Here is a 72,089-nt window from a genome sequence, read left to right on the forward strand (position 1 = left end):
AATCGACCAAGGGACAAAATCTTGTAAATATTCCAGCCATTCACTTATCCAGCATAATTACCCTGCAAAGAGCAACATTTGGGCCTCAATTCACTAGCAGATAACTAACTGCATTATGCAATCAGTTGACACGCAGTTAGCAGAGTTTGCAACGTGCACGAGCTCATGGGGCCATCTCAGGCTTCCAGGAGTCCCCGGGGGCCAGGATGGACATGGCACAGAGGCACCCGCCCCAGGAAAGGTGCCTGGAGGAGGGCATTTGGAAAAGTGAAGGTGAGCTCCTAAAACTGGGGAATTCATCCCATCTGCCTTCACACGGGCCCAGTGACTTAGTCTGCTCAGGCTGCTATAACAAAACAGACAGGGTGATCTGACTCAGACATTCATTTCTCATCATTCTGGAAGCGGGGAAGTCCAAGATCAAGGTCGATTTGGTTCCTGCTGGGACTCTCTTCCTGTAGACAGCCACCTTCTCACCATAACGTTATATGGCAGGAGAGAGAGAGGGTTTGGTATCTCTTCCTCTTCTTATAAGGGTACCAGCCCTATGGAATTAAGGCACCACCCTTAGGACCTCATTTAGTCTTTATCACCTCCTCACAGACCCTGTGTCCAAATACAGTCACCCTGGGAGTTAGGGCTTCAACATATGAATTTGGTTGCAGGGGGTGAGGGGGTGGAGGGATACACAAACATTTAGTCTGTAACACCCAGGGTCAACATTTCTCCCCTAGGCTATTACAACAGCCTCTTACCTGGCCTCCCTGCCTCCATCCTCTACCCAGCAGCCAGTGAGATCTTCCTAAAATCCAAATTCAACCATGTCCCTTCTCTGATTCAGTGTCACCCTATCACCTTCAGGGGATACTCCCCCATGGCACAGAAGGTTTTCATGATCTACAATCCCCACACATCCGACCAGCCTCTGGTTTTGACACAGCTGAGTAACCACCCACCCACTCACTCACCTCTCTGCATGCACACACACGCACATAGGCACGCATACACAGGCACAATGCCATTTCCTCTGCTTGGGCTGCTTGTGTCTCCCTGTTTCTACTCTTCCATCTGTTGAATGAACAACTACTGATCCTTCAAGTCCAAGGTCAAGAATCGCTTCTTTCTAGAGGCTTCTCGTATCCCTCCCTCCACCTCCAGGCTGGATCCCAGCATCACACAGAAGCTGCTTCTTTACAAAGAAGATGACTCTGTGTTCCAAAGAGTAACCATTATTATTATTTTTAATTTTGCTAATCTAATGGGTAAGATATCAGGCATTGTTTTATTTTGCATGCTCTATCTTGTGAGGTCGGCCATTTTTCTACACGCTTGCCAATTGCATCCCATCCTGTTAGAATTATCTATTTAAATTGTTTACTACTAGAGTCTGCTAGTTTTCTTGTTAATTTTCAGGAGCTCATTACACAAACCAGGGACACAAAGATATTCGCTTCCACATTATTCATAATGGCCAAAATAAAGATGCTCAATGAGGGAGTCCTTTAAACACTGATAGTACAACATCTCAGTAGAATATTAGGCAGCCATCAAAAATAATAACAATACAAACTTTGTAACCTGGACAAATGTTCATTGTATGATGAGAGGCCAAGGGGGCAGCATACAAAATTGCTTTAATGTTCTGATTACAACATTGCAAAATGTATTAAGTGTTGGGTCCTAGAGCTAAAAGGTTGAGCAAGACAGCCCAGTGCACGAATACACAAACAGCCTGCTTTAATGAAGTGTGAGACTATTTCGGGACAGAGGAACATAGAAGGTACTGGAAGCTCAAAGTAGAGGCCTAAGGAAGGCTCCTTGAGGGCAGGGAGGAAGACTTCCTGTCTGAGTCCCAAAGGACTGAATTATCACTGATGTAGCCGGTGTCTGCCAGACTTGGAGCCCCAATCACTTGATGTCTGAGCATCACTAACCAGTCTTCCACTTGGGGGCTGAGTCTACTCCTTACAACCAATAAATGCAAAACTAAAGCAGCTTTATGCACATGCTCCCACATTCCTCCAGCAACCCTCCAAAGTGGACATTCTTATGGCTCGTTTTACAGCAGGGGGAAGTAAAGGTCGAAAGGAAGTAAAGGTTAGATCTCTTGGGTTGGGTCACAGCAGCTTCAAACCTACAACAGAAAAGCACCAGATCATGCACTCATCCTCCTGTGTGCACATTTCTCAAACCTCCTGCACAAGAACCCCTTGGAATGACTGTTAAAAATCAAGATTCCAGGACCCACCCCACAGGACTGAGTCAGAAGCTCTTGGGGTTTGGTCAGAGAATCTGGATTTTTTTAAACAGGCCTCCTAGATGACTTGGACATTGCAGTTTGGGAACCACTGAACGACATGCCACTGGCTGAGTTACTCTAAGAAATATCTGCACCTGCCTGGTTTGAAGGACTCCACTCCCCTGGCCTAACACTCCTCGTCTACGGTCATGATTGCTGGTGCTTTGCCTGCCGTTCAGGACAAGACGCACTCGAGGCATCTCTAAGAGCCAGCCCACGCCCTCAGCTCACTCCTCTCCCGGGAACGCTTTCCCCTCCAGTTCCTGTTGGGCTCATTGTTCTGTTTGGAGCTACTGTGCAAGCTGCTTTCTTTTCTCTTTTTTTTTTTTTTTTTTGACGCCAGCAGCAATTAGGCATCTTCTATACCAAATGAATTATGTCCGTCATCACTAAAAAAATCCACTTAGCCCTGTTAAGCCTGGCATGTTGATGGAGAAGCCCACATCTCACACCCACATCAGCAACAGAAGCTGAATGCTGGAAGGGGGCAGAGGAGGAGAGACTGACACCATCAGATGTCATTGGCTGGACCCAGGACTTGACCTCATCAGCCAAGATTGAGGAAACAACCCAGAGTCACGTAAACCCGGGTTCAAGTCCTATCTGCCCTCTGCAAGCCCTGTGACTTTGACCACCTCTTTCACCTCTATTGGTCTCAGTTTCCTCATCCACTCAATGGGCGTAATAACACTGCCTCGTAGGGCTGCTGTGAGGGTTATTCGACCTGAGGTACAGAGTGGAAAATGAGACACATACACTGCTTCTCAACATGCCAGTTAGATGCAAGGATGTGGATTTATTTCACACTCCAGAGTAGATTTTCTTTGTTCTTAGAGGAAGAGGGAAAGCTACAAAGAAGGTGAAAAGAAGAAAGAAGAGATATTTACAAATAATGTGCATTCTTTCCATGTGTATTAAAGGGTGGTCAAATACTAAGAGAAAGGCGATGACGACAGGAGAAGACAGGGCATTTCCCATTCACCTCCCATCTCACTCTGATCTAAGACTGACTTATTAATGGTGACCTTCAAGGTCATGTCCATCTGGCCCATTCCTCCCCCTCCAGTTCAGCCCCAGCCTCCTATCTAGTCTCCCAGTGAGGAATGGCCATGCTGTTCCCTCTGCCTGATGCTCTTCCCACAAAGGGCCACGTGCTCACTCCCCCCTCCCTCCAGGCTCTGCTCAAAGCCCACGTCATCAGCCCAGTCCTTCTAGACAAACTCTGCCCCCCCACAGTCTCCACCCCCGCCACACACACATGCACGGGTCACCGTCTGACGGGTCGCATCCTGACTCGTTTACTTGGTTCTATCAGCTTCTGTTCCTTAATCACCGGGACTTTGTTTATTCACACCCCCAGCAACGTGAATATGGCCTGAACACTCAACAAACACAGGATCAACACTGCTTAATTCATTCATCAATTACACTGGCTTTATCTCATTGAAGCCACACCTCCAGCCTGACAGGTGGGAGTCATTGTACCCATTTGGCAGATAACAAAAACAAGACTCAGCTGTCCAGGCCAGCGAGTGATGGTACAAGTGCTGGGAATTCAAAGCCAGGTTTGTCTGGATGCCAGGCGTAAACCTTGCCATTTCACCTGCTGGCCTTGAAGGGGAAGGAAGGAATAGTTGAGCCATGTCACTGAGGAGGGACGTACTGGACCAATCACAAAACCAAAGCACCCCCCGTGCAGCTTTATGAAAGGCCCATGCGACCTTTCAATCTGAATGTGAACCACAGAGAGGGAGCCTTTGGCTTCGTGCCTCTCTCGTTAAAGCAAGTGCTCCTTTCCCAGGGCTGCGGGGTGCAAGTGACCAGGACGCTGAATCTCCAGGATGAGCTGGGTGGTGCTGTTTGGGTACAACAGGGCCCAGAAGGACCCAGATAAGATGGAAACCTCACTGCTCCTACCGAGGGTCCGGGGGAGGGAGGGAGGGGAGAGCCAGCAGCCTTCGCTGAGTCTCCTGTGCCCAGGCTCATGCGAGCCCTTCCCTTCCGTGCCCGCACACCTCCAGGGGGCACCATCCACACAGACTAGGCTGTGAGAGGTGCCCCTTGTACTTACACAACATGGTAACCCTGGGCATCGTCCCATCTTAGAGCTATGAAGACAGAGGCTCGGAGACCGAACCTGCCTTCTCCAAGGTCCCCGGGTGATGAACCAGGATCCCAACCCAAGTGCTTCAGGTCCCAAAGTCCACACTTAGCCCACACGCCACTACCTCCTACACTCCCAGTTTCCTGCACATTATTCCATTTAGTCTTTGCCGTGATCCAGGAAGAGAGGTATTACCGATGATCTAACTCCTCCATCTGCCCAAATCAAAGGGCCGTGAAAGGGATAGCCTCCAATGTGACTTGCCATCTAATAAAACCCACAGTCTTTCCTTACAATCATAATAATCTGAAAGAACAGGGAAGGCCTTGAACACGGGACAAATCGGCAGCAGCCGATGAGACACACCAGGAAAGGAAAACAGGAGAAATACCTGGAGTCAGTGAAGGACCGCCCACCCCTCCTCCCTTGTCAGCCCGGCCTCGAGTGGTCAAAACCCCCGGAGTGTGGTTGGCTTGTCCCACGGCTGGTAAGTGGTAAAACCAGAATCAGAATCAGAAACCCAAACCTCACTGCCTATCAGTGTTGTTCCGTTTACGCTCACAGTGACCCAGATGCCAATTCTTACTATACTTTCCAGAAGTGGCCACAGTACATCTCAGAGCCTTGCCTCTCCCCCAACAAGAGCTGCTCTTGGTGGCCTTGGTGAGTGTCCAACAGCAGAGGACAGCCGACGTGGAGCTGCATGACTTCTGAAGCTCGGTCACAGATGGCAAAGCAGCTTCCTCTTGCCTCACAGGACACTCGCTCCTGAAACCCAGCCGCCATGCCATGCGGGAGCCCAAGGGCCACGGGAAGGCCACGTGTGGATGTCCTGACCCGCAGCGCCTCTGAGATCCCAGCCAATGGCCCACAGCACCCACCTGACACGTGCACGAGGCTGCGTTCAAACGTCTCCAGTCCAGCCAGCGTCTGACCACAACCCCCTGAGCGATGCTGAGCAAGGACCGCCCAGCTGAGCCCAGTCACCCCCTGAAGCAGGAGAGATAATAATAAGAAGTGAGTGTTGGTTTATCCCACCATGTGGGCTGGTCTGCTACACAGCCGCAGACAACCAGAACTTCACCTTATGAATGTGTAACGAGCTCAGAGTCATGAAGTGACATATCCAAAGGGGAAAGTTGAATCTCCATGCTGCACGTCTGACCCTCTGCTGCTTCCCGGGAGCAGCTGGAAGGAGGCAGAGGCCACTACTTCACACCTTCCTCATCCCATTGCCTGGGATCCTTTCAGCTTATTAAACCTCAAAGTCTTCTTTGACTCGGGGAAATAAAGGAGGGATGTTTGCTAGCATCATTTCTGCACAGTTAGATACATACAATGTAATCATGTTCTGTAATGACTACTCCTATAAAAATTGTATTCTTCACAAAGAACCTCTCTCCCCCAAATCCACCCAAACCGCAAGAACTATGAGAAGTACAGCCTCCAAGCTGATATTCAATCTGTCAGATTTGCAGTTCTTCATTATAAGCATAATCACGATAAATAAAAGATAAGGCTTAGTGTGGCAAAGTTCATTGTTGAAAGGGGCAAACTCTCCAGCCCTTCTGCCCGTGATAATTGCCGGACCATGTGGCTGAAGTGGGGGAAAATAAAACCTGGGGGAAGGAGGTGGTTAAATGCCCCCATCAGCAGGGGATGCCGGGAGTCAGAGCCCACCAGAGCTCATCAAAGCCGCTGCGACCGCCCAGGCTGAGGCTGAACGAGTTCCTTCCCACACACTTTCTGGTTTCTTCTCAAACTTCTCCAAGGCAACAGCTTTTCACTTCCTTTTAAGATTTCTTTTTGCTCAGAGAAAGAAAGAAGATGGCATAGACCGAGTTCTGACATGCCAGGTACTGCGCTGGCCATGCACGTGGTCTCTCCAAGCTATGTAACCACCCTGGGAGGTGGGTATTATTACCAGTGGCAGGAGCATGGGCTGCAGAATCGAGACAGAATCAGGTCCAGATCCCCTTTCTGACTCTCCGTAGTCGTGCAAACTCAATGCTCGATAAAGGATTGCTGGTTTGTTTTGTTCTGTTGTTTGTTTGTTTGTTTTTGGCCACACTGCACAGCATGCAGAACTTCCCTGACCAGGGATCGAACCCATGCCGCCTGCATGGCAAGCGCGGAGTCAACCACTGGACTGCCAGGGAAGTCCTAAAGGAGTGCTCATTGGATGAAAAAAATAAAAGGCCTGCCCTCGTTCTCTCCCCCATCCTCATCCCTCTCACCACCACACGTCGTCCCCATGTATAAATGCATGTAAAAAGTTTAATCCTGTTTACAGACTGAGTTGACAGTTCCCAAGGTGGAGCCAAGGCAGGTGGCTGCCTCTAAGCCATGGACCTTCACGCGCTACTGTCCATAAGCCTGATGCCTCAGTCTGTCTTCCCCAGACTGAGGGGACCTGCAAGAGAGGGTCTGACTCCCAGGCACAGGTCTCACCATCCCAACAGACTGTGGGACCCAGGACGTGGAGCAGGTGGGGGCGGTCTCATAGCAACATGAAGGCCCCTGGAAGAGCAGGGTGTGGTGAGGAATCATAGAAGATTCCAGCAGTAGCCAGAATGCTGTGCACTTCCTGTCGCCCCAGCCAGCTCTTGGAGAGAACCGGAGGGCCCGAGGGTCATAGCCCTGCTCTCACCAAGAGCACCTGATGTTTATGAGACAGGCTGCACACACTCAGGTGCCCATTCCCTTCTAATGACATTACTAATTCCTAAATACCAACAACACATCGTAACTCGTGCACTCCAGCTGCACCTTAACTCAAAGTTGCATCATAGTGCTTATAACTCAGGGCTCCCCAGCTCCAACTAATTTATAGGAGCATGGTTATTCCTAGGGGCCATTGGCTTAGAGGGCCTGAGCCCACCTTGAAGAAGATTTTATCCAGGACCCTTCTAATGCAAACACTACAAAGGGACTCGGTAAGTATCTGTTGAAAGAATGAATGAATTAGGCACTATCATATATTTTATATCATTTAATAAGAATGCTGCTTATTATCATCTCTGATCTTCAGTTTCCTAGACTATAAAATAAGGAGAATATTACCTACCTAACAGCATTACAAGATTAAGGGAGGTAATATATGTACAGGGTCTATGCATCTTCAACAATCAATACATGTTCAATTAAGTTCAGCAAATATTTAATCACCATCAAGATTGTTATTAGTGATCATTTATTTAGCATCTGCTAAATGTTGGAGGCTTTCTAGGCTTCCTAATCCTCATAATAATACTTCAAGGCAGATAGTAGGATTGCCTTTATTATGCAATATTTATGAGAGCTGAGGAAGTAAAAAGGTTAGTACAGAATAATAGAATAACTTCCACTCTGGGAGTATGGCAGACCAAGTCTTCCAAGGCACCCTCTCATGTCAAAAAAAAAAAGACTATCCTGATAAACATTCACTTTTGACATATTACTAGGTTGGCAAAGGCATGTGGAAGTTTCCAAATCCCCCACCCTATTCCTCCCCAAAATATGAGCTAGACCTGAATCTGGGACAAGCTAGCAGTGCACAGAAAGCAGGAGTTTGCTTGTCTTGAGGGTGAGTACCAATAAATACATTGCCATTGGGATCGTGACCCTACAGTCAAGAGCAAGGTGGAGGAGCTGAGCCTGGGAATCCTGCAGATCTGGGATGCTCAAAGGTGGTACATGTGTCTCCAGGTCTTTGGTGGTCCTGACTCACAGCAGAACCAGATAGAAATCTCTGGAAGAAAGCATCCCCAATTTAGGCTCACAAGTGTCCCAGGGATTAGGGCTAAGCAATGACCTCACAATGAAAGGTCACAGAAACAGAAGGAGGCAAGTATCCATGAGTGGCAGTGAGAACAAACTTTAAATGCCCAAAGATTGCAGACGTTGAATAGTCTGACACACAATATATATCAATGTCTGAAGTGCATCAAGAAAGAAAGGTTGGAATCACAAAGATGAACGATCAACAAAAGATTATCAGCAATGACCAAACAGGTTTGAAAAATAGTTGGAACTTCTAAAAATAAAAAATTTAATTAACTTTGACAATAACTCAATGAGTGGTGGATTATACACAGCTAAAAATAAAATTTGTGATCCCGAGAGTTTGATTGAATTACCAAAATAATGTACTAAGAAACAAGGAACTAGAAAATATAAAGGGAAATGTAAGAGTTATGAAGAATAGAATGAGAAGCTCTAACATAGACCTAATCAGAGTCCCAGAGGAGAGTGTAGAGATATTAGATGAGAGATTGTATTTGAAGAGATAATAGCTGAGAACTTTCTAGAACAAATGGGAGATGGAAATCCAAGATTCAGGAATCACAATATATTCCAAGTAAGATTAAATGTCTTAAATCCTCTCTGACATCCTATAGTGAATCTTTAAAATACCAAAAACAAAAATAATATTTTAAAAGCAACCACAAAAAGAAGAGATAATATTCAAAGGAATTACAGTAAGGCTGAGAACAAACTTTTCAACTCCAACAATGGCAGCCAGAAGTCATAGAATAGAGCCTTCCACACGTGGAGATGCATTTACTGCAGATCCAGATTTGTGTACTTCACAAGACTGTGTACCCAGAAACAGCAAACACGAAACAAAGTTATATTCAGATATACGCAGTTGGTGGTAAACCAGCAGACCTTCCCTAAGGAAGGAAAGAAAATGATCCAAAAAAGGACAGCATGAGATGCAAGAAGAAATAGTGAGCTAAGAAGCTGGTAAACATGTATGAAAACTAACAAAGCAATGTGTGTCTAAAATAATGATTGTCTTATTTATAAAGTTACAAAAAATAACAGAAGTAAGATATTAAACAACAGTAACATGTAAGTTGAGAGGGTGTTGACTTGATTCTGGGTATTCTAAGGTCCTTTTATTATCCAAAGGAGTTGAAGATATTAATTTAGTATGCTGTCAAGTTAAACACACATGGTAAAATATCCAGGACAATCAGAAAAACAATATGGAAAAAAAAAAGAATAAATTTCAAAACAATAGAGGGAGAGTAAAAATGAAATATGGAAAAAGAGCAAATGGATAATTTTTTTAAGACAATCAAAAAGCAAGAAAGAAGACAAGAGAATCATAGAAAAAGTGGAAAAAGGGAAATCACAAACTAAGACAACAGAAACAGTCAAAATCAATCAATAATATGAATAAACATAAGTGTGCTAAACTAACCAATTCAAGACAAGATTGCCCAAAAGACTTCAAAACACAGGAAACCCAGGTATTACCACCACCTAGTTTGAGAAGTAAACTATTATCAGCAAAATTGAATAATCTATGTACTCCTTTCTAATCTCAACTCCAACTCCCTCCTCCCAGAAGAAAAGAAAATGACTAACTCAATATCTATTATAACCATCCATTCCCATATATTTTACCGCAAATGTATGTATCACTACACACACACACACACACATTTTTTTTCTGCACATCACATTTTTACTCAATATCATGTTCACATGGTTTTCCATTTTGATAGATGTAATTTTAGTTCATTAATTTTTACTGCTGTATTATTTTTTGTAAGACTATGCCACAATTGATTTATCCACTCCCCTGTTGGTTGGCATCGCTATTATAAAAACTGTTTATTTTGCAAAAGTTTGTCTCTAAGGTAAATATTCTTAGGTATGGAATTTCTGGGTCATGGAATGCAAAAATCTTCAATTCCCCTAGATAGTGGCAAATTGAAAGTAGTTGTACAAGATTACCACATTTTTGGCAATGGCAGACTAGGTAATTAGGACCAAACTTCCCACTGCAAAACCTGGAAAATATAGATAAACTTTTAAATTAAAAATCAAATGCCTGAAGGCATTGAAGAGTTTTCAAGACAATGAAGAATTGTAACCAAGATCCAGGAGAAGAAGGAAACTCAAGGAGACAAGCTTAGCATTTGGACAGTTTTTCCCCTAATGGTGCTCACTGGTTCTGGAAGAGGAAGCTGAAAGGCTGAAATTTTGACAAATTCATAGAACTAGAGGGACAGAATTAAAGTTCAGAGACGATTAATAAGGGGGATTTATGAAACCACCAACACCAAGAGTGGTACCCATTTTTTCTATGATTCTTTTTTTTTTCTTTCTTACCTCCTGTGGAGGAATTGATTGTGTTTTGTTCTTTAACTGACTCTAAAAGGATATGCTCTAGGACTAAGGGCAAACCAGAAATACGCTGTCCTTCAAAGGGACTGAAGCCCAGGTTAAAACTTCTCCATCACTAATTAGATTAAGGAGATCTGGCACTGCTAGATCTCCTAGCTAGCCTGTGTCAGAATCAGATATTAAACCTAGTCCCCAGTTTATCTCTACAATGTTTCCAGTACTCAGTCAAAACCAGGAATATATGGAAACAAAATAATATGTCTGAAAACAAAGAGACACAACATAATATGGAAACTTCCCATAGGACCCCCAGATAATGGAGGTATCAGACCCAGACTTTAAAATCAACTAGCTTATTATGTTCAAGGAAATAAAAGAAAAATTGAGAATTACATCAGAGAACCAGAAACTATAACAATGAATCAAATATAAATTCTAGGACAGAAAAATAGAATAACAGAAATTAAAAATTCAATGGATAGGTTTAAAGCAAATAAGATACAGCTGATTAAATAGTTTGTAAACTGAAAGATACCTCAGAAGAAAATATCTAGAATGATGTGTGGAAAGACATGAGGATAGGGGAAAAGTATTAGAGGCATATGAGATACTGCAAAAAGGTCTAACATATATGTAATTGGAGTCCCAGAAGAACAGGACAAAGAGTGAGACAGAAACAATATCTAAAGAGATAAAGATATAAAAGTGATCAATTATATTTGAAAGATTCAAGAAGCAGTATGAACCGCCAAGCAAAATAAATACAAGGGGAATCCCACCAGGCACATTATACTAATGCTATTGAGAACCAAGGAGGAAATCTTAAAATCAGAGAGAGAAAGGGAAAAAAGAGGCATTACCTACAAAAGAACAAGAATAGCACTGACATCTGACTTCCCAACACAAGCAAGAACCAGAAGACAATAGAATGTTATCTACAAAGTACGGGAAATGAAATTCTCCAGCCTAGAATTCCGCAGCAAAAATATCCTTCAACAATATAGATGAAACAAAGACATTTTCAGATTGGGAGAAATATATATTTAGGCTGAGAAAATTCACACCAGCAGTCCCACACAAAAGGAAATGCTGAAAGGTATTCTTCAGAGAGAAGCTTGGAAATGTAGGAAGGAATAAAAAGATGACAGAAAGGCGAATGTGTAGATAAATGTAAAATGAATATCAACTGTATAAAAATAATAATAATGACTTGTGGGGTAGGGAATAGATAGATAAATACAATACATGAAAACTATAACATATAAGTAGGAGTAAATGAAGATGAAGCACTTTAAGACTCTTGCATTATCCAAGAAGCGGGGCAGGTACTGATTTATATTAGACTGTTAAAAAAATTTAAAGATGCTTGTTGTTTTGGGGTGGAGGGAGGGATAAATTGGGAGACTGAGATTGACATATACACACTACTATGTATAAAATAGATAACTAATAAGAACATACTGTATAGCACAGGGAACTCTACTCTGCATGACCCACATGGGAAGAGAACCTAAAAAAGAGTGGATATATGTATATGTATAACTAATTCACTTTGCTGTACAGCAGAAACTAACACAACATTGTGAATCAACTATACTCCAATAAAAATTAATTTTAAAAAAGAAAACAAAAGAAAATAATAAATATAAAAGCATTAACTAATGAAATATAAAATAAACATATAATAAAGATGATCAATAATCAAAAAAAAAAAAACAACAAAGATGCTTGTTGTGATATCTGTGCAGCAGTTCTCACAATGTGGTTCAGAGACCCCCTAGGAGTCCAGAGGGGACTGCAAGGTCAAAACTACTTTCATAGCAACGCTAAGGCATTATTCGATTCTTTCTATTCTGTTGACATCTGCATTGATAGTGCAAAATTACAGTGGCTAAAACTACAAATGCTGGTGCGTTAACATAAATCATGGCCATGGCAAGGAAACACACTCCTAGTCATTGCCATCTTCACTGCCATGCACCTGCAGGAGAAAAACAAAAGGAGCCCATTTCATTTGACTCTCCTTGATGGAACAGTGAAAAAAAAAAAAGTATTAATTTTTATTAAATCATGACCCTTGACTACACATTTTTAATACTCTAGGTGACAAAATGGGACATGGGCATAAAGCAGAGCTACTGCATCCTGAAACAAAAAGTTATGTCAAGGAAAAGCACTTGAGCAATTAAGTCACAAGGTGAACTAACCACTTTTTAATCCAACACCATTTTTACTGGAAAGAACAACGGTTAGACAAACTATGATTATTCCAACTTGGATACTGGGTCGGCATCCTCTCAAACAGAATTAACAAAGTTACTATCACTTTAAGGAAAACGGTTTACGTTATATGCCACCAATGATACAATTTGAGCTTTCAAAGAAAAATTAGAATTTTGCAAAATTTGATTTGGCCATCATGAGCTTAATGGCTCCCCAATACTTAAAGACTTTTCTGATAAGATCAATGATGATATAAACAAATGTAATTTTTTTGATCTTATATAATCAAATGTGTCAACATGTGGAAGACCTACACAACCCAATGAAGGAATATTTTCCAAATGACCAATGCATAGTGCTATGTTTGGAAATTATGTATAAGTGAAAGATCTATTCAAATTCCAAGAGAGACTAATGGATTTTAAATAAACAGAATATGAAAAGTTCATTGATATGGTTTCAGATTTCAAATTGTAAATAATATTTAAGAAACTTCCACTTATTAACTTTTGGTGTAGGATCAAAGAAGAATATCCACAATATTCTGAAAAAGCTATTAAAATACTCCTCTTTTTTAACCACGTAACTGAAAGAGGCTAGATTTTCTTTATGTATTTTACCCAAAGCAACATATCACAACAAATTGAATGCAGACGCAGGTATGAGGTTATAGCTATCTTCTATTAAGCTATACGTTAAAAAAAATACATGTCAAAATAGAAAACAATACCATCTCCTCAATTTTTTGTTTCAGAAAAGATACCTATTTTTCATAAAAGTAAGTTATTTCTAATAGCTAGTAATAATTATTATAACTTCTAATAAATATTTTTAATTTTTATTAATTTTAAATTATTATACAATAAAATATCAGTAGGTGTAACCCAGAGGCATAAAATCATTTTGGAGTTCTCCACAGTTTTTAAGAGTGTCAAGGAGTCCTGAGACAAAAGACTGAGGATCACTATTCTAGGGTAACTATTAAAAGAATAGCAAGAGAATGTATGAATACTATTAAGAGAAGTTGGGGGGAATAATAATAATAAAAGACTCAGTGAATCCAAAAGAAGGCAAGACAGTAGAAAAAAATGACATAGATCAGAAAATACCATATGATCCAAGAATTCCACTCCTGGGTACATATCCAGAAAAAATGAAAACACTAGTTTGAAAAGATATGTGCACCTCAATGTTCATAGCAGCACTATTTACAATAGCTAAGATATGGAAGCAACTCAAGTATTCATCAACAGATGAATGGATAAGGAAGATGTGATATGTTTATACATACAATGAAATATTAGTCAGCCATAAAAAAGAAGGAAATTCTACCATTGCAGCAGCATGGATGGACCTACAGGATATTATTCTCAGTGAAATAAGTCAGACAGAGAAAGACATCGCTTAAGTGTACGATATCATTTATATGTGGAATCTAAAAAATAAAACAAACAAACGTATATAGCAAAATAGAAACAAACTCACAGATATGGAAAACAAACTAGTGGTTATCAAGGGGAGAGGGAAAAGGGGAGGGGCAAGACAAGGGCATGAGCTTAAGAGGTACAAACTACTATGAATAAAATAGATAAGCAAAAAGGATATAGTATACAGCACAGGGAATTATAGCCATTATTTTGTAATAACTTTTAATGAAGCATAATCTGTAAAAATACTGAATCACTATGCTGTACGCCTGAAACTAATATAATATTATAAATAAACCATACTTCAATTTTTCTAAAAGACCCAAACAGTGTTTTGAGTTCATTGCAGCACTGTTACTGGAAACAACCTAATCACCCACAAGTAGGAAAACAGTTGAATAAACTATGGTACATCCACACAATGGAGTACTGAAACGAATGAGGAAAAGTCTCTACAAACTGATATGGTAGAATTTCTAGGACATATTGTTAAGTGAAAAAACAAAATATTATACAGTACCTTTAAAAAGACACCTTTTTATAGAAAGGAAGGAGAGATATGAAGATATACCCATGTTTGCTCATTCATTCGAAAAGAAACAGAGATGATAAGCCAGAGACTGTTGGGATTGATTAACCACAAGGAGGAGAAGAGAACAGGAGAAAATAATAGAAGAAATTGGCGGGGTGGAAATGTTACTACTCTGAGAATACTTTTTCACACAGTTTTGTCTTTTGGAACCACATAAATGTTTCATATGCTCCCAAGAAAAAAGAAAGAAAATGAATTAAAGTAACAAATATGGAAAAGAGAAGCTAAAAAAAAAAAAAGTCATTACATTAAGTGTAAACGGACAAAGACTGTCAGACGTGATTTAAGAAAAACGTGATCCAATCATATGCTGTTTAGAAGAAACACACTTAAAATATCAGGATACAGAAAGGTTGAATGTAAAAGAATAGAAATATATCTCAATGCAAACACTAACCAAGAGAGAGCTGGTATAACTATATTAGTATCAGAAAATGTACACTTCAGGGAAGAAATGTGACTAAATGTGAAGAGGGGAATTTATAAAATGCAAGGTCATGTTTATCAGAAAGATAATAATTCTAAATGTGCATGCACCTAATAATATAGCCTCAGAATATACAAAGCAAAAACTGACAAAACTAAAAGGAGAAATAGACAAACCCACTATCACAGTGAACTCTCAGTAACTGATAAAACAAGTTGACCAAAAACATTAGCAAAGATTTAGAAGTTTTGAATAACAGTATTAACCAACTTGACTTAATTGACATTTATAGAACATGGCACCCAACAACTGCTGAGTATACCTTTTAAACATTTAACAGAATTGACCATATGCTGAGCCATAAAGCAAGTTTCAACACATTTGAAGGGATTAAAATCCCACCGATCATGTCCTCTGACCAGAGTGGAATTCATCGAAGCAACAATAGTAAGTTTAAGTAGAATATTTTGGGAAATTAAGAATTCTGGGGGGTTAAGAGAAACTGTTCTAAGAAATATACTGCATCAAACAAAGAAATCACAACAAAAATCAGAAAATATTTTAACTAAATGATAACTACATTATATGATGGCTCAGAAGCCATGCTGACAGGGAAACTGGTATAACCTTAAATGTGTATATTGAAGAAGAAATGCTGAAAGACAGTGATCCAAACTTCCATCTCAAGAATTGGGAGACAAAAATAGCAAGTAAAACCCAAAGAAAATGACAGAAGGCGTGGCTGCTGAAGGTTCTGGGGTCTACCCTCTCCTGGAGTCTGCAGAGGTATGCTGTTCTGGGGAGGCTGTGATGGGCTGGGTTGGGGGGGCATGTTGTCGGCCCCGGATTCCAGCTCCCCCAAGATCAGCTCTAGCCACTTCCTGTTTATTATCTTTCTCTGGCAGATATTTTTGCTAATCTAGTACCTATGGTTTTAATTCACATTTCCCTGATGACTAAGAAAGTTGAGACTCTCTTCATACGTTTGGAGCCTCACGTAGTTTCTCTTCTGTGAATGGTCATTTCAGATCTTTTGCCCAAATTTTCTATTCATTTTCTTATTTTTATTTGCAGAAGTTCTCCTATATTTTGGATACAGATCCTTTGTGTGTTATATGTATTGCAAATAGCTTCTTCCAGTTTGTAGCCTGCCTTTGCGCTAGGGTACCTTTCATTGAACAGAAGGTTTTAATTTTAAGGTGGTCAAATATATCAATATTTCCTTCGGTTTTTATTTTGAGTTTGTTTCAAAAGTTCTCTTCTATACCCCCAAAGCCAGGAAGATATTCTATTCTATTTTCTTCTGAATGTGTTAAAATTTCTCTTTTCCCACATAGGTCATAATTCACCTGAAAGTTATTTTGGGTGTCACGTGAGGCTGATTCCCTTTTTACAGCAGGTGAAATTGAGGTTCAGACTGGTGACCAGGCTTCTCAGGCTGTAAATATCAGAGCGTGGAATCAAACCCAGATCTGCCTGGTCCAGACCGCATGGTCTTTTCCTGCAACCCATTGCATCCGTCCAGAGGCTTCTAATCTGATCTGTGCTAGGCTCCTAGCCCTGTGGACACATACATCAGTTGGACCCAGGCCTCCTATGGAGGAGCTCTGTCTGCTGGGGCCCAGATATGCGCTCCGACAGGGAATTCTTGGATTATATGTTCCTGAAACGCTGAGGCAAATGCAGGACCAACTCAAGGCCGAGAGGCCTTGAAACCCTGCCCCAAAGCCAAGACAGCACAAAAAAAGTGCTTATTTCCTAGTTACCAAACGACACTCAGAAAGTTGAAGTAAGCAGCCCAAAATTATACCTAGAGGAAAGCAGCAGAAGTGAACCTAGAAGTCAGGCTGTGCAAATCTAGTCTCTCTTGCTCTTTCAGCACTGCTTTGCAGAGAGAAAGCAAACGGCAGGGAGACAGGGCAGCAGCTGCGGGCAGCCCCCTACCCCAGCTGCCTGACCCCCGTCCCCAGCCCTGGGGCCTCTGCAGTGAGAGCTTCCGGGTTCCACGGTGCCCGGCAGCCATGTCGGGGTTCTCATGTTTCCCAGCAACACCCGGCCTCGCCAGCTGCAGCCAGGTGTTCCCAGCAGCCCACTCCCAACACACACACACACACACACACACACACACACACACACACACACTGCCCTGATACCTTGTGCCAGAGCCACACTCCTCCAGCCCTAAAGCCCAAGCTCCAATTTCCGACTCTTCACCCATCAGTTCCCCCTTCTGTCCAGCTGTCCAAGCTACTCCATGGTCAGTGTTGGGTGACCCCAGAGACAGACCAGGCACGTGCCTAAGGCCACAGGGACACACACACAAAGTTCAAGTTCAGGGGGCTTATCAGAAGTTTGCAATCAGAAAACCTAAGCGGAAGTCACTTTAAATCTCACCATATGTGTAAGGTGTGGGTCAATATGAAAAATGCACTGTGAACTTGAATCACACGGGGCTCTAGGAAGGATTTTCTCTTCTCGGCTTGGATCTTCTAAAGCAGCGGTGCCCAAACTTTTTGACACCAGGGACCAGTTTGTGGAAGACAATTTTTCCACCGACAGGGGGTGGGGGGTAGGTGTGGTTCAGGTGGGAATGCAAGTGATGGGGAGAGGCAGGTGAAGCTTCACTCACTCGCTCCCCCCCCCCCCCCCCCCGCCCCGCCGCTCACCTCCTGCTGTGTGGCTTGGTTCCTAATAGGCCGCCGACCAGTACTGGTCCCCGGCCCGGGGGGTTGGGGACCCGTGTTCTAAAGGGCTGAATTTTGCCCTGATGGTGGCTCAAGCCACGAGGATATTTTTCCAACTTGATTCTGAATTGTTGCCTTTCTCTTTTTCTCTGACCCTCCTTTCTGTACCTTCCTTCCTCTCTCTCCTTCTCTCTCTCATTGCTTTCACTCTGAACTACACGTAATCATTTCCAACCTTAAAGCACTTCACCTTTGGCGAAAAGTACTTCAGTCTCAAAGTGATTAGAGGTTGAAGATCCGTCGTTTAAAATTTAAATTAAACCAATTTAAGTTACAGGAGCACTTCATGGGTTTTAAGCAAATAATTATTTTTTACACAGATCAGAGAGGTTGGGCCAAACCAGGTACTAAACAGGAGTGAGAAATTGGTGAGAGACCTCCGGGGAAGCCAGGCTCCTGGGCTGAACCGGCCAGGCAAGCCCTGCTCAAATGGCCGGTGGCAGCTGCACCATGTCCTGGGAGAGGGCAGACCCCAGCCCACGGCAGTGCTCCTTCTAATACCAGAAACCAGTCAGGACCCTGGGCATTCCCTCCAAGGCCCCTCAAAGAGTAAGACTTCAAGCACCTATTGGGGGCTTCCAGTGCAATGGGGGGCAGACCTCACTCACAGAAAAAAAAGGAGGTTTCCCTTGGTTCTCGTGGTCCCTGCTCAGTAATCCATGCCCTATGTTCCCATGCTATTCCCATGTGTCCCAGCAGAGGGGAGGTAGACCTCAGGGTCACCAGAATACAAAGAGGACCTCACGTTTATCGAGCACGTTTTGTATCCTGGACTCAAGAATGAACCAGCAAAGTCCCCACCCTCTAAAAGCTTAGCCCAGCAGAGGTATAAAGCTATCAATTACAGAAGAAAGCTGTGAGTAATACAGAAAACTGTCTGAGTTTTAAAACAGAACAAAGATGGGACTGATTAACTTCTGGGATCCTCTGGGTTGGCCTCAAGGAGAAAAGGCTTTGTAAGCAGGGATTTGTAGGGTGAATAGGAGTTTTCAGGTAGACAAAGAGATATCAAAAGACCATGACATCGTGTTCCTGCTACAGAAGGAAGAAGGTAGGATGCGATGCTTTAGTTGTCTTCTCTTACCACGTTGGAAACTGAGTCTCGATGGTTTGATGTTCCTGTCTGAGATGACGTAGCTAGAAAGTTGAAAGCTCAAATTTAGGTCTGACTCCAACGTCCCAAGTACTTTTCTTTCCTCCTTCGTTGATATCTGAAGCCAGAGATTGGTGTTTCAAGTCTTTTCATCTTTTTCTTCTTCCCCTTCTCCTTCTCCGTCATCTTCTTCTTCATTTTTGGCCAAACTGCAGCCTAGGATCAAGACCATGAAACTAACCTGCCCCACAGCTCTGCTTCCCACCACCCCACATCTGTGCCCATCTCTTGGGACAGGGAGCTGGTTGTTGGGCCTGGAAGGCGGCTGGAACAGAGAGCAAAAAAAATAGTTCACGGTCTGCATGGCCTAGGGAGACAGGCAGCCCAGCCGCGTCCAGGAGAGCCAGGAGGCCAAGCCCAGCGCAGACACTTCAAAAACAAACCTTCATCCAGGTTTCCATCTCCTCGGGCGAGCCCCACCCTCCAGGAGGAAGGTAACTAATTTCAAGCTGCCCAGGTTCCTTTCCTTTGGAATCTTTGTTTTGTTGTTTCCCCTTTTCCCTAATTAGGTTTCAGAGACCAGAATAATCTAGGCAGCTTCCCGCGCTCAGCCAGGTTGGATGTGTGCTGTGGTGCTTATTTACCAATATATTCCCAAAGAGGGACAGTGGTGGAAGGGCCGGGAGGGAGGCACCTAAATAAGAATTAGCCCTGGGGCTGGGTGTGGGGATGGAGGGTAGTTATTATTCATGGGTACTGAGTTTCTGTTGGGGATGATGAAGATTTGGGTAGAGATAGTGGTGAGAGTCACACAACAACGTGAACGTATTTAAGGTTCCTGAATTGTGTACTTAGGAATGGTTAAAACGATAACTACTACATTGTGGATATTTTACCATAATAATAATTGACCCCAGTGATGTCTTGTGAATGGGTGAGAAATTAAGAAGTCTTCAGTGATAATTATTTCACCAGCAGTGACAGAGAGGTAAACACTCCCGTGCTGTTGGAAGGTTATTGACTGATTGGCCCGTTGGGGAATGGAAGCCTCCAGCTGTCTGGACAGTCGGGTGTAGCTGTGAAGCACAGCATGTCTGAAACACCTTCACGCTCTGGGGACGCGCACTTAACCTGGAGGTCAGTGAAGCCAGTTCTCTTCTTTCAAGGAGCAAACTGCTATCTCTGCCCACCGGGAAGGGCCTCAGCTCCTGGGCCCTTCCCTTGAGCCGTGTTCCTGCCTGCAGAGTGAAGTGGGAGGTTGAGGAAGCCCTGCTTCATCGCGGTGTGCAGGGCCGTGGGAAAGGGCTTGGCAGACGACAGCCCTCCTTCCAGGCCCAGCACCGTGATGGCATGAACTTGAAGAGGTCACTTTGTGCCCCTGAGTCACACTCAGCATCCTCATCTTTTGAATGTGACAAGAATCGTTGAACAGACTGAGTCCACACTTATGTGTGTGCCTGGCACATAGTAGGGGTTGGACAAGGGCTGCTCCTCCCCCACTGTCGCTGGAAAGAGGAGCCTTGTGCCCGATGGAACCACAGCTCATTCTTGGGGACCAAGAGTGAGCCCTGTGGAAGCATGGCTGGCAAGAGTCACGGGCGGGATTCAGAAGCCTTGTTCTCGCCACTCAGTGATCTGTGTGATTCTGAGTCCAGGGTCGGGTGAGATGGGAGGAGAGGGAGACATGGAATCGGGAGCAGATCCACTGCTGTTGGGCTTGGGCTTCCAGTAGCGAAGGGCTGGCACAGCTGCTTGGAGGGAGAGAGGCCCTGGGTAAAGCTTCAGCAGTGTGGAGGCCCCTGAAAGCTCAGCCCTGAAATCAGAGCGAGACAGGGAAGGTCGACGAGCAGGCCAGCTGACTCCCCTCCTGCTGCCCCTTCTCCCTGCGGAGGAGAAGCTACAGGCCCAGAAGGAGGGCCGGATCTGTCCTGCCCAGTTCAGGATGTGCTAGAGTTGGGGGTCACAGGGCCAGAAAGACCTCCCGCCTACCCCCACCCCAAAACAAGCCAGCTCTTTCTCAGCCAAGACCACTCCCCTCGCTTAAAGGACAGGGGACAGGGACCGTGTTGGAAGTCCACCCAGAGGCCTTCTCAGCCTCTCTGCACAGCAGTGTCCATGGGGAGTCTTCAGGAGAGTCCCAGGAGAGGCTACCCCTGCAAAGGGTTTCTCAAGCTCATTTGGCCTAGGAGTCTTTTTACCTACAGGGTCTCAAGTTCTAAAGACCTATTTTGGGAAATGTGGCCTTTATAGTTCTTAACTGTAGCTTAATCTGGCGGAAATTTTCCTAAATTCTTCCTGTAGATGTGAGCAGCCTTGACAACTGGAGTTCTTGCAGCCTTGGTTTTGACATCTGTAAAATGGGTATTATATACATATAGTATCCACAGAGACGACTGTTGCAGGAATAAAGGAAAATATTTCACAGAATGCACAAGCCAGGGTTGCCTGCAACTGCCTGGGAAATAACTAAGCACCACATTTGTTACCCATTGCATATTGCTCTTATTTATTTACACATTCAACAAACATTTACTACCTGACAGAGAGAGAAAGGTGTAGTTGCCGCTTTTGTTGCCATTTCTATTTGGTTTGGGATGCAGACACTGAGGTAGGGGATGGAGCTGAACTTGCATGGTGTCCCACAGCTATAAATTCCAGTGCCAGGATCAGAATCCTGGTTCGTCTGAGCCCAAATGTAGATGTTCTCCACCACACCAGCGAGCCTGGGCTCCTGCAGCCGGCCATGCAGCTGCTGTGAGGAATACAGCAAGGGAGAAGTCAAAGGCCCTTCTCCAAGGAGGCCACAGCTTCACAGAGACATAGAAGTCACCGTGGGAGCCTGGGAAGGGCCAAGCCAGGAGGACAGACAGGTTTGGACAGCCCAGAAGTGAAGGGGAGGGCTCCTTCGGAGAGAAAAATGTAAGTAAAGGAGGTTGATCAAAGAGGAGGATTACTTAAGGAGGTAGAGGGAGACAGGGCTTGGAGGCTCTGGCCATACACACACGATCTAGGAGCAAGGGATGGGACCTGATGCTGTGGGTGATTTGGGGAGCTTTGGGGATTTCTGATTCAGGTCGTCAGATGTTGCAGGGGTGCAGAAAGACTTATCTGAAAACTCTGTGGAGAGTCATCCTGTGTAGCTGGTAGGAATATAAAATGGCACAACCGCTTTGGAAAATAGCCTGGTAGCTCCTCAAATGCTTACACAAAGACTTACCATATGACCCAGCAATTCCATTCCTAAGTATATACCCAAGAGAAATAAAAGCGTATATCCACAAAAAGGTGTACACAGATTTTCAGAGAGGTATTATTCATAATAGCCAATAAATGGAAACAACCCAAATGTCCATCAACTGATCAATGAATAAACAAAATGTGGTCTAGCTCTACCATAGAATATTATTCAGCCACACAAAGGTATGGAGTACTGACACATGCTGCAACATGGACGAACTTTGAAAAAATTACACTGGTAAAAGAAACCAGTCACAAAAGACCGCATATATGATTCCATTCATGTGAAAATGGCCAGAGTAGGGAAATCGATCAAGATAGAAAGTAAATTAGTGGTTGCCAAGGGCTAGGAGAATAGGAGGATGGGAGAGAGTGACAGCTAACTGGTTTCTTTTAGAGGTGGTGAAAGTGCTCTAAAATTGACCGGGGTGATGGTTGTACATACCTGTGAATATATCAAAAGCCATTAAATTGGAAACCTTAAATGGATGAATTGTAAGGTACGTGAATTTTACCTCAGTAAAGCTGTTTAAAAAAATTTATGGGGGCTTCCCTGGTGGCGCAGTGGTTGAGAGCCCGCCTGCCAATGCAGGGGACACGGGTTCAAGCCCTGGTCTGGGAGGATCCCACATGCCGCGGAGCAACTAGGCCCGTGAGCCACAATTACTGAGCCTGCGCGTCTGGAGCCTGTGCTCCGCAACGGGAGAGGCCGCGATAGTGAGAGGACCGCGCGCCGCGATGAAGAGTGGCCCCCACTTGCCACAACTAGAGAAAGCCCTCGCACAGAAACAAAGACCCAACACAGCCATAAGTAAATAAATAAATAAATAAATAAATAAATAAATGATTTGAATATTTAAAAAAAAAAAATTTATGGAGCCACCAAATAGTTTATGTGTTAGCTTAGTTAAACTTGACCTCTGCATGGGGAGGTTTATTATTTTGTTTACCATTTTACAGACAAGAAAAAAGAAGATTCAGAGAGGTCAAGTGACCTGTCCAAAGTCAGAGCTAGTGAATGGTCACTCTAGGAGTCCAGCCCATTCTCCAAAGTCCAAACTCTTCCCAAGACAGTCATTTCAGTCCCTTGGGGTTACTTCCCCATTTGCAGAAGGCCAAGGTCAGCAGCACTTCACCACATCCCCCCAGATACGCTCAGTCGCTCAATCTGCCAGGACGCTCCCCTGTCTCACTCCTCACCACCCCCCAGGAGATGCGCCGGGGTGGGCTTTGCTTCTAGCCCAATTCTTTATCTTCAAAGGCAATTTCTGCTCCAAATATTTATGGCAAAATACAGAGCAAGACTTCTTTCACTGGGGCCTACATTGGAAGCTGTTTTCCCAGCCTGCGGATATTTGATGGTCAGATCTCTCTGAGGGCACATTAAGATCTCTTGGCTGCTGGTGTGCTGCCCTGGCACCCCCCCACCCGCAAGTCATTAAGTGCCCCAGCCATGTTCAAGAGGAGGCACTTCCACGAGCTTCTAAGATGCCATGCCTGGTGTGTTCCAGCTCTGACTCTGTCCATTGGGTCCAGTGGACCTAAGGTCAGGTCCCAGCCAAGGTGTCCTCCCCATGGTGGGCACTCATCACCCGTGAGACACAGACTCTGGGGCAGCTGGTGGAAATCCAGCTCCACCATTTACGAGGGGTGTGACCGTGAGTAAAGCCCCTCACCCCACTAAGCTCATTCCTTTAACAGGAAAGTGGGGACAACAGTAGTAACTTCAGGATTTACGATCACTTCAGGATTTTACAGGATCATTTTGTAAAGGGCTTAGAGCTTAGGCTGGCCCATAGTAAGAACTCAAGAAATGATAGCTATGATCATTTTCTCCTCTTCCTCTTCCCCCGCCTTCTCCTCCCTTCCTTTGCATTATTAAGCACAGAATTCTGCAAATAAAAATAGCCACACATTTTTAATACATGCCCAGCCATTCACATAAAGGTCCCTACTTCTCAGAGGACTCTGCAGCATAGGTCTCTTTAGGGCCCTCATTAGAGAGAGGACACAGGCTCAGAAAGGGGCAGTCAGTTGCCCAAGGTCACACAGCTGGTCGTGGGTCGGCTGATTCAGAAGCCCAAGCTCATTCACTATGGCCCCCACTGTCCACTTCTTCCTCAAGGGCGACCACAGTAGGCCCGCTTCGAAATAGCCATGGTACACGAAGGATCGATTGTTCTTCTGAGTCTTGGAACATATTTAAATTGTGAATTGCCGATGAAGGTTTGGGGGATGCGAAAATCAGAGCAGTCAGCACATTCCTGCGATGGGAGAAGTCAGCCCCTGTGGATGACACAGCCGAGCGCGGTCCCACCCTGGTCCCCACCCACCCCACCTCACTGCAGTGGCCAGGCCGGGCCGGGTGGACCAGGCCAGTGTCTCAGAGGTCCCTGGCGGGAGCAGCCAGACCCAAAAGATTCTTCAGAACAGGTGGCCCAGGTCCAAGGAATTGACCAAGGGCTCCACCCCAGCCTCTGCTCATCCAAGATTGCATTTCTGAGGACTGGTCAGGACAAGGTTGGGGAAGCAGTGCCAGTTCTCCTTGGGCTTTCAGAATGCAATGGAAAGAAAGCTCTCAGGCCCTGGAGGGCAGGGGTGGGACCTCTCATTTATGGAGAAGATTCCCAGCACCCAGCCGGGCGGTGAGCTCTACAGGTGTGCCGTTCAGGCAGGAAGCCAGCCCGTCCTTCCACCAGGGCCAAGCCCTGAGGACAAGGGCTCCAAAGGGGACAGCAGAACATCCCGGAAAAGAGAAGCAATCACGCGATCTGGACCGACCTTGCTTTGGACTTGGCTCGCAGGAGCGCTGAGGCAACTTGACCTTGAGACTCAGTCCCCTCCTTGGTAGGAAGAGGTCAGTGACGATCGTCTACCACCCACCCACCTGCCCCAGGCTTGTTGTGAAGACTGGGGACCGTCCCCGAGCCTCTACCCTACGCTCACTCAGTCATTCAAAACCTGGTCTAAGAACCACCTACTCTGCCCAGCTCACTTGCCGCTCCGTCTAAAATTCCCTCGTTCAGAAGGTTACTCATGCTTTCATTTTCGACATTTCCTGAAATGCCCAGGCCCAGTGTGACTCCCACTCCCCCTCGACCTCACTCACTTATTCACTTATTTGTTTATTCATTCACTCCACAGACATATTAATTATCCAAATATTTAAGGCAATAGCATCTCTTAGCCTGGAATTTCCTTATGAATGAGCGAATTTCAAGCTCAGGGAAAATTAGAACTACAGTTTTTCCTACATTTATCTCGGCTATGAAACAGTAGCACACCAAGGTGAGTGAATTTTGAGCTCATAAATTCTGGCTTTAAGGGGCCTTATGGTAAAATATTCTGCTACGATTATGCCTCTTGACCTGGATTGCTGCCTTCTCTTCCCAAGCAGGAATCCACGTAAGAAATTTGCTTGAATTGGAAACAGACTTCAGAATCTCCCTTTTCCAGGTACAACATTTATGAAGACATATACAGGGCCATTGCTCTTGAAAAGAAGTGTTTCCCCAAAGCAACTTAATGGCTGCAATAAATGTGAGCAAACAAGATCCTCGTATCTTAAAAAAAATCATAATAATAATCCCATTCACCACCTGTATCTGAGTCAGCATGCCCAATTTTAAAGTCAGAATGCCGTGGCCTGAAGGCTCAAGCGTCCAATTCTATAAATACAGACAGAAGCTGCAAAGTCAAAAGGCCAGACCATCCCAATCTGTCACCCTTTCCGCATTGATAAATTATGTACACCCCTTGGATGGATACGCCCCGAGGCCTGAGGTCCTGTCTGAGAGAGTCAGATCTTCAATCCGGGCCCCAGTCCCCCCGCCATCCGCTCGCCCGACACGCTCAGCCTGCCACTCCCACCCTCCATGCTGTCTCCTCTGGGCAGACCAGGTGTGCTCCGTGATGGATTGCCCGACCGGCCCCTCCATCCTGGAGGCGGCCAAGCCCGGGTGGCAGGAAGCAACCTCCGGGTCTTTTTGATGGACGGCAGGCACGTCAAAACTGGAAAGGAGCCTGTCTCGGGGGGACATGCGTTTTATTTGAGTTGTGGGGGCCCCTTCCCAGCTTCTTCCTGACCACACCCTGTCCCCCTACCTCTCATCCCCCTCAGCCCTCTTTATCCCTCCTTAGGGCCCTGAATGCATTTGGTGTGTGTCTGAGAACCACATTTTAGCCAAAGAGCAAGAAAAAGGAACCAAGTTTCCTCCCATTTTAGAAGACTTTTTTCTGTGATCTTAAGACGAAATCAGAAGGGTGCCGTGTCTCCAACTAGCTCCTTAGAATTCAGAAAGACGGTTGCAAGTCATTTAAAAGGAGACTCAGCATCTTTAATAAATTTAATCCACGTCTGATTACAGAGGAAGAAAGCTTTCTTTCTCTCTCTCTTTTTCATCTTCTAGGGCTGGAATATCGCAATAACTGTTCCCTCTGATTTTTAAAAAAATAAGATTTGCTAAAGGTCAATGTATCTCCTGGCCACATATGCAGCAACATTCAAATTTCCCTGGCCCAAGAATAAAAAGATTCTATCATTAAAAATAAAAGCATAAGGACATCTCTCGAGCCCATGGGGGATTTTAGAAAGAGGAGACATTTCGTTATCTAGGCGCAATCATGAGATTTTTAAGCAGTATCTCTAATCTGCTTTCCCCCTCCTGCCCCCTGCAACCCATCCACCCCCTACTCCCCTCACATCCCCCCTCCTTCTTTTCACATCAAGGTCTTTTTATCTTCCAATTTTGCATCTAAAGATGAGGTGAATACCATTAGCTCAATTCAACCTCAAGTGTAGTCAGATGGGCCTGTGATTTCTGAAAAGCACTTGCTAAGGTCACATTAAAATGTATAAGAGCATTTGGATTCCTGAGAAGGGGGCTTATTATCCACCCGTGGTGTAAAAGAGGAATGTCAGTGGCCACAGACTTGGGTGAAAACAAAAGAGATACCAGGATTTCAGTCTTTTGTCAGCAAGCTTCTCTCCTTTCTTTGCACAGCTCTCCCGCCAGCCCTGCAGATAGCTCTGCAGACTGCAAACTTAGGCCTCTTGCAAAAAAAAAAAAAAAAAAGAAAAAGAAAAACAAGTTTAACTGGCTCCCCTTGCCAGTTTTTGTTTTAACCCTTCCGGTTAGAATCAGCCATGTCCTTTGCTTTCAAATTATAAACGTGTATTTCCTTGAGAGAGAAAGAGAATTTGGTGTGGCCTGTTCTTGTGGCTTTTTTTTTCTTTCAGTCTGTCCTTTCAGTAGACAGGAGTCAGCATGCAGTTAGAAAAGCATGGACTTTGGAGTGAGACAGACCTGGGTAAGAAGCCCAGTTTTGCCACTCACGAGCCATGTGACCCTGGGTACTCACTCACTCGTTCACTTATTCAACAGATCATCTGCTATAGGCCAGACATGGTTCTGGGTTCCAGGAACACAGAGATGAACGAGACAGGCATGAGAGTCTGCATTCTTACCTGGGCAGGGCTTCTGTACAGAGGTAAAGCAACAAGGCAGGTGGAGATGAGCATTTTTGAGGAAATACACAGAATTCTTTAAAAGAGGGAGCTTGAAGAAGGCCAACTTTAGGCAGGGTAATTGAGGAAAGCCCTTCTGCGGAAATGGAATTCGAGGTAAGACCTGGGAGTTGAGCTTATGCCAGCAATTCAAAGGGCAACCCAGGCACTGGGTACAGGAAGAAAAAGAATTTGCATTGCGGGCTTCTGTTATTTTGCCCATTAAGCACTCACTCCTCCTCCTTCGCATCAGCTGTGCCCTGACCTCATCCAGCAAAGAAAAGGGTACATGACCCAAGACAGGCCATCAGACCCTCATCTGGGGGTGTGCTTGTCAAGCAGAGGCACATAAGATGGAGACGAGTGGCAATTGGTTCATCCCCTTGGTGGTGCTCTAATGAGAAGGCTATTTGTTTCTGCCTCTTACATCCCTAAAGCTTGTCTAGTTCTTTATTGTTCCCAATGTTGATTCTTCAGCTTTCCTTTAGATTCTGTGAGCCCGTCAGCCTTCCAATAAATACTCTTTTTACTCAAGTTAGACAGAATCTGATATATGATTTGAAAGCAAAAACCCATAACCAACATAGAAATCAATAGCAGAGAGTGAATCTTCAGGTAAAAGAACCTCAGGTAAAGGTAGGGTGTATTGACATGGCTATCTGGCCAAGAGGATTCTGATTTATATTGAGAGTGGGAACTTAATAGCCAATGGCACATAGAGGTGAAAGAGCTAATTAAGTTATCAGCTTCAGGACTCTCAAAGAGAAGCCAGGAGAGTGAAGGTCTGAAACAGATTGGAACTGTTGCTCTTAATTTATGGTTTTCAATATATAGAGAGATAGCTATAACTATAGACCTGAACATGGGTTTGTATGTGTCCACTAAGAGGACCTGAGAGCAGTGACACCCAGTAGCAATGAACACACTTAGCACCCAGATCTTGATTTCTAAATACCATTCTCCATTCAAACGAACAAGGGCTCCTTAGAGAAATGCATGATTCCAGGGATGGGACAGGGACAATACAGAAGGTACCTGGAACATCTTGTGCCAGAAAGTGAGGAAGTGTTCAAGGAATAAGGGGAACAGGTAAGAACAGAGACTAACTTAAAGAGGCACACACTGACCAAATTTAAGAATTTTAAAAAAATTTTTACTCAAATTTATTCTGATATAATTTACATACAATAAAATGCACCTATTTTTAATTACAGATCAATGATTTTTGTCAAATACATAAGTATATACAAGTATGTGGCCACCACTTTAATCAAGATACAAAACATATCCAACTCCCCAAAAATTCTCTCAGACCCTTTCTTAACTCATCCCTCCCCAGAGGCAACCACTGATCTGATTTTGGTCACTATAGGTTAATTTTGATTTTTTTATAACTTCATACAAATGGAATCATACAGTATATTTTTTTTTTGGTGTCTGCATTCTTTGACTAACATAATGTATTTGAAATTTATCCATATTGCTGTTCATATCAGGAGTATGTTCATTTTTAGTGTTGATAGTTTTCTAATTTATGAAAAATACAACTGGTTTATTCAATCACTTTTTGATAGACATTTATGTTGTTTCTAGTTTCTGGATATTATGAATAAAGCTTGTTTGAATATTCATATATATGTTTTTGTGAGTATATATATTCATTTTTCTAAGGTAAGACCTATGAGTGAAATTCCTAGGTTCTATGATAAGATTATATTTAACTTTATAATAAATTTTTGCACTGCTTTCCAAAATGATTGTACCATTACACATTCCCACCAGCAATGTTTGAGAGTCCCAGTTGTTTCATAGCCTCACCTATATTTGTTATATTTAGCTTTTTTTATTTTAGCCATTCTAGTAAATATATAGTGGCATCTCATTGTGGTTTTAATTTGAATTTCCTAATGGCTATTGGCCATTCATATAGCTTTTTTTGTATAGTGCTTGTTCAAACTTTTGCATGTATTTATTGGGTTGTTTATGTTATTATTGAGTTGTAAGAATCTTTCTGGATACAAGTTCTTTGCCATATACATGTATTGCATATATTTTCTGCCAGTTGTAACATGCGTTCCATTTCCATTAATGGTGTCTTTGAAGAGCAGAAGTTTTTCATCTTGTTGAAGTCCATTTTACAAATTTTATTTTATGATTTGCGCTGTTTGTGTCCTAAGTACTTATTGCATACTCCAAGGTCAGAAATACATGTCCTATGTTTTCTTCAGAAGTTTATCATTTAAGTCTTTGTGCTAAAGCATATAATCAAATTGGAGTTCACTGTTATAAATGTTGTGAGACAGAGTCAAACTTTATTTTTTCCATGTGGATATTCAGTTGTTCCAGAATCATTTGCTGGAAAGATTATCATCTCTCCATGAAATTACCTGTGCCTCTTTGTTAAAAAACAATTAATCATATATGTATGATTGCTCTCCATTAATCTATATGTTTACTCATTCACTGACTTGAATATTGTAGTTTTGTATTATAAATGTTGAAATTAGGTTGTACAGGCTCTCCAAATTTTTTCTCCTTTTTGAAAATTATTTTGGTTACACTGGGTCTTTTGTATTTCCATACAAACTTTATAATGTCTATCAATTTCTCCCAGAAATATACTGATACATTGATTGAAATTACATTAAATCTATTCATTCTTTGCATAGAAATTATATTGTGGTACATTAAGAAATATATTTGGTTTTTGTCACTGATTCCTGACACAGAGCTCCTAAAATTATTGGAATTTCCTGAGTGATAGGAGTGCCTTTTGTTATTCATAACAATCCCCTTTTGATCACTCCAAAGTTTATGCTAATGAGGTAATTTAGGGTGGACCAGGATGGGCTGGTCTAAGTGATTAGAAAGTTGGAAATTTCAGCCCCACTCACCAACTTCTAACCTTTGGAAATGAAAAGAGGGGACAGCTGGAAATTGAGCTTTATAAAACCTCTTCAACAAAACGATTTGGTGAGCTTCCAGGTTGATGAACACATCAGTGTGTTAGGTGGGTTGTGCACATGGGAAGGACATGGAGGCTCCATGCCCCTTCCCCATATTTTGCCCTATGCATCTCTTCCATCTGACTGTTCCTGCAATGTATCCTTTATAATAAACCAGTAAACATAAAAAAGGGTTTTCCTGAGCTTTGTGAGCCATTCTTGCAAATTATCAAACCTGAGGAAGGGTTGTGGGAAGATCCAAATTTGCAGATGGCTGGGCAGAATGTGGGTAGCATGGGTAACCCTTTTGCAGCTGGCATCTGCAGTGCAGGCAGTCTTATGGGACTGAGCCTTTAACCTGTGGGGTCTGTGCTAACTCCAGGAGTTGGGGTCAGAATTGAGTTGAAGTGCTGGACACCAGCTGGGGTCAGAGAATTGGAAAATTGCTATGGAAAACCCACATACATTTAATGTCAGATGTGTTGAGGAAAAAAATCTTTCAGATATCTTAACAACATTGAGTCTTGCGATCTATCTCTCCATCATTTAGTATATGTCTCCATATATTGAGGCTTTCCTTAACTTCCTCCGAAAATATTTTGTAGTTTTCAGTATCACTTTTGTTAAATTTATTCCTAAATATTTTGTTTCCAAGTATTCTTTTTTATTTTTAATTTTTTATTGAAGTATAGTTGATTTACAGTAATATATTATTTTCAGATGTATAGTATAGTAATTCAGTATTTTTACATATTAAGCACCATTGAAAGTTATTACAGGTTAAGGGCTATAATTCCCTGCGCTATACAAAATATCCTTGTTGCTTATCTATTTTATACATAATAGTTTGTGTCTCTTGATCCGGTACCCCCAATTTGCCCTTCCCCCCTTGCCTCCTCCCTTTGATAACCACAGTTTTGTTTTCTGTATTTTTGAGTTGGTTTCTGTTTTGCATATACACTCATTTGTGTTATTTTTTAGATTCCACATATAAGTAATATCAGAGTATTTGTCTTTCTCTGTCTGACTTATTTCACTAAGCATAACATTCTCTAGGATCATCCATGTTGCTGCAAATGGCAGAATTTCATTCTTTTTTATAGCTGAGTAATATTCCATCATATATATATACCACATCTTTATCCATTCATCTATTGATAGGCACTTGGGTTGCTTCCATATCTTGCTAGAATGTAGAAATACAGTAGACTTTTATGTATTGACCTTGTATCAAGAAACTTTGCAAAATTATTCACCTTGTAGCATTTTTGCAGATTCCTTATGATTTTCTATGCACATAATTATGTCATCTGTAAATAAAGTTGGCTTTTTTTCTTTGTTTCCTATCTCTATACCTTTTATTTTTCTTCCTTTGTTGCATTGGCTAAGACCTCTAGGCAGTGAAAAGTAGTGGTGAGAATCGTCATCCTTGTATTTTCTGGTGTTAGCTGTATGTTTTACATAGATGTCTTTTATAATGTTGAGGAAGCCTCCTTCTATTCCTACTTTTCTGATAGTTTTTGTAATATTTGTATGTCAAATATTGTCAAATGATTTTTATGCATTTACTGAGATAACCATACAATTTTCCAACTTTTTACTGGTAAGATTGTGATTTACACTTACTGTTTTTTGAATGTCAAACCAAACTTGCATATTAACAGTATCCTGTTAATAGTTCTGGATTTGATTTGATAATGTGTTGTTAAGGACTTTTCCCCTCAATATTCATGAGGTAAATTAGCCTGTACTTTTCTTATACTGTCTTTGTATTATGGCATCACAACATCAGTTAAGATATGTTACCTTTTCCTCTATTTTCTGAAAAAATTAACATAATATTGGTATTATTATTTCTTCGTTAGATGTTTGATAGAATTCACCAGTTAAACCATCTGGGCATAAAGTTTCACTGTGGGAAGGTCTTCAACTATTAATTAAATTTTAATAGATATAAGATTATTAATATTTTCTATTGTTTCTTGTATCTATTTTGATAAGTTGTGTCTTTCAAGGAATTTATCCACTCTATCTATGTTACTGCAATTATTGGAATAAATATTTTCATGACAGTTCCTTAGTATCCCTTAATGTCTGCAGAATCTGTGGTAATATCATGTACTTTATTCTTGATACTGCATTGATAAATACTCATAGATGACCTTTTTTGATCAGTCAATCCAGAAATTTATCAAACTATCTAAATATTTGAAGAATAAACTTTGGGTTTCATTGATTTCTTCATTTTTTTCCATTTGCTATTTCATTGATTGCTGTTCTTATCATTTTCCTCTTTCTACACTTTTTGGATGTTAATTGCTCCTCTTTTTCTAATTTCTTAAGGTGGAACCTTAGGTCATTTATTTTAAATCTCTCCTTTTTTCTTATATAAGCATTTTTAAAACTTTTCCCTCTCAAAAACATGAACATCACAAATTTTTATTTGTTTTTATTTTATTTCCATGCAAAAATATTGTCTAATATTTCCTTTGATTTTTCTTTGACCCATAGGTTATTTAAAAGTGTGTTGTCTCATTTCCAAATATTTGACGATGTTCCATATTTATTTGTATAATTTTGTTCTCATTTAGTGTCATTGTGGTCAGAGAATATACTCTATTGATTGCAATCTTTTTAGATTTACTGGTACTTATTTCATAGTACATCATATGGGCTAGCATAACGAGTGAGTCACTTTAAAAAAGAGTGTATTTTCTTTTCTCCAATTGTGTGGAGTAGTCTATAGACGTCAACTAGGTCAAGTAGGTTGATGGCGTTGTTCAAGTCTTTTTTTGCTTACTGATTTATTTTCTGTTCTATTAATTACTGAGAGAAGAGTGTTCAAAATCATCAACTAAAGTTATAGATTTGTCTATTTCTCATTTGAATTCTGTCCATTTTTTTCTTCATATACTTGGAAGTTCTGTTATTAGGTCAGTACACGTTTAGAACTGTCATGTCTACCTGATGAATTGGCCATTTATAATTTGCAAATGTCCTCCCTTGTCTTTGGCAATATCCCTTTTATTGAAGTCTACTTTGATATTGATATAGCTCGTCCAGTTTTCCCAGTACTAGTCTTTGCATTGTAACACGTTTTACATCCTTTGACTTTTGCCTATTTTTTTTTTATATTTAAAGTGCATTTCTTGTACACAGCATATAGTTGGATGCTGTTTTTTAATCCACTGTAAAATATCTATCTATTAATTGGAGTGTTTAGTACATTTATGACTCCATAATTAATGACATGGTTGGATTTAAATTGCTATTTCTTTCATGTTTGTCACATCTGTTCTTTGTTCCTTTTCCCCATTTTCTCTGGGATTAATTGAGTATTTTCGGTATTCAATTTCATCATCTCAATAGGCTTATTATCTAAACCTCTTTGATTTATTTTTATTGGTTTCTCTAGAGTTTTACAATATGCTTATTTACCCTATCACAGTCTACCTTCAGGGGTATCATATAACTTTACATGTAATGTAAGAACATTACAACTATATGTTTCCATTTTCCTCCCCATATCCTTTGTGCTATTGTTGCCATACATTTCACTTATGTATATGATACAAGTCGATGACATATTGTTATTTTTATTTAAACAGTCAATTATCTTTTCTTAAAAACGTAAATGAGAACAAATGTCTTTCTATGTATTGGACATTTCTGACACTATTTATTCTTTTCTATAGATTTGCATTTTCGTATAGACTCATTTTTCTTCAGACTGAAAATTTCGGTTTAACATTTAGTGTAGTTAGTACAGGTCTGCTGGTGACAAATTTTCTCAGCTTATGTCTGCTTGAAAATGTCTTTTTTTCACCTTCACTTTTGAAGGATATTTGAGCTGGATATAAAATTCTAGATGGCCAGGGTTTTGTGGATTTTATTTTTTCCTTTCAACACTAAAGAAGTTATTATAGTGTCATCTGGCTTGTATTTTTTCTGAGAGAAGCCAGGGATCATGTTTAATTTCTGTTTTCCTATTTGTAATATGTCTTTCTCCTCTGGAGGCTTTTAGGATTTTTCTCTTTGCCATTGGTTTTGAGAAATTTGATTATAAAGTGTCTTGATGCAGTTTTTAATTTATCTTGCTTGGGGTTCATTGAGATTCATGGATATGTAGTTTCATATTTTTCACCAAATTTGGGGAAATTTTGAACATTATTTCCACAAATATTTTTTTCTGCCCCACTGCCTCCCTCCTCTCTTTTGGGGGCTCCAGTTTACACGTATATTAGACAGCATGTTACTGTGCATGGGTCACTGAGACTCTGTTCATTTTTTCAGTGCTTTACTTTCTGTTTTTCATTTTGGATAGTTTATATGACTATGTCTTCAATCTTTTTTTCTGCGGTTTCTAATATATTTTCAAGCTGATCTGATGGATTTTTTAAAATTCACAGATTGTACTTTTCAGCTCTAGAAGATCCAATTGCTTCTTTTTTATAGTTTCCATTTCTCTTCTCATTATGTTCACGTTTCCTTTAAATTCTTGAACATATTTATAAGAGCTCTTATCTAGTCCTTGCCTGTTAATTCTACTGCTTCTGTCATTTTGAATGTGTCTCTATTGATTTTTTTCCTCCAGATTATGGACCACATTTTTCCTGCTTTCTCACATGTCTAGCAATTTTTTACTGGAGGCTGGACACTTTGGCTGTTGCACTGTAGAATGGCTGGATTTGTTTTTTGTTTGTTTTGTTTTGCTTTTGTTGGTTTGTATTTTCATCAAAGAGCGTTGAGCTTTGTTCTGACAGGCAGTTAATTTATTTGTAGATCAGCATTACACTTTTGAAGCTTGTTAGAAAGACTTGTTAGAGTGAGTCTAGAGTTGATTTTATGCTATGGCCCACGTAACACTACTCTTAAGGTATGGCTTTTCTGGAATCTCTACTGAATTCCCCTTTACTGACCAAGGTCCCTCCACTCTGCTTGGTTGAAATGTGAATGATTCACAACTCTGTGTGAGTTCTGACAGCTTTTGGCTTCCCTCTCCACAGTAATTTTTTTTCTCCCAAGATTTTCTTTGCCCAGCCTCACGGAGTCTCACCTTGTGTATAAGTAGATCAATGTTCAGTCAAAGACTCTTGAGACTCCTGAAGACTTCTCAAGATTGCTCTCTATGTAGCTACCTTTTTTCTGGTACTCTGTTCTACAAATTCGAATCATCTCAGTCATCCTTAAACTCTGATTTTTGTGGCCTCACCTCACCAACTCGGCTTTTCTCCACTTGAGCTCCCTTTTCCTGCATTAGGATTATAAAATTCCTCCAGGAAGAAAGCTGGGGCCGTTATAGAGCTTGTATTGTTTGTTCCACTTCTTCCAATGGTCACAGTCCTGCTCTGCCTGCTGTCAAGTATCTGAAAATGTCGTTTTTTATGCTTTGTCTAGTGTTATAGTTGTTTAAGGTGGGAGAGTTAGTCCAGTACCAATGACTCCTTCATGGGAAGACCATATAAGGGACAGCTGAGAATCAATAAAATAATGATACTAACAGATTACATCCACCAAATAAAATAGAATTCATGAGCCTCTTCTGATGTGAATTTTTTTTTTTAATGGGGAGAAAAGAAAGCTTCTCTTTAAAGTAGCATGTCTACTAATAAATGTATAAATCATGATAAAATTAGAAAATCATCATTTGGCAGCCATGATATTAATACTTAATTCGGCCAAGGAACCTCAGTAAATGATAAAACTTGTGATAAATATCTGATGAAGCATAGGCTATTTACATAGTTTCCAAGTACTCCCTTCCCCCAAATACCTATTAATTACAAAAGAAGAGGAAGGAACTTTACAGTGGAGAAACTTGACAGTTAACAGCAGTGATAAGTTTACAAAGCCAGTAATGAGACACATCAAATCATATACTACCTGGTAGTATGTGTTATGGACTGCTGGGTAAAGGACAGAGGCAGGGAAGTCAGGTAAGAACCTATTGCAATAGTCTAGGGGTAAAATGTGGAAGCTGGATGTTATGGATTGAATTTTTGTGTCCCCCCACTGAAATTCACATGTTGAAACCCTAACCCTTGTATAGGGAGATAGGAAGTGATAAAAGTTAAATGAGGTCATGAAGTTGAGGCCTTAATTCAATATGGCTGGTGTCCTTATAAGAAAAGGAAGAGACACCAGAGCTCTTTCTCTTCACCTTGTGAGGACACAGTGAGGAAGTAACCATTTGAAAGCCAGGAAGAGAGATCTCACCAGGAACCAAATTGGCTAGAACCATAATCCTGGACTTCTAAACTTTGAAACTGTGAGAAATAAATGTCTTTTAAGTCTACAGTATCTTGTTATAGCAACCCAAGTAAACTAATACAGTATGAAAACAGATGAACAGAGCATCACTTATATGACATTCCTGGCAAAGATGCTTATCCTGAATCTAATCATCAGGAAATATCAGACAAATCCAAATTGGTAAACATTTTACAAAATAATTGGTCTATAATCTTCTAAAACATCAAGGTCATGAAAGTCAAGGAAACACTGAGAAACTGTTCCAGTCTTAAGAAAATTAAAGAGACATGACAACTAAGTAGAACACATGATCATGGATGCTTTTGCTATATAGGACATTATTGGGACAATTGGAAAATGGGAATAGGGTAATTTTCTGATTCTGATAGTTATATTGTTGTTATGTACAAACACATCTTTTTCTTTCTTTAGGAAATACACATTAAAATATTCATCAGAGATGGGACATAGTGTCAGCAACCTATTTGCAAATGGTTCAGGAGGTAGCTCTTTGTACTATCTTGCAAAATTACAGAAGTAAGTTTGAAATTATTTCAAAATTAAAAGATAAAAATAAATACCACATCCCTGGGAGAATTTTAATCATCAAATACTTGATAGATGCTGATGAATTTGGAAAGCACCGCAGATTTAGGTAAGCTTAATTAGATAATGAATCCAACTGCATTGACTATTGCTACATCTGGTCCCCTTTCAGAAGACTATTTGGGGGAGGGGTATTTTTTTCCTTCTATTTCTTTTGTTAGATTGATCATGTTTTCTATATTTCTTTTATTTTCCACTACTGATTCAGAAGTTATACATTCTATCATTCTGGTATTTAGTCTTAAATCTTAATATTGTTTATTTTGCATCCCATTCCTTCCTTCTGGAATTATTATTTTTCTTTTTTTCCCAAAAAGCCTCAACCAAACCCAAATGGAGCAATAAAAGGTGAGGCCCTGGCAGAAAGTGTTAAACATCTGGACACAGATCCTGGTCCCAGGCCTTGACACCCACCAGTGTGTGACCATGGGCATGGTTCTTGACCCTTCTCTGTCTCAGTTTCCTCATCTGGTTTAGCACAGTGCCTGGAGTCTAGGAGGTTCTCCATGTGTCAGTTTATCTGGAATTGCATTTTTACATATGTAAAATTGATTTTGTATGTCAAAAACTACACTTTTAACAAAATGAACTAAATACAACAGAACATAAAATGTGAGAGTATGTAGCAGCAACTAAGGGTATTATTCTAAGGCAGCACTATACAATAGAACTGTAGTATGAGCCACATACCTAATTTTAAATTTCTTAGTAGCCTCCTTTAAAAATGTAAAGAGAAACAGGAGAAATTAATTTAATTTAAGTTTTTAATAAGTTTAATGAACATTCCTCATCTCATATAGATATAAGATTAAAGAAATAGAAAAGGAATATTTTTCCTTATGAGAACTTTTAGAATTTATTTTCTTAAATATAACATATATATATAACATAGAACAGCATTAATTGTATTTATCATGTTGTACATTACATCACTAGTAGTTTCTTATCTTACAACTGGAAGTTTGTACCTTTTGACCACCTTCATTCAATTTCTCCTCCTCCCAACACCCCGCCTCTGGTCACCACAAATATGATATCTTTTTCTGAGTTTGTTCATTTGCTTTTGAAGGATAATTGACCTACAACACTATGTTAGTTCCTGATAAACAACATAGTGATTTGATATTTCTATACATTTCAAAATGATCACCACAATAAGTCTAGTTATTATATGTCACCATACAAAGATATTACATAGTTCTTGACTATATTCCCTACACTGTACATTTCATATCCATGACTCATTTATTTTGCAACTGAAAGTTTGTACCTCTTAATCTCCCCCAACTATTTCTTTCCTCCTCCCTAGCCTCCTCCCCTCTGGCAACCATCTGTTCATTCTCTGTATCTATAATTCTGTTTCTGTTTTGTTATATTTGTTTTGTTTAGATTCCACATATAAGTGAAATCATACAGTATTTGTCTTTTTCTGACTTATTTCACTTATTTCACTTAGGATAATACCCTCTAGGTCCATCCATGTTGTTGCAAATGGCAAGATTTCATTCCTTTTATGGATGAGTAATATTCCATTGTGTGTGTGTGTATATATATATATATATATATATATATATATATATATATATATATATATATATATATATCTCACATCTTCTTTATCCATTCACCTATTCATGGGCATTTCTGTTGCTTCCATATCTTGGCAATTCTAAATAATGCTGCAATGAACATAGGGGCACATATATCTTTTCTAATTAGTGTTTTCATTTTCTTCAGATAAATACCCAGGAGTAGAATTGTTGGATCATATGGTAGTTCTTTTTTAATTTTTTTGAGGAATCTCCATACTGTTTTCCATAGTGGCTGCTCCAATTTACATTCCCACCAACAGTGCACTAGGGTTCCCTTTTCTCCACATCCTCGCCAACACTTGTTATTTGTTGTCTTTTTGATTAAAAACCATTCTGACAGGTATGAGGTGATATCTCACTGTGGTTTTGACTTGCATTTCCCTGATGATTAGTGACACTGAGCACCTTTTCATGTGCCTGTTGGCCATCTGCATGTCTTCTTTGGAAAAATGTCTATTCAGGTCCTCTGCCCAGTTTTTAATTGTATGGGGTTTTTTTATGTTGAATTGTATGAGTTCTTTGTGTATTTTGGATATCAACCCTTATTGGATATATAGTTTGAAAATAACCTCTCCCATTCAGTAGATGGCCTTTTTGTTTTTTGGTTTTTGTTTTTAATTTTTATTGGAGTATAGTTGATTTACAATGTTGTGTTAGTTTCAGGTGTACAGCAAAGTGAATCAGTTATCCATATACATATATCCTCTCTGTTTTTAGATTCTTTTCCCATATAGTGGCCTTTTTGTTTTGTTGATAGTTTCCTTCACTGTGCAAAAGCTTTTTAGTTTGATGTAGTCCCATTTGTTTATTTTTGCTTTTTTTTCCCTTGCCTGAAGAGACATATCCACAAAAAGTATTACTAAGACCCATGTCAAAGAGCATACTGCCTATGTTTTCTTCTAGAAGTTTTATGGCTTCAGCTCTCAAATTTAAGTCTTTAATCCATTTTGAACTTATTTTTGTTCATGATGTGAGAGAGTAGTCCAGTTTGATTCTTTTGTAACTGTCCAGTTTCCCCAACACCGTTTACTGAAGAGGCTGTATTTTCCCCATTGTATACTCTAGCCTTCTTATTTTTGTCTTGTTTAAGTAATTCAATTAATAATCATGTTAGAGAGCATCTGCACGTAGTTTCTATTCTATGTTCTGGTTTACCTAAAAATATCTTTGTCATCCTTGCCCCTAAAGTATAGTTTGGTTGGGTATAGAATTATAGGTTCACAATTATTTTGTTTCAACTTCAAAGACATTATTTCATTTCTTTCTGGCATATGTTGTTGTTTGTGACAATTTGGCTAATCTGATTGGTGTTCTGTTGAAACTAATCTATGTTTTATTCTCTGGTGGGCTTTAGGATTTTCTCTGTCTTTGATATTCTGCAGTTTCACTATAAAGGCTCCAAGTGTGAAGCTTCATGGGTCTTTCTGCAGCTCTGAAAATTTTTCAGCTCTTATTTTTTAAAATACCACCTTGCAGTCTTTCACCCCAGTACGTCTTTCTTGACATTTGATGGAGCTTCATTTTCTATCTTCCATGAGTCTTAAGTTTTCTTTTATATTTTCTATTTTCATGATTTTCATCCTATTAAATTTATGTTGAAACTTCTCATTCTATATTCCTTATCTCTTTATTTCTCTCATAATTGCTATTTCTTTCATATTTTCCATCTCTTCAATATTTTCCATGCGATTAATCATATGCTGAAGTGCTTCGTTCTGTCTTCAAATTTTCTTAAGTTCTCACTTACATCTCCTGTGCCTTTAATAATTTTTAGCTCTAATTCCACGAGCTAGATTCTGAAAGACTTAATCAGTTCAATCTTCTAATTCATTTGTTCTTTTCTCAGCTGTGTCTGGTTGATCATTTATCCATCCACTGAGAAGCTTTGTTTTTAATTCCAATAAATATTTTTACTTTTCACCCAGATGCAGAGAGTTGTGTCAACAGTGATCCTCATTTGAAAGCAGGTTGCTATCATACGGTTTTTACAAGGCCCTTACTTTATTTTCTCCCTTCATTCCTGATCTCAAGTACCATTCCATTCCCATGGACAATCATTGTGCAATATATAATACATAGCATATAATTTGGGTGCCTTATGATTATGGACAACTAGCCTGCAGCAGAGACTGGCTAGATGCTCTTTAATCTCATCTCCACATCTTGAGCGCTTCATTCTCCAGCCCCCTTTGCAGTTAAGTCAAGGTCCTACAACTACTTCTGGTCAATGAAATTTGGGTGGAAGTGGTACAAGGTAAAACTGTAGGCATGGGGAAGGGGGTGTGTGGGGATACTGGGCTGACAAGATATGGACTACAATGAACACCCACTGCCTTTGCCTACATGTCTGCCTGCCTGGCATTCAGCCCCCTTCATATGATGGAATCCCCCCAGTAATGCTTTAGAAGACTACCTGATCACCACTGTATGCAATCTTGATAAGTCCATCAATCAAAGCATCTTGCATTCACTGGAACAAAGCATGACTGGCTACATAATTTGTGAGATCTCTTGTTCAAAACTTATTAAGAATTTCTATATGGCAACAACAGAGAGTCGAACCAAATGCAGGGCTCTTCTAAGGGCAGGGCTGTATGAGACTTCCCAGGCTGTCCACTCAGGAAAGTCACCCCCAAACGATCAGACTCTCCCTTCCAAAAATGTAAATCTTGACCACAATGACATAGGTTCGGGAAAAACCTGTAACTAATTTCCCCTAGAGGACTCCGTTGGTTTCTGCTACTTACATCCCCAGGGAATTCCTGATTCCTATCTTTTCCAAATCTGATTCATTTGCTTCTTTTCAATGCTATCAGCCCTTATGCCATTTCCTTCCCTTTGGCTTAATTTAACTCTGGTCAATTTCTGATGATTAAATGAAACATTGAGTAATTCCACTTGAGTCCTCTCATCCTTGGTTTTCCACCTGAAAAATAGGAGTAATGGTCTCCAAGGACTCTAGTTATAATTAGAAAAAGACAAAAGACTGTGATGTGTACAGTACAATCCCTTGCATATACTAGGAGTTTATTAAATACAAGTGTTCTTTCTTCATCTTCACTCCCTACCAGAAGCAATTAAATGCCAGTCTCTCTGTTATTCAGACGGAAGCATTATCCATCTCAGACCTAGGTCGAGAAGTCAAGTATTTTATATCCATCAGTTATTATGAGAACTTCTCTTGGATAGACCAAGAGGGGAACTGGCTAGGGCCCCTGCCAAGGAGTAGAAAGGAAAAAGATCCAAGGGTGAGTGTGGTGGATTTGCAAGAAATTCGGTTGCCCCGTACCTAATCCCCCTCCCTAAGAGCACATCAGATTTCTTTGGGGAAACCAGCTCTTCCTCCATGTGTGTTCTCTGAGAGGGATTCCAGAACAAGCCTCCCACTCTGGAAGCCTAAGGACCAGATTCTAGCTCTCCCTGCCCTGCTCAGCCAATCAGAGCCTGTCTTCCAGGATCTGAATCTTAAATCATCACATCAGAGTGATGTGAGTAGAGAAGGGGGGCTTCATTGTAGCTCCAGCACCTTAAGGGGGTGACGGTGGCCTCTTGGCCAGGCTGCCTCAGTTGTAAAAATGCATCTGTTCTTCCTGCTTCCTCTGCTTCGCCCTGCGTTGTCTTGGTTTCCGCCCATTCCCAAGGCTGGTTGTAGGGCTTCCCATCCATTTCAGGAGCTCCTCCATCCCCCAACAAACACTCCATGACATCTTTTCACCAAAGCTCCCTTTGCTTAGGACGGCCAAGTAAGTTTCTATTTCTTGCAAGAAAGACCCCAGATTACTACAGAGAACCAACTCTCTGTCCTCCAGAAGACCCAATCTTGCAGAGCCAAGATTACATGAAGATCCAAAAGGATAAAGTCCAGGAATGGGGAATGGAGCCCAGGATCAGCTGCTGAGCAGAATCAGACCCCAAGTAGGAGGAATCCACGGCCCCACCTGGCACTTTGCAGAGGGGAGCTCACGGCTTCCCACTGGAGTAGATATTAAGATCCTTATTTTTCAGAAAAGGAAACTAGACTTCATGGACTTAGGTGATATGCCAAGAGGTAGGAAAGCTAGAACTTGAACCAAAATCCCTCTAAGATGTTCTTATGCCCATTTTGACAGCTGAAGGGCCCATATGTCCAGATGAAAGGTAACTCAGATTTATTAAGCAACAGCCAAGTGGCAGGTGCTGCCCTTGGGCAAGTGCTTCTCATGTGTTATGTCATTTAATCCAAATAACTCAAGTTCTGTTTTTCTGTCTTTCCAAGCATTATGATGTTGTTTTTATATTTCCAATCTACTGTTTAAATATGGGAATATATAGTACCAGAGGGTGCCCAGAGTAAGCTCAAATGGTTCTGTGCTGTTAGGAAACCATCCTCCAAAGGAAGGCATGTTGTTGAGTCCACGCATCACATCTTAGGGGCCAACAGTGTACCTTCCATATGGGATACAATATATATCAAAGGACAAGTCATAAAAACATGTGAACTTGAAGCTGAAAGAGATCGTATTCAGACTCACCATAAAATGCAGCAAGATGTTTAAAAACTTAGACCAAAAAAAGAACATTTCAGGGAGGAGTATTCTATCACTGACATTGTTTAGAATTGTCAATGCATAGTGATAATTAAAAGCCAACTCCAGTTTGAGTCAGTTTTATTTGTTTGTTGAAATTCCCTGAAGACAGTGCATCCCCTTCTTGCCTGCTCCCTCAAGCCCTGCCCCTAGCACACCCATTTCCATTTTACAGATAAAGAAAGTAGGCCTAGGAGAGGCTCAGCATGTGAAGTCACTAGTCCAGAGGGAAGGCAGAATCCAAAGGCAAGTGTGTACGGATGCCAAGCTGGCCTTCTTTCCACTCTGCCCGGCGGCGGGCAGGCCTGAAGGTGCAAAAGCAGAGATTTCTTCCTTCCGACGTGAGATGAACACCCTGCCTCTCCCCCCCACCCTCTCCTTGCTGCCTTTGAGAGGGCTGCTCAGTGGAATCCTCCCAAGAACGCACACTCTTCCTGGAAGGGGGACAAGCTTCAGGAACACAGCCACCCAAGAGCTGCGTTTGAGTCCCAGGCCCACCTTGGCGTCATTTCGAGGGTCCCCCTGGAGGTGCTCCTGAGCGCGCCCCTATCTCCCAGGTTGTGCCATGAGGCCACGGATGGGAGAGCAAGTAGTCAGTGGTGGCCCCGCGAGGGTCCGAGGGACCGACCTGTCTCTAACATGAGCGTCCGCATCTGCAACCCGCATCTGCATCCCGCGTCTTGAAGGATTCTCGTGCCTGCCATCTGGAGAGAGAAAGCCGGACCCGGGGCGCCAGGCCAAGAAAAGCGTCGACGCCGGAGCCTCCCGGGAGCCAAGCGGCACCATGTGTCTGAGCATTATCATTTACACTGAGGAAGCGGGTATTTAGAAAACAGGGCTGGTCCCAAGCACGCCATCTGTGGCCAAGCTTTCCCGGCCCACCGCACCATATTGTGGAAGGCGCAGGCGGAAGGAAACAGCGGCCGTGGTGCGCAGTGTTTGTTTGGTTTGGGGCTTTTGTTGTTTTTTGTTTTTTGTTTTTCTAACAAATTCAAATGTGGCTTCCTCACTTCGCAAAGCAGGCTGAATGGCCCCGCAAGTCAGAGTCGCTGGAGGGAGAGAAGGATTGAGGCGGCGTGGGATTGTACACTGGCTCCGGAAGGTAAAGAAGCATCCTGCCCAGCGCACACTGAGGGCTTGGTCCCTGTCGGGCTCTTGGCTAAGGGCGATATGTACATGTGTAGATGTATTTTATGTGTACATCTAATTTCTTTAATCTGCACAACAGCCTTAAGTGCTGGATACTGTTACTTACTCCATTACGTAGACATGGAAAGGAGAGCCCAGAGAGGTCGAGTAACTTGCCCGTGGCCACACAGCTAGAGAAGGTGGAGCCCAAGCCGGGAGTCAGGTTTAATCCGCATCCACCCTGGCCATCCTCTGGGGCCCTTCTATCCTTAAGATACACAGAGCTCTTTTCCAGCCCTTTCCGGCAACTTGCACACCTCACTGGGTCACTCTCTTTCATGTGGTCCTGCTGTATTTTGCTTAGGGATTGAATGTGAAATCATCTTCCTTAGGAATTTGTTGTCTTCTGTTGCCCTCACCAGACCATCCATTCCTTGCAGCCCAGGCTGTGTTCTTCATCGCCGTATTCCCTGTAATGGGGGCGCAGGGCAGGCCACCCCATTACTCCAAGCATCGCTTTCTTATGTATAAACTTACCATAATACCCACTCCCCACCCGGGCTTCCTCATCTATAAAATCAAATACTTGCCTTCGGGGTTGGGAGGATTCATGGTACGGGCGAGCAGTGCGAAGGTGGGACCCTGCCTTTGAGCTCACATAACCCCCTCATATCCACTCTCCTGACACTTGTCATCCTGCCTTCAAGTATTCTGTGTACCTGGCTGTCCCCGACCCCAGGTGGGGCAGAGCCATGTCTAACTTCTTTGCTACTCGGCACATAATAGGTGCTCAAGAAACTACCATTGAATAATGACTAAAGAGCCCTCATTCCCTCTTCCTTCCCTCAGCCTCAGTTTCCCCATCTGTAACATGGCCCACTGGTCTCTAAAGCTCTGTCGGCTCTGACCCCCTCCCAACTCCTCCAGCCCTGCAAGAGCCGTGGGCAAAGGGGTGATGAGAAAGCTGTTGGCTGTTCACTAATGCAGGCCCCAAGGTGCCGCCTTCCCCTGCCCCCGACCCCGCCCTGCCCCACACTTGCCAGGCAGCCACCCTTGGGAGGAGCCGGCCCATTAAGGCACAATTATCTCACCACTGTTAAGTGGCTGCAGGAGCAATTGGTTTTGGGGAGTGGCAGGCAGGCTCTGCTTCTGGAGCACATGGTAAAATTTGGTGCAATTAGCAGCGAGGGAACACACATTACTACTATTATTATGTTTTTTTGGCACTCTGGCCCTGTTGCGGGCTGTCTCCTTTCTTTAATTTCTTTTTTAAGGAAGGAAAAAAAATGCTCTTTGGGAACTGAAGCAAAATAAAATGCCAAGAATTAAAAATGCAAATTCATCCAAGATGTTTTCTGCCCAAGACGGCAATGGCCACATGGCTCGATAACATTTTAAATGTTAAAAAATGGGTAATTTTCAGTAAAAATCAAATTTGCCAGAGCCCGAGTTTAAACGAATCCCATATAGCACTCGGGCACCCGGCCAATATTCATGAACAACGCGTCCCTTCAGAAGGTTACGTACTATTAAAATGAGGAGAAAACACAAACTTCACATACGCACCGCTGGTCCTTGGGCATCTGCAGAGCACGGGTGGCTGGATCCAGCTCAGGCTTGGCGATTTCTCTCCCTGCTCTTGGTTGCCCCATCTGTAAAATGGACATAAATAAAATCCAACTTTGGGCTGTGATTAAGAATAGTAAGACTGTTGTAAAACCCCAGACAATGTTTTCTTAATAAGGGTTGAACGAATACCTCACTAAGCGGAAGCTTCTAAGGACGAGGATGGGAAATCTGCGTTGTACTCCTGCCCACCCCCCTGTGACTGCACTGCCCAGCCAGGGGTCTGGCTCCTAATTAATGGTCCGCAAGTGCATTGAGAGAGGTGGAGGCCCTCGTGTGCCCAGCGCCCAGCCCCATGGTTCAGAGAGCCCCCATGTAGCCAGAGGGGTCAGGGCTCAAGACAAAAACAAATGCCTCCCCCACCGTCATCCTCCCGTATTTCGTGGCTTAGTTAGTTTCACCCACCGGGCAGGACGTGGCTGGGAGCACTGGTCTTACCGCTGGGCACGCCTGGGCTCAAATCCCCCTCTGTCTTTTACTGGCCATGGGACCTTGGGTAGGGCAGTAAAGTTCCGCAGGCCTCAGTGTCCCCAACTGTAAAATGGGGACCACAGTGGACCCCACCTGCCAGCGCTGTTGCAAGGATGACTCACAAAACTTTGAACCTCTGCATGGCCCGTGGTAAGTGCGCAAGGCAGGAGGCTGTTTTAGTCTCTGTATTAATGTCAAAGAAGCTGCCACCCTGGTGTCCCTTGATCTAAGACAAATCCTGCATCTGACCAAGATGCTCTCCCTTAGACAGCAAGGTAGGAGGGGGACCAGCCCCCGTTCGCTGGGTCCTGGTCAGGACCCAGCTGGAGACGCGACAGGAGCCTCTCCACCTGCCTCAGTTCTTCTTTCCTCCAAAGTCAGATTTGCTCCCTCTTCTGTCTGGAACCCGCCACCTATCACGTCGACTCGCCCAGAGCCAAAACCAGCCCTAACCTTGGCCTTCAAGGTCATACATGTTGTACCCACCATCCCCCTCCCCCTCCCATGACACCCTGACCTCATCTCCGCCCACCTCCCCACACAGGCCCTCTGCCCCGTTTCCAGCACACCAGTCACCACCAGCCCCACCCAGGCCTTTGCTCTGCATCCTTTTCCAGAACCCTCTGCCCCAGGTATCCACAGGACTCACCTGTCACTGCCTCCAGGTCACCTCCTCCAAGAGGTTTCCCCCACCCACCTGGTTGAGACTGCAGCCGCACCTGCTCACAGCGCTTGTCAACATCGCCCTGGAACAACACCTATTTGGGGCCCAGTTCCTTCCTCTCCCGCTGGAGTGTGCGCTGCACGCGGGCAGGGTCTTGGTCATCTAAGTGGGGGTCTCAGGGGAAAACGGAAGTGATCTGCCCCAAGGTGGGGGCTGGAGCCCTCGGGGCGAAGGGACCCACCTCATCTCACAGATGGGGAAATGCAGGCACAGAGAGAGGAAGGGACCTGCAAGGCCACACGACCAGTCGGAGTCTGCCTCCGTCTTCAGTTTGTTTATGAGCTAATGCACCAGACAGACAAGGATACAGGATTCACGGGGTGCAACCACGGGGCAGCTTGATTTTGCCTCCAGTCGCCCCTTTAAAATGCATTCAAAGGGTAAAGCTCTTCTCCTGTTCCTGGATGATCCTCAGAAGGCTCATGACTTTGCAGGTCACTCAGGCAATAAAAAGTGCTGTCGTCGCTTTAAGTCACAAAACACTGTGTCACTTTGGCAATTACAAGTGTCTTGTCGTCATCAAAACTTCAGACGTGATTGAAAGTTAAATCTGGTCTCCTCCCTGGGCCTGCTCCCGCCCCCCCCGCCCCCCGGGCGGGTTCCTTCTTCCGACCCCTCCCTGCAGGATCCGGATCTTCGGCACACGAGAGGAGTGTAGGAGGAAAAGAAATGGAGTGGAAAAGTCTAACCTGCTCAGCAGTGTCCTTCGTAAGCTGGCTCGTCGCTCTCTCCGCCTGGGACACGGGCAAAGCCAGCTCTTGCCACTTCTTCCTGCAGAGGTCACCCCCCACCCCCGCCAGTCCCCTCGACCAGCCAGGTGTGTCCCTCTGCAGCTGGTCACTTCTCTTCGGGGGCCCCGGGAATCCTGGGTGCACCAGCTTCTCCCTGCAGAGTCTGCTTTAGCTGCCCTGGGTGATCTCTGGGGCAGCCCCTGGCAACCCAAGGCCGACCCCCTGCTGTGTGTGCCCCCCCCCCCCTCCACTGGGTCCGTGGGACACACCAGTGTGTCCTTGGCTCTGGTCTCTGGGAGTGCAGGCCGATGTCACTACAGCAGCTCGTCCTGGCTCCTCCCAGAGCTAGCTAACAAGCTTTCCTTGCCTCAGACAGGAGCCGGACCTTCTCAGTGAAGGTCTCTCCCCAACACGATGGTAGGCTATCTGGCCGGTTGGTTGGTTGGTTGGTAGATTGGTCGGTTGGCTGGCTGGTTGGTAATCTGGATGGTGTGTTGGTTGGTTGGTTGGTTGGTTGGTTGGTTGGTTGGTTGTTGGTTGGTTGGTTTTCTTTGAATCACCATCATTTAGCAGAGTACCACGTACATAGTAAGCCTACAATAAGCATCTGTTGAGTTCTCTCACCTCCCTATTATCTCATTTGATTCTTACAATATCTCAGCGCTCTCAGCACCAGAGGAAGTGATAACTTCCAAGTTACAGATGTGCGGGCTGTGAAGCCAGCCAGACCAACCTGGGGTCAAAACCAGAAAGTCCAAGGCAGAGCCAGGCCCTGTGGAGGTCTGACTGTCAAAGGACTCTTACGGCTGATGAATGAGAGGAAACCCTTCATGGCACAGTCAAGGAAAAAAATGAGGGAAAATAGCATGTTTGTTCCTTATTACTAATCGTGCGGCCTTTGGGTTTTCTTAGTCTGTATTTTTGGTCCACTGGTTTTACATAAGCGCATTACCCTCACACCACTTTGCAAATTCAGTCAGCTGGCCCTCTGTCCTGTGTCCTCACCACACACCACTACCCTCGCAGCCTGAGTGCCAGTGAGTGAATCCACCTATTCATTGATTACCTCCTGCCACCAGGAGCTCCCTACCGCCGCTGCCAGCTGGAAGCATGCCCCTCAGCACTTGCCTTCCACTCACAGGAAGTCAGAGAGCCTCACAGCCCCTGAGCACTGTGTCCCCTTGGGCTGCAACGTGGCGGTAGTGAGCACTCCCACAGACCCTGCAGGAAGTGACACCAGCTCCCCTCCCCCAGGGGACCCCACTGGCTTCAGTGAACTCCAGTGTCTGCAACTCCGCCAACTAGTTGGATGTCCTGGAGCAAGTCACCAACTCGCATCGTCTTCATGGGAGTAATGAGAGTGCCTCCACGGCATCTCGTAGAGAGAATGCCAGGGAATGGTTTCGCACAGAACTGGGCATGTGGTGGTGATAACAGCCATCACTTTCTAGGGCTGATCGAGGACCAGATGCTTCTCTAAGGACTGTCCGTCCTTCTCTTGCATGGTCCTGGCCATCTTCTTATGTAGACAGCTCTAATGCCACCATCCCTACCTTTCAGAGGAGGAAACTGAGATGCACAGTAACTTGCCCAGGATTTTGCAGCTGGCGAGTGAAGGATCAGGGCTGGTGCTGAGGTCCAGGTTCACAGCCACGGCGCTGCAGGCCCAGAAGAGAGAGACCCTGTGGACAGCCACTGTCGCTACTCCTAAGTGTGGGCCAGTGCAGACACGGTAGCTGTCGCTCCTGCTCTGATATTCTGAGTGGGATTTGGTTGATGGTGTTCGGCTCTCTCCCCATGAGTCTTTCTCTGGCACGCTGCCTTGTAAGCTGAGCTTACAAAATCAACCTTAAGAACACTGTTTCCCAAAGTGGAAATGATCAACAAAGACCTCCAGTGATGCGCTGCCTCGGCCCGGTCCCTGCCAAGCGCAGCCACCCAGCTCGCGAGCACACACGGTCACTGTTGCAACTTGTCCTCCAGTTTCCCTCCCGTCTACGCCATTAGAGGATCTGAGACTAATCCTGCGTCCTTTCTTCCAGCACGCGGGCTCCCAGCGCCAGGGCCACTCCAGGAGGGGAGAATTCGCTAACCCGAGCTGGTTCCAAGACAAACAGAAAGCTCCGCCTGTCCATCTCCCACGGCCTGTGAAAATGAGACACGCTTTCTCCTCCGCATCGTGTGTGTGTGTAAGTGTGTGCACGTGGGTGTGTGTGCGAATGCAAGTGTGTCTGTGTATGTTGGTATATGTACATTTGTGAGAGCGGGAGTGTGGCTCCGTGTGCCTTATCTGTGTGTGTGTGTGCTGTGAGTGTGTGCCTGAGAATGTGAGTGGCAGGGCGGGGTGTGGTGAAGGATCAAGAGCCCAGGTGTAAACCCGGACACCCTGAAGAAATGCTTGTCTGGGTAAATTCCCTGGGAAATTCCCTCTCCTCGTCTCGCTTCTTTCCATCCATTCCCAAACCCCTTGGGGCCAAAAATCCTGAGCCCCTCCCAGCTTATTTGTGTTAAAGTAGAATTTTGAAGGGCAGAGATAGAGGGGAATAAATCTCTGCATGAGGTTGAAGACAATGCCCTAGGCCCACCGGCTGAATTGGCCCCGCGAACCCTTTGGGGTCAATCACATCACTCAGAGCCAGAAGCAGCCCATGCAGTCAAGCTGCCCCATGTTACAGGCGCGGGCCCTGGGGGGAGGGGAAAAGGAGAACCCACCCAGACCGGGGGCCTGCCAAGGGCACTGGCACCTGCTGTCTTCCTGAGTCCTGTGACAGACCTTTCAGACAAAAGTCTACTGTGCAAAGGAGGAAACCTAGGCTCCAAGAGTGACTTTACTTGCCTTTGAGGTCACAGAGCCGAGAAGTGGCAGATGCGAAGCCTGGTCCTCTGAATGCAGGCCTGTCTGTCCACTGCTCCTCGTGGCCTGGGAGGCCTGGGCTGGGGAAAGGAGAGCCTGCTGACACCCAGGCCACTGCTGTTCTCACTCGGCTTCTAGCAGCTCAAGATTTGGCTTTTCCTTCCATTGGTGGCACAGTGGGGTGTTTTGACTGGGGCTTGGGTGTGGTGGGGAGAGGGAATGTTTCTGGTTTGGAGGCTTTTATTGATGGTTAGCTGTCTGTTCAGATTCACCCTGGGCACTGAAGACTGCCCAAAAGTCTATCATCATCCCATCTCCCTCCGAAGGGCCCTTTGGCTGAACGTCCTGGCCAGCTGAAGCCGAGTGGCTGTAGCATGTGGGGAGGCACGTTCTCATGTGCAGCCCCGGGCCCGGCTTCCCGGGACCCCACCTCCCTGGCTGCTCTTCCAGCTCCTATTCCTGGAGAAATCCCCTCCAGGAGGTCCCTGTGCATGGAGCTTGGGGTCCTTCGAAGAACCAGGGACGGCTGCAGAGGAGTAGGCCAGGGCTGACCGAAGTGTGCAGGCCCTTCTCTGGGATGATCCCTGGCCCGCATTCTCCCTTCTCAGGCCCTGCGCTGCTCAAGCCTCCCCGCCTCTCTCTCTCCTTCCTTATCCCTTTTCCTCTATCGTAGCATCTCTCTCTCTCTCTCTCTCTCTCTGTGTGTGTGTCTCCATTCTCGCTGTCTGTCTTCTCTCTTCCCTCAGTTTCTCTCTGCCTCCGTCTCTGGCTTCATCTCCATCTGACTCCATCTTTACCTCTCTAGGCCTCTCTTCCCCGTGATAATCTCTCATTCGCTCCTTTCTTCGTTTCTACCACCATGGGACAGGCTTGAGTTCAAATCCAGGCTCCACCCCTTCCTAGCTATTTGACTGAAAGTGAATCATTTTACCCCTGAGGCCCTCAGTGTCCTAATCTGTAAGATGGAGATAGTAACATCAGTCTCCCTGGATTCTTAGGAGGGTTTGAGAGGTAACAGAGGTAAAATACCAAGGAAACAGGTTGCAGTTATGACAGGGTCGGGGGAGGACAGCTGCTGAGGGAGGCCCGGAGCTGAAATGAGACAGGTCCTTCCCTAGGCTTGGAGCCCCCCGCACGCTGCCCTCGCATCTCTGGCTCTGCCTCTGGTCTCCTCTGGCTTCTCTCTCACCATCCGTGTCTTCACTGCAGGAGGAGCTCCGTAGATGCCAGGCTGTCGCCCCTTTGCTCATTGCCCTTGTCCCCAAAGTAGAGCCATGCCTGGAGCCCATTCAGCATAAAGGTAAGCCAGTGGAGAGTTCTAGAAATAACTCCTTTGCCCCATGGAAGGAGATGCTTCTTTATACCTATAAAGTTGGCAAAGTTAAAGAAGACATTGTTAGCACCCAGCCTAAGAAAAGGAGCAGGGAGCGTGCAGGCTCCCGTGTTGCTGGTGGGACAAAAGAGCAGAGATGATGTTTTATATCCTACTATATGCTTTGTGCTGGCACTTATTAGTAAGTGAATGGCATAATAACAACAAATGAATATCACAGTAATATTTTGATAAGGCAGTATCAAAACAAGACTTTTTTCAATTCTTATCAAAATAAATATTATAAAAAGATTTTTTCAATTTTATTAAAAATCTTGTGTTATACTTACTGTGTCAGTAACTGCCATAAGCACAGAAAGGTTAAGTAATTCTTCCAGACACACACAGCTCGTAAGGAGCAGAGCTGGGATTCAAGCATATAAAACTATAATAGCAAGACGGGAATAAAGACACAGACCTACTAGAGAACGGACTTGAGGATATGGGGAGGGGGAGGGGTAAGATGTGACAAAGTGGGAGAGTGGCATGGACATATATACACTACCAAACGTAAAATAGATCGCTAGTGGGAAGCAGTCGCATAGCACAGGGAGATCAGCTCTGTGCTTTGTGACCACCTAGAGAAGTGGGATAGGGAGCGTGGGAGGGAGGGAGACACAAGAGGGAAGAGATATGGGAACATATGTATATGTATAACTGATTCACTTTGTTATAAAGCAGAAACTAACACACCATTGTAAAGCAATTATACTCCAATAAAGATGTTAAAAACAAAAAATTAAAATAGAAAAAAAAAAAAAAAGAAATTCACTTTCATAGTATGTACGTGTCCATGCCACTCTCTCGCTTTACACCACCAAACGAAAAATAGATAGCTAGTGGGAAGCAGCCGCATAGCACAGGGAGATCAGATCAGCTCGGTGGTTTGTGACCACCTAGAGGGGTGGGATAGGGAGGGTGGGAGAGAGGGAGACGCAAGAGGGAAGAGATATGGGAACATATGTATATGTATAGCTGATTCACTTTGTTATGGGGCAGAAGCTAACACACCATTGTAAAGCAATTATACTCCAATAAAGATGTTAAAAAAAAAAAACTATAATAGTACAGTATATAAAATATATAAAACATATATCTAATTTTACATATTAACATATCTAATAAACATACATAAAAACACATAGAGCATATATCTGATAATTGATATTTTATATACAATATATAATTTGCATATAATTTATAAACATATATACATTTATATATGAACATATATAGTTTTATATGTATAATTTATAGCTATTTATATATAAGATATAGAAAACATACAAAAATTTGTAAGTGAGAACATTATAACAGTATAAACTGGCTGAAAATACCACCTGGGAAAGTAGTGAGTTCCCCATCGTGGGAAGTGTGCAGGCAGAGGCTAAAGTGCTGCCCACTGGAGCTGCTTGAAACGGAAGTCTTGTGTGGGGAGGGAGGTGCAGAGACTGTGTGCTCCGTGACCCTTGATCCTCAGTCTTGGCAGTTAGTTAGCCTGCTGGGGTGCGCTGGGGAGGCGCCTGTCTCCAGCGTCCCCGTGAACGATGGGTGGGTCTGAGCCCAGGGCGGACAGAAGAGAAGAATAAACGTCAGGAGCATCGAGAACTGCCAGCCGGGACTTCTAGTTCTAAGTCGGGGGTTTCAGGCCACCTGGGAACCCGGACAGTGTGGGGATGGGCAGCCTTGCTGCAGCACCCTCCCTGCAGAGGAGGAAACCGCTGACCATGACACCAGCTAGGAACCCTCTGCCTCAAGGGCAGCCCCACGCCAAGCTCCCTGCTCAACACACCAGCACCAAGGAACGAGTTCATCCCCACCGGATCTGCGTCTGCACAGGTCCTGTGGGGATGAACACACGGTGGGGGAACTGGAGTCACGGAAATGAAACTGACACCAGCATAGGGCAGGCTCTGCTCAGTACCAGGGCTTGTGGGAAAGGATGCTGGGAACTGCTGCTTCCTGGTTCTCTATGCTGCCCAGGGAGACAGAGTCGGAAAGACCTGGTTCTAAATCCCAGCCCTGCACTCACTGGTCTGCGCAAGCCACTTGCTCTATCTGAGCCTCACTTTTCTCCTTTATAAAATGGGATAACACTAAGCCCTACCTCGCAGGGTCGTTGAGAATGTTCAAGGAAATGCGGATTAGAAAATGGCCCCCTCAGAGCCCGACACTGCGGGTGCCCAGCAGACGTGAGCTTCCTTCCCCAGCTCCTATGTGAGCCCGTGAAGAGGTATGAGATGCCTGAATATGGTGGTCCCCGTACTGACTAGAATCAGCTGTGTTTCTGATCCTAGGCCCACCTCTGTCTGCCTCATGGAGTCGAGTCACTTCTATCAAGGCCCTTCACCTCTCTGGGCTTCGCTTCCCATCTGAGACTTCGACCTCAGAGCTCTCCACGGACCGCCCCGTCAGAAGGAGCCTACGGTGAAAGAAGAAATCTTTGGAATCAGTGCTTAAAAAGCAGTACAGGGGAGCTGACTCCCAGCGATAGCTGAGACCCACTGCATGAGGTGATACCCTGCGTAATGATCTTTTTCTTTTATCCTGACCTGATAGCAATTCTGAGAGGCAAGGGGGCATGGGGCCTATCCCATTAAAGATGGGGAAGCAGAGGCCCAGGGAGGCCACATCACTCCAGGTGGTTGGGAACTCCCTTCTCTTGGCCTCCAGCTCAGTGTATTCCCCAACCCCCTTCTTCTTTTCCCCAGAGAGAAAAAATAAAATCATCATCATAAAGCCGTGACTCAGACACCTCTCTCATCCCCGGCCACAGGGCAGGGTCCCACCACCTCTCGAATTTGTCAGCTCAGCTCTGTAGCCTCATCCCAGTAGTCCTGTGGCCACAGCCCTCACTCCACTCTGGGTGTTTCTGAGCGTGACAGAGGAAGACAGAGCTCCTGTAACATCGGAGCCCTCCCTCCCTTGCCCGCAGTCAGAAATAAAAGTCCTTACTCATTTTTGTAAGACAAGCCAAGGCCGGGAGTCACAGCTGGATGGGGGGTGGGCAGCAGCCTGTTTTCTCGGGGGGGGGGGGAGGGTATCAAAGATGTGAGCGCTGTGAAGCCACCTTCTGTCTCCTCCCAAAGCAGTTCCTTATTTGGGAAGCTTTTGACTATGATCATGGCTCCATTTGCATAAGTTCTTGGGAGACAGAAAGGACTCGTCGCGGTTCTCCCACAAGACTGTGTTCACACCAAGAACAAGGGAGATGCCAAGAGTGGCCTTCGCCGTCACCAGAAGTGGCAGCTGAGTTGAAGAATTTCTTCCTCTAGGCATGTTTTCCCCTGTCTCCCTGTGAACTGACTTCTCTCTGGGGAAAGTGGATCTCACTGTCACCAGCGCAGCCTCCCTGCCCACCCTCCACGCTCAGCGCTCCAGTTAAAATCATGTCCTGTCTCTGCTACAGGTTTATGAGGCCCTGTTTCAAGGATGACAGTCTCCTCTCCGGGTGAGAACAGGAGAGCCGGGGCCAACTGTTACAAAACAGGCTTCTTGGAAGGAAGCCGGCGGGGGTGGGGAGGGAGACCCACAGTCAAACTAGGACAGCATTTCCCAGGAGGAGCCAAGCAAGACTCCACATGATTTCAATCAGGGAAGGATACCCGGCTGTTAGCCACTCCACCTCCCAGCCAGAACCAGACACATCCAGATGTCTGCATTACATCCTGTCTCCCCCAGGTGTCTGCCTCTTTCCACCGCTGGCCTTGCCTTGCGCCTGCGGGGCACACCTGAAATGCACTCCAGCTCTCCAAGGCCGGTCGTAATTGCTCAAAGCACTCACACAGGGTTGTAGTTTACGGGGTATTTTATAGCTTTCACAGCATTGCCCATGAAGTGATGAAACAGCATAGGCCCTGAGCTGCTCCTGGGCTGCCGCTCCTGGGGGGACATTTCAGGGTGTTACACAGGAAGTGGCATGGTGGCCCCGTTTGTACTCAGTGAGGGACGTGTTTCCAGATGGAACTCCCAGCAGGAAATGAAATAAATGCCCCTCCCAGTCAAAGGAAGGGTTTAGAAGCCACAGCCACCAGCACAGCGGGAGGAAAGCCCACTGGTTTAGGGGGCCAGGGCCCTCAGCTCTGAGAGCTAGGAAGCTACAGCAGCACCCAGCCCCTCCAGTCTCCATGCTGAGATACTGCTGTGTGCAAGGGGGCAGGTGATGCAAAGCTGAGGTCCAAGGGCGGACCCAGGCCACTGGCTCAAGGTCAGAGCCACAGAGCTGATCCTGATGGGCCCAGAGCCGTTTCCCCAGCCCCAGGTTAGCAGGTCTCAGTGAGGACAGACAGGAGCCCCCCGTGGAGTGCCCTCAACCCCTTTAGAGCCTGTCAGAACTGCAGGAAGTTCTCATTCTGGACTGTGGGTTTGGTCATGGTCCACCCACCCTTGAGACATTCTTGCTAAACCCCCAGATTGAGAGCCCACCCGGTATTATTGTCCAGATGGGCAGGCCCCTCAGAGAATTCCAGCTGAATGGCCTCCGTGATACACCTTGGCATCCACCATTCTATCTGACCACTCGGACACTGCTGCTAAGAGAAGGTTCTCCTGCTGGAGAGAGCATGGGCTGTGTCCTTTCTCTGCCTCACTGTCTATCCTTGGTGGGCCCCATCCCATCCATAGACCACACTGTCTATGCCTGGTCCAGAGCACCTGGGCCAAATGATGTCTGAGGCTCCTTTCTAATGGAAAACCTCCAGGACTCTGCCCTCTGAATTCAGCTTCAAGAGGAGATGGTTTTAAACCTCAGGCTCAGAGTGAAACCTGGGGACAAGGCAAGTTCAGGGAAAGATGGATTCAGTCCTTTATCTCCAAGCAAAGGCACAGCCCAGATCTCCCAGGAAGCGTCCCTTATTTTCCACCTCAAGCCTTCCACGCTGGGAGGAGCATCTGTTTTCTGCTTTCTCATGATCTCCTGTCCCCTCCCCTGTCTGCTCCTCCCTCTGCCTGCCCCTCCTCCATTACAGCAACCTCCTGCATGGCTCTGACAGTGTTCCCTCCCCTCCAAAATGAGCAGGAACTCAAAGGTTGTCGGAGGATGTCAACAGGGGTCAGATGGAGCCTGGATCTTTTAGACCAGAGCCCTTGACCTGGGGATTGTGGATGGCTTCGGGAGGGACAAAAGTCCCTGCGTGTGATTGCGCCCCCATGCATCTTCCTGGAGGGCTGGAGTCAAGTTCTGAAAGTGTTCTGTGACCCAGAAAACCTCAAAATCAAAGCAGAAAAAAGGAGACGGAGAAAGTTGAGAGTGTTTGTTCATCCATTAGTTGGCCAGTCATTCAGTACTACCTCTGGCGGGCCTGCTGAGTGCCAGGCTCTGTGCTGGGCACTGGACATACCCAATTTAGTATCAGTGGAGATTAAAAACTGTCCTTGTGGTGCTTACAGTCTCCTGTGGGGACACGTGTTAATCAAAAGTACACAAATAAATGTAAAATGGCAACTCTGCCAAGAAGAGGTCCACGGAGGAGCCCAGGAAGTAGAGAGCAGCCTGCTATGATGGAGGCACAGATTCAGGGACTTGAAGACAGAGAACTGATAGGCTGATGCCAAATCCGAAAGGACCTAGGGTAGCCAGCTCAGAGCCTGGCCTTCAGATGGCTTGGTATAAGGAGAGCGCTGGCAGAGAACCAGCTGGAAGGCCACGGCACGTTACCCTATGGGGGTAGGGATGAGTGGCTCATTTGACAGATGAGAACACAGGCGTGGAGAGTTTAGGAAACTGGAAAAGGTCACATGGGGTCCTGTTGCCACCTCCCAGGGGCCTCCAACTTCCAAGCACCCCATAGCAGGGCCTGGGGGAAACCCCAGCCATCTAAGATACTCATCACCCACCCTCAAAACCCGCTCCTCCAGCCAAGTGTTGGGTCTGTAAGCTCCCTGGAGGCGGGGCTTGCTGACCAGAGTGTTAGGCGCGTGGTAGGCCTTGGAGAGTTGCCTGGATGACGAAATTAATCGTCAGAAAGAGGGTGGATGTGGTCCCATCAATGACACCCAAGGCCCCCTTCCTCACTTGAGGTCTGGAGGTGACGCAAGAGACAAGGGAGCAGCTTCTGTATCTCAGACCAAACCCAGCCCCAAAACCACAGGCTGGAAAATCAATATGGAGCCAAACAAATTAATAGTCAAGAGGTGGGGGTTAAAACCCATAGCCAAGTTCACGTAGCTGTTTTCAACGAACGGAGCCTGGAAGCACTGCTTTTTTCGTTCAGGAAATATGGCCCCCATCAGTTGCTGGAGAGTAATTACCCATTAGAGCCACAAAATGCCAATGCTCTGCTCTCTCCACTTGAAACGAGCAAACTTTTATGATTTGGAGGGAGGAATAAATTGCTCTAAGTATGACATGTACAAACAGCTGGGCTCTGCCAGGATGCCTGAGGAACCCATAGTCAATAAACACCTAGAGGGCATTAGGATGGGCTCTGAGAAAAGGCCTCCTCCAAGGGATTAAAGCCCAGAGGTGAGCTGGAAATCTTCCTCTCCATCCTGACCCCTTCCTGGCCCATCCCCCAGCCAACAAAGCCAGGTATTCAGAGTGGATTTTCCCTCCATCTCTCCCACCTCCACCCTCTTCCACATCACCATCTCTCTCCTGGTTGCAGCAGCAGCCTTCCAGGCCTCCCTGGCCCTAGGCTCATCCCTCCACTCCAACCTCCCCCCGGGCTACTACACATGCAAACCCAACTGCAGCACTCCCAGCGCAAAGCCGACCAATGCCTCCTCAATGCCTCCAAGATCAAGGCCACAGCATTTCACCCAAGACTGGGCTTATTGCAGCAACCTCCCACCTGCTTTCAGCTCACCAGCCTCTCATCTAAACTTCAGATAATTTACTGCTTCTAGGGCAGCTCCACTGGACAGTCCACAGGTGCCTCGAACTCAGTATGGCAGGACCAAACTTGTCACCTCAGCCCCGCCCACCCCAAATTGCCCTCTTCCCCTGCTTCAGTAAACGGTCCCACCTTCCAGCCAGCCAGGACCACCTCCAAGTGGGCAGTCAGGACCTGTGGTCTTACCCCCTGATCTCCTGCCCCACACTCACCCTCTCTCCATCAGCCTGCAGCCCAGCTTCTGTCACTTTCCCCATCCCCATAAGCTCTCACATGACCTTCCTGCCCTCAACTGACCCACTTCTTCCTCAAGACAATGCCAGCTGCTGTTAGAAATAAAAAACACAATTTCAGAGGTCTAGCATGATAGATCTTTATTTCTCACGTAGCTAAGGGACCAGGGCCAGTGCCCCTGGTTACAGCAGGTGTTTTTTCTGCAGGTGGTGACTCAGGGACCCACGTTCCTTCCATTCTGTGTCTCTGCCAGCCCCCAGGACTCAGAGCTCTCTGCTTGGAGATAGTGGAAGAGCTCTCTATGGAAGAGCTTAGAGACCCAGCTTTATCTCCAGCATCCCAGCCCCTGACTGATTGAGAGTCAGTCACCTGGCTACACCTGGACGCAGGGGCTTCTGGGAAATGTAGTTCTTCCATGAACAGCCTCACCTGAGTCCTAATACCATATGGTGGGAGAGGAAGGGTGAGTTTCTTGGTGGTCCTCAGCCATCTCGCCACACCATCCCCCTCTCCACCCCCATACAGAGTGAGGCCAGTCCAGCATCCTTGGGGGGCATAAGGGGTTCCCTGGACAGTGTAGCTTACCTCCTCAGCCTCAGCCCTACCCACACGTTTGCCCTGTGCCCCCAGGAGGCTGAAAGCCTTGAAGGTCTCCGAATGCACTGGCCTCCTCCTCTCCACACCTCGGCACAGGGGGATCCCTCTGTGGACGCCAGGATAAAAACACCAGTTGACTGTGGAGAGCAATGATGAACTTTCAGACAGTAGGCGTGGCCCCTCCGAGCAGATCTTAGACCTGGAGGGAGCTGGATTCCGGGACATGGCCCGTGATGCTTTCTTGCACTCCTGGCAGGGCCAGGCTGTGGACAGGACATTAACACACTTCACTTCGCTGGGACCTCCCAGCGAGCCTGGAGCAGGGTCCAGTCACCGCCTTCCCTTTGCTGATTAGGAATTTGAAGCTCTGGAGGGCAGGGGGTTCCTTCAGCGTCACACACATTTGCTGAGTGGCTCCAATGTGCTAGGCAGTGAGAGCACAGGACTCATGGGCAGGGCACCCTCACCCAGCACCACCACCTTGGGGCTCAGCACAGAGCCTGGATCCCAGGCCCTCTCGTCCAAGGCAGCCCTTCTGGCCTCTGTCTCAGGGCCTCTGGGCGGGTGAAGGTCCATCCTCCCTAACTAACTGCCACCGGTTCCAGAAGGGCGGGCTGGAGCTGTATCTCCTCCCTGCTCCCTGAACCACACACTTGAGCAGCATCCTGGGACCAGAGAGAGCAGAGATCACAGGGTGGGGGGTGGCCTTGCGGTGGAGTGGGAGTTAAGCTCTACCAGAAAGCTTTTAACCTGAGGAGAGAGAGACGGGAAAGAGCTCTAGATGGAAGAATCAGGATGACAGGATGAAGGGATCTCGGAGAAGAGGCAGGGTGCAGGAGTCCAAGTGTCCGAGCAAAGAAGCCCTGGGGCCTGGCGAGGCTGAAGCCCAGGAGGCCGGGCCTAGAGGCGTCAGCAGCCCCAGATCAGGAAGGGACTCTGGCCAGTGTCCCCCCTCTCAAACCCGCAACATGGCTTTATCCAGAGCAGCAACTCGGTCACCACCGACTTTGTGGAGGGGAACAGGCCAGGGAGCAGCTGTCCCCAGAGCTCCTAACCCTCCTGGCGCCGATCAATCCCCAAACCCCTCCCCCTCAGGAAGCGAGCCTGGGCTGCTTGGAACAATCCCAAATCAATAATACATCTTAATCAAATAGTAGCAAATCTTTAATTGAAACCAATCATGGAATTGCATTCTTCTCCCTTCCAAAGAGCTGTGCTTTTGATTAGGCAGACAGAAGACAGCATAATTTCCCACGCAGGGACTCAGGGTCCTGCCGAGGCCCCCCTTTTCTCTGCTCAATGGCTGAGGAAGATAAGACCAGTTGTGGGGATTGTGAGCTCCCAGGCAGGCCGCGGCCTGGGGCTGGCTGTGGTGTGGGTTTCCTTGTGTGGTCCCACAGAGGCTCCCTGATGAGGCCTGGCTGGGGTGGCCACCAGGAGGTGGGAGCTGTCCCTACCTGGGCTCCATAAGAGCCCGGGGTTGGGTGTTGCTGTCTCTGTAGCCCCAGGGTGAAGGATGGATGAATGAGTATCCCAGGGCCTGGAGGTGCCAGGAGGGCCTCCCTTGGGGGGGATCTGCAAGCAGCTGGGAGGTGGAGAGCTGGGGATCTGGTGACTGCCAGTAACTGGACCCGGCCTCTGTATCTCAAAGCCAATGTCCAATCAAAGTGCTGTCATCTCTCCCTTCTACTCCAGCCTTGAGCATCCCATACACAGGATGCAGCTCAGCATCTTTCCATGAGATGTGAGTGGGTTGGACCTGAGTCATCTGCTCTTTTACCAGAGACCTTTGTGACCAAGCATGCCCTCGGCTCTGGCTCTAGCAAGGCGACCCATCCTCTAGGGGCCTGAGTCCCTGCCCGGCCGCAGTCCCGGGCTCACTGCCCTCACCTCCATGGGGAACCTCCTGGGGCCGGACTTTGCGTGTATAAGCGCTTTGGGTCTCCCAAGCCAGGATTCTGCTAGTTGTCCTGCTTACCTAGCCCCCCTCAGGACCTCTGATTCTTGCCTCTGACAGTCAGGGGGCCCACCTGACCCTGTGGAGTAGAGTTAGCTCTGTGTCTACATGACCCACCCCCTCCTTGGCATTCCTTGGGAAGCCTCCCCAACTCCATACATACTGTAGGACAACTAATCATAGGTCCTGTCCGCCATCCATCAGAGGAGCCAGGCTGCCAGTGTACCTCACCCCTGGCCACAGCAGTTTGTTCTGGGACAGATATATGAGCCAGATGAGGCCAGTCACAGGCTTCTGCCAAGATCGCTAAGCTTGGAGGATGTTGCCCAGGTGAGCACCATCTTACCTGCCAGATGAAGTCAAGAAGTGGCCAGCAGAACCGTGAGATGCATGAGGGAGTGGGGAACTTGGCAGTGTTGCCTGAGGTCCTGGATCCAGCTGACCCGAAGGTCCAAATGGGATATCTCAGTTACTGGGACAATAAATTCCCTTTTTGTTCAAACCCCTTTGAGTTGGGTTTTGTCACTATCAAAGGACTTCTAACCTGATCCTGATGAAAATGTCATGAAATGTCACAAAATGTGTGAGCAAATGCTGGACTTAAAACCACCCAACATCACGACCCTCACAGTGAACTCCAGGGTCACTGGTTCCCAACCTTGCTAAGGATGAGGACTCCTTTACAATGTCCAAAAAACCTCACAAAGCATCACAGAATAATACCTGCACCTTTACTATCCCTGGTATGATTGCAAAAACACACAAAGAATTCGGTAAACTCTCTAAATGAATGTGTGTTTTTTTCTATATCGGGTATCTGCATACATCAGAGAAAATCACACACACACATGGTAGAATATTCATTATTATCAGTCCTGAGAGATGCTTGCTGGCATGTCGTGTGGACTTAGGCGGGAAGTCTCAGCGTCTCCTGGCCATCTCCCAATCAGCCAGAACCCGAGTCTCCCAAGTCCTCCGGGGAGAGGTTGCCCATCTCAGGCTCCAGGTCCCTGCACTGGGAAACCAGGGGATCACTCCTCTCTTAGCCTTCTTCCAAGAGGCCCAGGCTTCCTGCAGCCCCAGGTCTGAGTGGCCCGGCCACCAGCAGTGTCAGGACCCTTTTTCTCGTGCTTGTTTAAGGCACTTCTTCAGGATTCCCATCTTCAGTTGGTTTCTGCAGGAGCTTCATTCCCCCCTGATATGCTCTACACCAGTGCTTCTCAATTGCAGCAACAGATCACCTGGGACATCACCGGAAATCCCAGACCCGGATTCTGTAGGTCCAGCTGGAGCCCAAGAATTTGTATTTCTAACAAGCGTCTGGCTGTGTCCTTGGCCACGTGATCTTGCAGTTCAGCCCCACAAACTTGAATGTTCCTAACATCCCACGTGCCGGCTTCATCTGTGCCCCTCGTGCCCCACCCACTGTGGTGATAGGAGGGACATACTTGGGCGCTTGAGGTAGGGAAAATCACTTCCTTGTTGAAGTTGAAACAGGACATGGCACAGCAGCTTCCTGGGACACTTCCTGTGTAACGTCATGAACCTTCCCCTGGAAACAGCTTGACCATTTCCTATCCGATACTCTGAGCAAGGGCTGACAAGCTCTCCAGGTCTCCCCACCCGCCCCCAGACCTCATCTCTACTCCTCCACTCCTACCAACTTCTTTAGCCAGAACAAAACACTTTCAATTCCTCTGCAATGCCAGGCTACCAGCCTCTCTCTCTCTCTCTCTTTCTCCCTTCCCCTCTCTCTCTCCTTCACCCCCTTCTCTCTTTACTTTTACTGTCAGATTTCACCTCCTTGAGAAGCTTCTTGCTCCATACACCATCAGAGTTAGCCATTCTGTCCCCCATACTTCCTGGCCCATGTGCTACTGAGAACTTGCACAGAAAGGTGAAGAGCTGGAAGGCAAGGATGGCTCTTATCCACCTCTACTGCCTAACACACTGCCTGACCTGTGGTGGGAACCCAGTATCTGTTGATTTGGAGAGAACAGAGTGTCCAAAGTTGTAAGACAGGGAGTTTTAGCTTTTAGAGCAAGAAAAGAGCAAAATCTAACACCTTCATCATAAAGATGAGGCCACAGAAGCTCAGAAAAGTGAGGGGACTTGTCTAAGGCCACCAGCAAGAAAGTATCACAGCAGGGAATCAAACTCAGATCTGAGTCCAGAGAACTCAGTCTTTTCTGGCTTTCCCAGGCTGTCCCTATGGAATGGTATTTGCTGAAATGGCGTTTTAGTGTTGGGTCTCTGAGCAACTCTTCCTTCTTTGGATTTTAACTTGGAGGACCTTGTAAACTAAGGATGGCTTGCTTGTTTTACCCTCTTTGCTTTGGCAGCTAGCAAGCTCAGAGCCAAATTTCTAACAACATAATGGATACAGGCTGGCATCTCATGGACTGGCATTTCTCTTTTTTCTTATCCTCCTGCCCTGGTTTCCTCCCTTACTAATTCTTTCCTCTTGTACTGTTTGTTGCACACCTTTAGGTACAAGATATAAATACTTGAATAGTGATGTAGCACACATGGCAAGACTGGAATCAGAGCCACCCCTCTGGATCCCCATCCTGGCACTCCTCAGCATCTCTGAACATCCCTTGCCCTCAAGGAGCTTACAGTTGTGGAGATCTTCTGACCAAACCCAGGAGAACTTTCAAAGATCTCACCATCCTCATTTTATTTATCCCAAACTTTAGAAATTTCTCTGAAAACCCAATTAAACATTTTCGCAGCACACAGCATACAAAAATCAAAACCTCCCCAGCCATTCATTTTGCCAGTTATTCTGGGAGAACAAGAAGAGTTCAAGGGAAAGAACAGAAGTGAATTTCATTACCATAAGAAGACACCAAGAACAGAATATGATTCACAGAGGTCACTGAGTTCTGACAGGCACATTTTGCTAAACAATTACCTGTTTTGTGCATTGTCGTAAACTACGGCATCTTCCATAAAATGTCCAAATGTTACCGAGGGTGGAGTTGGACCTCAGGGCCCTATTTCCCACCACATTACAAGTCAGTAATTAACTCAGCTCAGAGGTCCTGGTCCTCCCTCGGCACCTCCAGGTTCTGCCTTTCCTCATGTCTTTCAAGACAACTCAGTAGCTCACAGACTCAGAGCCTCAGGACCGTGTCTGTAAAATGCTCCCCATATTCCCAAACATCACACCACCAGGCGGCCTGATGCAGTTTAATTAACCTTCAGCTGGGGTCACCCACATGGCAAAGAGGTTCTCGGGGGTGCCATCAAAGGAGCACACACCGAGATTCCTGAGGAAATCCTGTTCTCGTGGCAATACAGGGACACCAGACCCTAGTTCCTTGTGCCTCCAAGAGCCTGTCAATGGCTCCCTAGCCAGAGCTTGAACCCCATCTCCCAGGAGAAGCACTCAGGGTCTCCCATGACCCAAGGGCTCCCTCATCAGCCATCTTGTTCCACCTACACCTACACGCCAGCCCCACACAAGCACCGGGCCGTGCTCCAAAGGTACCATGTCCTTGACGTCTCTGTGCCTTTATCCATGCTGCCCATCCCCCACCTTCTCTTGACAAACTCCCACTCATCCTGCAAGAATCATTAACTCCTCCAACAGCCTCACTCCAATCACCCATCATTAGCCAGGTCCTCCTCCTGCATCTATCAAGCTGACGGCAAGAAAAGTCAATTCCAACCTCAAGCCTTAGAAGGAGGCCATGTGGCATGGTGTCCAGAACCCTCTCATTCCCACTCACACCACAGTTATGGTTGGTAAATACCAGATGTACAGTCATGTACAGCAAGCAACTACTACTAAGTCACACTTTTTTATCTGTTTTACCTATTTGGGTTCCATATCCGATTTCTTTTAAAAAAAATAATAAACTTGTTTTGTGCTTTAAAAAAAAATATGCTATGAATTTGACACTGGCTCCTGGGAACGGGTGGAGAATAGCTGTGAACCAAGCTGTTGGAGACTACAGAGCAGAGCACCTCCCAGACGGGACAGCGTTAAATAGGGCTAGCCTGGGGGAAACCGGGAAGGGCATTTCGAGCAGGGGGTACAGTATGTACGAAGGCCCTGACTTTGACACATTCATCTGCCAAAGGCCACAGCCTCTGTCTATCTGCCCCTCTCTCCGGATCCATGCCCCTTTACCCTCTCAGGCCTGGCAGGGGCAGCTCACCACTGGCGCCAGGCTCGGGGGCACTCACCAGCCCTTGTTGGTTTCATTTAGTTCTGCCCACAACTTTGTAAATGTCCTCTCAAACTCTCCAGTCACCCCTTCTGAGCATGTCAACTGCTCCCCACCAGGACCCAGACCTACATCGCCCACAGTCTTGATTCATCTACTCAACCATGGAGAAGAAAAGGATGCAAGTCTGGAATTTGTAGAGTGCCCACATCAGGCCAGGCACTTTGCCTGTGTCATCTCATTTGATCCTCATAAACAATTCTGTGATACAAGTGTCATCGGTCCCTTTTAGAGAGGAGGAGACAGAGGCGTACAAAGGTGAAGTGACTGGTTTAAAATAACAGGCTTTTTTCTTTTAATCCTAGAAGCATCTTTTCTAAACATCTCTCTCTCGCTGTGAAGTGACATTCCTAAGGACTACTCTTGCTTCTCCCGGATTTATGTATCCGGAGGATCTTGAATGATGGCCACTTAAGGTTAGTGATGCTTATTGGGGGGTGGGGCGAGTGACAGGATTTGTGGTGTATGAGATTGTTTTCCTTTTACCTTTGTACTTTTATATATTGCTTAAATTTTCAAAATAATGAATATCCATCATTTTATAAAAAACAATGATAATTATTCTAAAAAATAGAAACTGGGGCATAGGAAATAGTCAGTGGTGGAGAACATTTTGTGCATTCCTCTGTCATGACTTCAGGGCCAGAAAGGAGGGTGTAATCCCATCATCACCCTGATATCAGACACTGGCTCAGCTCACTGAGGCCACCCGTCACATTAAAATGGGTACCTGGTCTGAAAGTGTGTATTTTCATCCTACTCCAAAGTAATTTCACAAAAATATTTGTGAATTAGTAATTTTGCGACATAGAAATTTGCTTATATCACATGCCAGAGTCATATATCTTGTCAGTGAAAGTGTTTCTGATTCATATTTCAGGAATTAGGAGAATCTGTAGTTCCTAGTGTGTCACAAAGAGCCCCGTGACATCCAGATGTGGGTGCTCCTTCCAGAATATATTTGCGACCTACTGGAGAAGGTGATATCCAAGGTCCCATCTACCCCAAGTGTCAGGATTCTGTGTATTAGCTGATATAGATGTCACCTAGAGATGATTCCATCTCCCAGGCTAAACCCGATAAAAAGTTGGTGACTGCCAGGCGTAAACTGAGAAGGATTTGATGTTACAGTTGGGTTCATGGGGAAAAGAGCAATGATTGATTAGTCAGGTCTGCACGGTTGTGAGAGGAGGTGTTGGAGCAATAAAATCTCTCGCCTGATTCCAAGTCCTCAGATTCAAGCAACTTGATCAAAACTTTTGTTATATTAATTCTTCAAGATATTTAAAATTGTCTGAAATATTGTGAGGTGGCATGCTGCTCACCAATTCTCCACATTTCCTGCTCTCCTGGGCACATCTGAAGTTTAGTTTAGGCATTCTTTTTTTCTTTTAAATTAGCTTTAGTGAAGTATAATTTACATACGATAGAATTCACCAATCATAAGTGTACAATTTGGTAGGTTTCCACAAATGTACACAGTCATGTAACCACCACTATATTCATGATATAGGACATTTCCATCACCCTGAAAGTTCCCTTGTGCCCTTTGGAAGTCAATCCTCTCCTCCCACCCAGTGGCCCCTCCTACTCACTAGTCTGCTGTCTATCACTGAAGCTTTGCCTTTTCTAGAATTTTACATAAATGAAAAGAATTCATATAGAATCCTTGGCTTCTTTCATTTGGTTTCTCTCATTTAACATAATGCATTTGAGATTCATCCATGTTCTTGCACATATGAATAATTCAATACATTTTATTGCTGACTACTATTCCATTGTTTATCCATTCAAACACTGATGAACATCAAAGTTTTCCCAGGGTTGTTGGCTATTTTAAATAAAGTTAGGCAAAACCTTTATGTGAACCCATGTTTTTATTTCTCTTAGGTAAATATCTAGGAATGCAATTGTGGGTCATACAGTAAGGGTGTACCTAACTTTTTAGAAACTGCCAAGCTCTTTTCCAAAGCTGTGTATTATTTTGCATCCCCATTAGCAATATATGAGCATTCCAGTTGCTCTTCATTCTTGTTGGCTTTTGTTAGTCTCTGTCTCTGTCTTTTTTAATTTTAGCAATTGACTGATGATGTTGTGCACGTTTTCATGTGCTTGTTTGACATTCATGTATCTTCTTTGGAATAGTGTCTGTTCAAATATTTTGCCTGTTGTTTTTATCCTATTGTTTGTCTTTTTATTATTGAGTTGTGAAAGTTCTTTTTATATTCTGGATACTAGTTCTTTATTAGATAGCTGTTTTGCAAATATTATTTCCCAATTTATGTCTTGCCTTTTCATTTCCTTAATGGGGTCTTTTGAAGAGCAAATGTTTTAAATTTGAAATCCACTGATTTTTTTGTTTGTTTGTTTTTTAGTTCACCTGCTTTGTGTTTTAGTTTTTAAATCTTTACCTAATTAATACAAGATCATGGAGATTTTCTCTTGTTTTCTTTTTAAGTTTTATAATTTTAGCTCTTACATTTAAGCCTGTGATACATTTTATGTTAATTTTGAGGTGGGAAGTAAGGGTTGAGGTTCATTTTTTGGTATATGGATATTACCTTGGGACAATAGTCAAAAACCAATATGTATGTATGGTTCTATTCCTGGACTCTATATTCTATCCCATTGATCTATAAATCCACCTTTATGGCAATACCAAGTCTTGATTATTATAACTTTACAGTAAGTTTTGAAATCAAGTGATGTGAGTGCTCCAATTTTTTTAATTATTTAAGCTATTCTGAATCCTTAATATTTCTACATAAATTTTAGAATCAGCTTGTCAATTTCTATTTTAGAAATCCTGATGGAATTTCAATTAGGATTGTTTTGAATACATAGATAAATATAGGGAGAATTAATATTGAGTCTTGCCGTCTATGAACATAGTATATCTCTTCATTTCTTTAATTTCTCTAAGCAGTGTTTTGTAGTGTTCAGTGTACACACATGCATTTTTTGTTAAATTTATTCCTTGAAATATCTTTTTTTATATGATTGTGAATTGTACAGGCATACCTCAGAGATATTGCAGGTTTGGCTTCAGACTGCCACAATAAAGTAAACATTGCAATAAAGTGAGTCACGTGAATTTTTTGGTTTCCCAATGCATATAAATGTTGTGTTTACACTATACTGTAGTAAGTGTGTAATAGCATTATGTCTAAAAAAAATACATACTTTAAAAAATAGTTTATTGCTAAAAAATGCTAACCGTCGTCTGAACCATCAATAAGTCTTAGTAGTAACATCAAAGATCACTGATCACAAATCACCATAACAAATTTAATAATAATGAAAAAGTTTGAAATATTGTGAGAAGTACCAGAATGTGACACAGAGACTGGAAGTGAGCAAATGCCATTGGAAAAATGGTGCCTGTTGACTTGCTCAGTGCAGGATTGCCACAAACCTTCAATTTGTGAAAAATGCAATATCTGTGAAATGCAATAAAGTGAAGCACAATAAAACAAGTTATGCTTGTATTGCTTTTTAAAATTTATATGACAATTATTCATTGGTATTTATAGAAATACCATTGACTTTTGCATATTGACCTTGTATTCTGCAACCTTATCAAATTCACTTATCTGTTCTAGTAGCTTTTTTGTAGATTCTTTGAGATTTTCTATGTGGAAGATAATGTCATCTGGGAAGAAACAGCTTTACTCCTTCCTTTCTAGTTCATATGGCTTTTACTTCTTTTTCTTACCTTATGGCATTGTCTAGAATCTCACATATAATGATGAACAGAAGTGGTAAATGCAGATATCATTGCCTTGTTCATGATCTTAGGGAAAAGCATTCAGTTTTTCACCATTAAGTAGGATGTTAGCTATAAGCTGACTTAGAAAGTTTCTTTCTGTAACTACTTTGCTAAGAGTTTTTAATCATTACTAGGTACCGAATTTTGTCAAATACATTTTCTGCATACATTGAGATGATCATATGATTTACTTTCTAGTCTGCTAATGTGGTGAATTACATTAATTGATATTTTAATTCCTGGCATAAAACCCACTTGATCACGATGTATTGTCATTTTATATATTACTGGATTCAACTGGCTGAAATTTTAAATATTTATATCCAAGAAGGATATTAGTCTGTAGTCTTCTTTCTTGTAATATCTTTATATGGTTTGGGTATCAGGGTAGTGCTAGCCTCATAAAATAAGTTGTATTACCCCCTCTTCTTCTATTTACAGCAAGAATTGGTATGCAATTAATATTATTTCCTTCTTAATGGTAGATAGAATTCACCAGTGAAGCCAGCTGAGCCTGGAGGGATTTTTGTTGGTTTATTTTCGTGGGAAAGATTTAAACTACAAATTCAATTTATTTGCTAGATATAGAGCTATTCAGGTTGTCTATTTCTTCTTGACTGAGCTTTTGTAGCTAGTGTGTTTTAGAGAACTTGTCCATTTCATGTAAGTTGTGGAATATATTGGCTTTAAGGTGTTCATAGTATTCTCTTATTATTATTTTAATATCTGTAGGACATGTAGTGATGCCTACTCTCTCGTGCTTCATATTGATAATTTGTGTCATCTTTCTTTTTCCTGATCAGTCTAGCTAGAGACTTATCAATTTTATTGATCTCACAATGAACTAGATTTTGTTTTTATTGATTTTCTCTATTGTTTTTCTTTTTTCTATTTCAGTGCTTTCTGCTCTTATCTTTATTCCTTTTTTCTGATTATTTGAGGTTTAGTTTGCTCTATTTTTTCTAGTTTCTTAAATTGGAAGACTAAGTCACTGATTTGATAACGTATTTTCTTATATAAATATTTAGCGCTGTAAATTTCTCTTTAAGCACTACTTTAGCTGTGTCTCACAAATTTTTATGTTTTGTTTACATTTTTATTCAGTTCGAAATACTTTTAAAATTTTCTTGTGATTTCTTGTTTGATGCATGAATCATTAAGTGTGATATTTACTTTCCAAATATTTTGGGAATTTTCCAGATCTTTTTTTGTTATTGACTTCCAGTTTAATACTATTGTGATCAGAGAGCATTAGTATGATTTCTAACCACTAAAATTTATTAAGACTTGTTTTTATAGCCCAGGATATTATCTGTCTTAGTGAGTGTTCCTTATGTTCTTTAAAAAAATGTGTACTTTGCTTTTGTTGTTGAAGTGTTCTATAAATGTCAATTAGGTCGAGGTGATAGTGTTGGTTGGTAGTAATGTCTTCTACATCCTTTTTCATTTTCTATCTATTTGCTCTATCAAGTATCAAGAGAGGAGCATGAAATCTCCAATTGTAATTGTAGATTTGTCTATTTCTCTTTTTAATTTTTTCAGGTTTTCTGCACATAGTTTAAAGTTCTATTATTATATACATATGCATTTAGGATTATTATACCCTCTTCATAAATTACTATAGGTACACTGTTGAGGGTTATCATGGTCCCTTTTATAAGTGATGCTCAACTTTTTTGTCTGAGGTCCACTTAGTTGGAGCAAATGATCCTGAAGTTAATTACCCTGCCCATTCCCATTTTCCAAAGTAATTACCAAGAAAAAAAAGATTAACAAAATGAAAACCTAGAAGCTATTCTACCAGTACGTTTACCAATGTG

This window comes from Eubalaena glacialis, chromosome 2, assembly GCF_028564815.1.
Source record: "Eubalaena glacialis isolate mEubGla1 chromosome 2, mEubGla1.1.hap2.+ XY, whole genome shotgun sequence".
NCBI lineage: Eukaryota > Metazoa > Chordata > Mammalia > Artiodactyla > Balaenidae > Eubalaena > Eubalaena glacialis.